The following is a 72089-nucleotide window of genomic DNA, read 5'->3' on the forward strand; positions in this document are numbered from 1 at the left end:
GCGAGATCAAGAGGGTCGAGGGCGGACGCGTAGACTAGGCCGCCCATTTCTTCTTTTCCCTTGTCGCTGCTAATCATGTTATGAAAACAGTTTGTTAGAGCTGCGACAAGTTATCTTGTAATATAACTTTATTTCTGTTATCAATTGCTATGTTATTTCCTCTACTAGATTCCTTCCTTTGTATGTTTTTACCCTACGCTTCTAGGGAACTTGTCGGCGCAGGCGCCCGAGCCGCGAGCGCTGAGTGCGGAACTTCAGTAGCCTGCTGGAGGCGCTGCTTCCGACAAGAAACCTTGTCGCGACTACATGCAGCACGCTTAAGCTGTTGAGCGGACTCGAAACAAAGTAAGGGTGCAACTAGCCACGAGTTGGTTCCTCCGCGCACAGGTTTTCCATACAAAGCAGGGTCGTTCGAGGAAGATAACTCAAAAATTTTAAAAGTGATTGCTCAAACTTTGGCAACTTAGCTTTTCTATCATCTGCTTCCCGGTAAGGCAAGTCTTTGCTTGAACGACGCCTGGCCCATACCACGATCTTCTCCTTCCCCCCGGCAAACTTGTGTGCGAGAGAACCTTCTTTTCCTTTAAAAAAGGAGAAAGAAGAGAAAATAATAATATGGAGCTCTTCGGCTCGTTACTGCTTACCGGATGTAGGTGCTGCACAAAGTGTCAGATAATCGCATGCAAAAAAGGAACTAATGCATGAAATGGACAAGTTGTGCGGAGCATATGGGGTTCTTTTTATGCACGGGATCTGCGCCCGGCTTTGTACAAAGGATTACATGCAACAGCGGCAAGACTTGTACAAAAGGTGGTTGCCAGAACGGGGTTCCGGCAATCGCGCCCTATTGGAAAAACTTACGAAGATGTTCTATGTTCCAGGAGTTGCTCACCAGAATGCCATCTTCGGTCTCAAGGCAGAAAGCGCCAGGCCTTGTGACTCGTCTCACCCGATAAGGGCCTTCCCACTTCGGCGTCAACTTGTTGGAATTCTTGGCGGACTGAACGCGCCGAAGAACAAGGTCGCCTTCCTCGAAGCTTCTAGCTTTAACTTTGCGGCTATGATAGCGGCGCAAAGCTTGCTGGTATCGAGCAGCTCGTACAGCAGCCTGAAGACGATCTTCCTCAAGGAGCAGCATGTCGTCTTGTCGCAGCTGTTCTTGCTCAACCTCATCATAAGCGAGCACTCGGGGTGATCCGTATACGAGTTCCGTGGGGAGAACTGCCTCTGCTCCATAGACTAGAGCGAAAGGTGTCTGGCCAGTGGCTCGATTTGGCGTCGTTCTGATCGACCAAAGAACCACCGGCAGCTCCTTGATCCAGTTCCTTCCGCACCTGTGCAGCCTGTCGAAAGTTCTGGTCTTGAGCCCGCGCAGCACTTCAGCATTTGCCCTCTCTGCTTGACCGTTGCTTCTCGGATGAGCAACAGAAGCGAAGCAGACCTTGGCGCCAAGGTCTTGGACGTACTGCATGAAGGTGCGGCTCGTGAATTGCGTGCCGTTGTCGGTGATGATCATGTTAGGGATCCCGAAACGGCAAACAATTGACCTGAAGAACTTGACTGCTGACTGTGCTGTCACCTTCCTCACTGGCTGCACTTCCGGCCACTTTGTGAACTTGTCGATTGCGACGTACAAGTACTCAAAGCCCCCGACAGCTCGGGGGAAGGGGCCGAGGATATCGAGCCCCCAGACCGAAAATGGCCAGGATAAAGGGATCGTCTGGAGAGCTTGAGCTGGCTAGTGTATCTGTTTGGAGTGGAACTGGCACGCTTCACACTTGGTTACTTGTGCAGTTGCATCCTGGAGGGCTGTCGGCCAAAAGAAACCTTGCCGGAAAGCTTTGCCGGCAAGTGCTCTTGCGCCAATGTGGTGGCCACATATGCCTCCATGTATCTCTGCCAACAGCTTTTGTCCATCTTCCCGGCGAATACACTTCAATTTCACACCGTTGAGTCTTCTTCTGTACAGTATGCTATCGACAAACCGGTACATACTTGACTGCCGGGCTACTCTTTCCGCTTCTTCTTGTTCTTCGGGAAGTTCTCCTGTCTGAAGGAAGTGGACAATCTGTTGTGCCCATGCTGGAGCTTGTGGCTCGACAACAAGGACTAAAGGAGCATCTGCTGCTGCGGCAACATCCGCTTCCACGGCAAGGACTTGTGGTCCTGCCGGAGCTTGATGTTCCCCGGCAAGCTTGCCAGAGCAAAACTTGTCGGGAGCGTCTGCTTCAACGGAACAAACCATAAGGCTTGCCGGAGCAGACTGCCCCTCAGCCTCCTTGGTGTTAATCTTGGGGACTTTCTTGGCGGCGGCTTCGGGGAGCTCTGCCGGAAAGTAGTCACCAGAAACCAACTTCCTCTTCTTGCTTTGTCCAGTTGATGGTGTTACGGATGGTTGAGTCAACTTAAGCACAAAGATCCCTGGTTCCACAGGTAACTTTAGTGCGGCGTACTTTGACAGGCCATCAGCAATATCATTCTGACCTCTTGGGATATGCTCCATTTGTAGGCCGTCAAAGTGCTCTTCTAGCCTCCTCACTTCATCAACATACGCTTCCATCAACGGACTCTGGTAGTTCTTGTTCACTTGTCGGATGACAAGCTGTGAGTCACCCCTGACAATGAGCTTCTTGATCCCAAGGTCTGCTGCGATTCTTAGACCGACAAGCAATCCTTCATACTCTGCAGTATTGTTGGTTGCTTGCTCTTTGGGAAAGTGCATCTGGACTACGTACTTGAGATGCTCTCCGGTGGGTGCGACAAGCAGCATGCCTGCACCGGCGCCTTGCAGCGAGAAGGCACCATCAAAGTACACCAACCACTCTTTGCTTGCCTCTTTGACGGGGATGCTTGTTTCTGGAATTTCTTCATCTGGGGTTGGCGTCCACTCTGCTATGAACTCTGCCAATGCTCTGCTTTGGATAGTTGAAGTGCTCTCAAACTTGAGGCCAAAACTTGACAGTTCCAGCGCCCACTCGACAATCCTGCCAGTTGCTTCTGGATTTTGCAGTATCCTCTTCAGCGGAAAGCGAGTGACGACTGTGATCTCATGTGCTTGGAAGTAATGGCGCAGCTTTCTCGAGGCCATGAGGAGGCCGAAAAGCAACTTCTGCACACCAGAGTACCTTGATCTAGCCCCCTGCAGAAGAGAACTGACAAAGTAAACTGGGCGCTGCACCATTCTCTTTGGCATCTTATCATGCTCCTGCGCAAACCCATGTCTGTCGGGACCAGAGCTTGTCGGCGAAGCCCCCTGCTTGTCGCTGGATGGATCTGCCGTGGTTGCTGGCTCATCATCCGCCTCCCTCTCCGCCACTAACGCAGCACTAACCACTTGATTGATTGCCGCTATATACAGCAGCAACTTCTCTTGCGGCTTAGGTGCGACAAGCGTTGGAGTGGAGGACAGGTATCTCTTCAAGTCCTGCAGTGCAGCTTCCGCTTCCGGAGTCCATTTCATTGGACCTGCCTTTTTCAAAATTTTGAAAAATGGCAGGGCACGCTCAGCAGATCTAGAGATAAACCTGCTAAGAGCAGCCACGCAACCGGCAAGCCTTCGTACATCCTTGACGCGCTTTGGTGCTTCGATCTGCTCAATGGCTTTGATCTTGTCGGGATTGGCTTCAATTCCCCGCTGAGACACGAAGAACCCGAGAAGCTTGCCGGAAGGGACTCCAAACACGCACTTCTCGGGGTTAAGCTTGAGGTTGATCTTGCGCAGATTTGCAAATGTCTCGTCTAAATCTTGAATCAGGGTCGCCTTGTTCTTGCTCTTGAGCACTATGTCATCCATGTAAGCTTCCACATTTCTGTGCATTTGCGGCTCAAAAGCATGGTGGACTACCCTTGCGAATGTTGAACCAGCATTCTTCAAACCGAAAGGCATCCGTACAAAGCAGTACGTGCCACACGGTGTGATAAATGTGGTTTTCTCTTCATCTTCTTCTGCCATGAAGATTTGATGGTATCCTGAGTATGCATCAAGAAATGAAAGCAAATCACATCCGGCTATGGAGTCAACAATCTGGTCAATACGCGGCAAGGGAAATGGGTCTTTGGGACAAGCTTTATTAACATCAGTGAAGTCCATACAAAGTCTCCATTTCCCGTTAGCCTTGCGCACAACAACAGGATTGGCCAACCACGTGGGATGGAGCACTCCTCTGACAAGGCCTGCTGCTTCCAACTTCTTGATTTCTTCTGCGATAAATTCTTGGCGCTCTACTGCCTGCTTCCTGACTCTCTGCTTGACGGGCCGCGCATGAGGACAGACGGCAAGGTGGTGCTCAATTACTTTCCTGGGAACACCGGGGATATCAGACGGTTGCCACACAAACACGTCGACATTCGCCCGCAGGAAAGCAACGAGCGCGCTTTCCTATTTGGGGTCAAGAGTGGCGCTGATGGTGAAGGTACCACCAGTGCCGCCCTCCTTGGCAGACACCTTCTTGGTCTCAGGTGGAGCTGCCACTGCCTTCTTACGCTTGCCGGTGGAGCTCGATGGTGCGTCCTCGACGGTAGCGCAGCACTCCGAAGAGGTGCGCTTGCCGGAGTGGGCATCAGAGCTCTTGCCGGACTTGGTCTTCTTCTTCCCCCTGGGAGCTTCAGCGACAAGTGTCCTGCGTTCTGCTGGGGCTGCTGCGGCTGCTGCTTCCCGGTAGATCTTGTCGGCACAGATAAGAGCATCCTTCTGGTCGCCAGGGACAGAGATGACACTTATCGGGCCTGGCATTTTCAGTACGTTGTACGCATAGTGAGAGGCTGCCATGAACTTGGCGAGTGCCGGTCGGCCAAGGATTCCATTGTAAGGTAATGGAAAGTCAGCAACGTCAAACGTGACCCTCTCAGTCCTGAAGTTCAGCTCGCTGCCAAATGTTACCAGCAACGTGATCTTTCCCTTCGGCTTGCTCCTTCCCGGGTTGATTCCTTGAAATGTAACGGTCTCTTCGAGCTCGCTGCCAGGGATCTGGAGTTTGTGAATCACCGCGGAGGAGATCAGGTTCAAGCCGGCCCCACCGTCAACTAGCATCTTAGTGACCTTGAGGTTGCATATTGTTGGTGAAACCAGCATCGGCAAGCACCCGACCGCAGTTATGCGATCCGGGTGGTCCTCAATATCAAAGATGATAGGCGTGCCGGACCATTTCAGAGGCTTGCGTGACTCGACGGGTGGTTCTGCTGCATTAACTTCCCACACCCACTGCTTGAGCTGGCGGTGCGAGGCATGCAGAGAAGCACCACCGTCAATGCACAGGACCTCTGTGCCTTTCTGGAACTCCTGCTCATCAGTCTCCTCATCATCCATGTCCTCATCGTCGTCGTCATCTTCATCCTTGTCGCGGCCGCGAGGAGGTCTGTCTCCTTGCCGCTGCTTGGCCTTGCCGCGGTGTCCTCCTCGGCCGGGACGTTTCTTGCCGGATCCACTAGCTCCTTCCTGGGCCTTCTCCTTGTCGCGCCGCTCGTATTTAGCTTTCTGTTGCTCAACAAGCTGTTCGACTTTCTTACAGTTCTGGAGATCATGGCCCTTGGTGCGGTGGATCTTGCAATATTGCTTGTTGGTGCCGTCCTGCTTGTCGGCGACCGCCACCTCCGCGGCAACCTCCTTGCCGGAGTCACCAGCTTTGGCTTCCTTGGCGCCACCACCGTTGCCGGACTGCTCAACAACTAGCACCTCTTTGCCTTTCCTCCTTCTGTTGTTCCGCCACCGGTTTTTCATTGGCGGGGTAGCATCCTCACTGTCAGATCCTCCTGCTCCTACATTCTCTCCGGGGAGTCTCCTCCCTTCCTCAGCACGTGCACACTTGTCGGCCAGTGCATATAACTCGCTGACGTCCCTGATCTTGCACATCGTCATTTCCTCCCGCATCCTGCGGTTCCGCACGTTCTGATGGAACGCGCTGATCACCACGGCAGGGTGGACGTCTGGGATGTTGTGCTGCACAGTACTGAATCTCTGAATGTACTTGCGCAGGGGCTCTCCTTCCTTCTGGGCGAGCAGATGAAGATCACTCTCCTGGCCATGAGGCTTGTGTCCGCCTGTAAAGGCACCGACAAACTGATGGCACAGATCAGCCCAAGAGGATATGGAGTTGTCCGGCAAGTGCATGAGCCAGGATCTGACGTTGGGCTTGAGCACCAGCGGGAAGTAGTTGGCAAGGATCTTGTCATCTCGTCCCCCGGCAGCCTGTACCGCAATGGTGTAGATGCTGAGGAACTCCGACGGATGCGTCTTGCCGTCGTACTTCTCCGGTACGTCTGGCTTGAAGTTCTTTGTGCTGGGCCACTGGACTTGCCGCAGCTCACGAGTGAACGCAGGACAACCTACCGCGTACGGCAGATCGCCTGGTTCCCCTGGCGCATGCATGTCAACAGAGGGCCCAGCGCGCTTGTCGGATTGACGTCGCGCTTCTCTTTGGCGCTCGATGCGGGTTCGAGCGTCTTCTTGTTGTCGATCATGAAGAACTTGGCGCTGATCGCGACGAGCTCGTGGATCCGACGATGCAGTGGAGTCGCTGTCGAGGTGGATCCGGCGAGTCGGTGATCTTGGCCTTCGGGGCGGTGATTGCATGGTAGTTGCACCTCCGCCCGTTTCGTCGCCACCGGCTCGCATCCGACAACCCTGCCGCGGCGGCGACGCGCTCGGACGCCATGGAGTGTCGCCGTTGGCGTAGCCGATGAGACTCTGAATGGTGGCCCTCCATTCGTCGATCTTGTCCGACGTCGGAGGGTAATCTAGGAGAAGTTGAGCTTGTGCCAAAGCTTCTGCTGGAGTGGTGGGTAGCAGTGGCGGACGGCGAGAGGAGCGGGACATGCTCGAACTTCTAACTATGTTAGAAGGAGCAGTATCCCGTCCAGGCGACCGTGCCCCGCTCGTGCCAGCACGCTGGCGTGCATGCTGGTCTTGAGCGCCTCGAGATCCACCAGCTTGGTCTTGGCCTATCATGCGAATGGCACTGCTAGTGCCATGACGCTGTTGATCTTGCGCCTCCTGAGAGTGGCGTGGAACATGTACAGTCGCCGAGGTTTGTGCAGCCTTGTTCTTGGACCTGGTGGCATCATGAGCTTCCTCGTCGACGTCCTTTCTTCCGCCGGCGTCCATTCCACCACCCGTTTGCTCCAACGGTGGCGGAAGTGACGTGGACGGAGCGGCTGCCGCCGAAGTCTTCTTCTTCGGTGGCATGTTGATGAAGGGAATAAAGATCTATCTCATGTGAACGCCGGATCAGGTTCACACAATCTCGACACCCCTACCTGGCGCGCCAAAGATGTCGAGGAAACTGATCCACGAACACCTATGGGGCCGGCGGACCGGGCCCCTCTCGGTTCGGCGGGGGGCGGAGATCGCACGAAGAGCAGATCGAGGCGAGGCACACGAGCAGTTTACCCAGCTTCGGAGCTCTCTGGAGAGATAACACTCCTACTGCTGCTTGTCTGGTTGTGTTATCTGGTGTTCTTGCTCTCGAGAGAGAGAGCGTGATGTTTTCTGGGCTACGAATGAATGGAAGCGAACTGTCCGAACCCCCTCTACGTTGCGCATGGGCCTCCTTTTATACGCTAAAGGGGTCACCGACAGGTGGCAACGCAGAGGAGGGTACAAACGTAAACAGCGAGGTAGTTGATACAGTTACTTGTTGGTGGATGCGCTGGAGCGTGGGCACAGAGTGGCCGCCTGCCGCGGCAAGCGCCTTGCCGCTGTTGTTATCTTGTCGGGTCCAGAAGCTCGTCGCTCACCGGGCCTCGGGGTACCTTGTTTAGTCTTCCCGGCAAGCTCCTCTTGCCGGGGCCTTGTTGCCTTGCCGGAGCGCATGGCGCGTCGCGGCAAGTTCCTTGGAGCGCATTGGTTGGCCTTCCCGGCAAGCTCCTCTTGCCGGGGCCTTGTCTCCTTAGCTTAAATACTTTGTTCTTGGATGGCTCCAAGGGAACCTTGGGGGATCTTGGCGTTCGCCCGGCAAGCCTTGCCGCGGGGTGCTACAACTGCCCGTGCACAAGTTCGGGGTACTAGGGTACCCCTATTCTAGTACACCGACGGTTGTCAAATAATAAATTCCTTGGAAAGTGTTGGTATGGAGGGCACCTGTGGATACGGTTAGCCATGGAAAGTGAAAGTATGGTGGAAAAAGGAATAAAGTTTATTTTCTGTTTGGGAACCGCCTATGACATAACACCAACATTCTTACTAAAGCATAATTACTCATCAACATGGCTCACATATCACATCATCATATCTCAAAACTATGATATATCTAGGGTTTATATGTTGGAGTCGTTTTCGTTTTGACTCAAAAATTATAGATACGTGGGAGACATATCAGAGGGAGGTTGGGATTTGTAGAGGTGCCAGAGCACAAAGCAAAATTGAGAGCTAAAAACATTTCGAGAGGCATACTTTTCCCACCAACGAAAACGGTTTAGAGTTTCCAACACTTACCATGCTACATATATCATAGGCGGTTCCCAAATAGAAATTAAAGTTTATTTCTTTTTCCACTATACTTTCACTTTCCATGGCTAGCCGTATCCACGGGTGCCTTGCATACCAACACTTTCCAAGGAATTTATTATTTGAAAACATAAAGTAAATTCATTTTTCATTTCGGGATTGGGCATCCCTAATAGCTTTGCCTTACTCTCGTGCAATGACAAGTGAATAAACACTCATCGTGAGAATAACACGTTTAGCATGGAAAATATCGGCCACGCCTCACTGCCTCGTGAGCGGTACGAGCACACAAAAGAGAAATTTATTTTGAAAATTAGAGATGGAACATACAAATTTGATTCGAACGGCAAAATAATACAACATATAGGTAGATATAGTGGACTCATATGGCAAAACTGGTTTAAAGGATTTTGGATGCACAAGTAGTGATTATACTTAGTGCAAAATGAAGGCTAGCAAAAGATTAAGAAGAGACCAACCAAGAAACGAATAATCTCATAAGCGAGCATTAAGCATAATTAACACCGAATAATGCACCACAAGTAGGATGTAATTTCATTGCACAACTATTGACTTTCGTGCTTGCATAGGGAATCACAAACCTTAACATCAATATTCTTACTAAAGCATAATTACTCATCAACATGGGTCACATATCACATCATCATATCTCAAAACTATTACAAGGAATCAAGTTTATTTTGTCCAATGATCTTCATGAAAGTTCTTATTATATCCTTCTTGGATATATATCACTTTGGAACTAATTTTCATGTGTTTCTTTTGATAAGCTCAAACAAATATAAGTGAAGATCATGAGCATAATATTTCTTTCTCTCAAATTAATTTAAGTGAAGCAAGAGAGAATTTCTTAATTTTTTTACTAACTCTCAAATAAATCTAAGTGAAGCAAGAGAGCATTTCTTCAAAAATACTAAAGCACACTGTGCTCAAAAAGATATAAGTGAAGCACCAGAGCAATTCCATAGCTCATAAAGATTTAAATGAAGCACACAGAGCAATTCTAACAAGTCATGGCATAATTTTGGCTCTCTCAAATAGGTGTGTCCAGCAAGGATTCAGGACTTAAAACACAAAGCAAAACAAGCAAAGACTCAAATCATACAAGACGCTCCAGGCAAAACTCATACTATGTGGTGAATAAAAATATAGCTTCGAGTAAAATACCGATGGTCGTTAGAAGAAAGAGGGGATGCCACTCGGGGCATTCCCAAGCTTAGTTGCTTGCTTCTCTTTGGATAATAGCTTGGGATGCCATGGGCATCCCCAAGCTTAGGCTCTTCTTACTCCTTATTCCTTCATCCATCGTAAGATAACCCAAAACTTGAAAACTTCAATCATACAAAACTCAACAAAACCTTCATGAGATCCGTTAGTATAAGAAAACAAATCACTACTATAAGTACCGTTGCAAACCAATTCATATTTTATTCTTGCATTATATCTATTGTATTCCAACTTCTCTATGGCAAAAACTCTTCAAAGAAAACCATAGAGAAATTTGTATATTAATCTTCTGCAAAAAGAATTAGTATTTTATCACGCTCTGGTTAGAAATGAAAATTATTTTCGTGAGCGCAAAAGTTTCTGTTTTTCAACAAGATCAAACAACTATCACCCAAAAAGATACTAAAGGCTTTACTTGGCACATACACTAATTAAAACACAAAAAACACAATCATAACAGTAGAATAATTGTGCTAACACTCAAGAACCGGAAGCAAAAAGGCAAAAATAAATTTTATTCATTGGGTTGCCTCCCAACAAGCGTTATTGTTTCACGCCCCTAGCTAGGCATAAAGCAAGGATCTAAGTTTTGTCATCTTTGTGCTTAATTTCCTTAGAGGTGTTTTTGTCATGCGGTTTTGTAAAAACAACATAAAACATATTGCCCATAGAAACCTTAGCACTATTAAGTTGCTCATTATCATAACCTCGTTGATTTCCGGCAACAATCCAAGAGTAAATGTTGATTAACATTATTGAAAAATTGCTGGATCACATCTAGAATGGGGACTTCCTTTTTAAGATTTTCATCAAAAAACCATTATCCCCAAGAAAATGCCTTAACACATAATCACTATTGTAAAGAATTTCATCTATCATGGGTTTTTCATGATTCATACCATAAAAAACAAAGATTTCCCTAGCTTCCCTTATTATGTAGTCAAATTCATTCATAAGAACGAGAGTGGCCAACTTTTTAGCCTTAGGATTCTTTATAACGGGAAGCTTAAAAAACAATCTTTGCAAAGTAGGATGAGTATGGATAAATTTACTTTCAAGTTTCAGAACTAGTGGTGAAATAGCATCCACGTAAGATCTAGTATTTCTAAGTATAGGAGCATCATCAAAACTTAGATTTCCAACACAATTGAAAAAATCTTGGATACGTTCTTTTTCCATAACATTCCCTTGCCCCAAGATAAAAGTTTTAGCATCCAGATTTCCCGTACATCCAATCTCAGGAGTTAGGGCATCATCTGTTCCTGTCATACCGAAATCACTCATGACTGCAAGCAAATGATAAATCTGACGAGAAAATGGCGAACGAAAAAGGGGGCGAATAAAACGACAAATTTTTGTGAAGTGTGGGAGAGGAAAACAAGAGGCAAATGGCAAATAATGTAAATTGCGAGGAGATGATAATTCTGATTTGGAACCTGGTAGATGTTGATGATGTCTCCCCGGCAACGGCGCCAGAAATTCCTTTTGATGTCTGCTAGACTACGTCGGTATTTCCCCAAAGAGGAAGGGATGATGCAACATAGCGACGGTAGGTACTTCCGTCAGTGATGAGACCAAAGTTATCGAACCATTAGGAGAACCAAGCAACACTACGTAAATATCAGCTGCACACAAATAACAAATACTCGCAACCCGACGTGTAAAATGGGTTGGCAGTCCCTTTCGGGTAACGGCGCCAAAGATTGGCAAACGGACGTGATAAAAATATGATAGATAGGATAAATAGATCTTGGATAAAATAAATTGCAGCAAGGTGTTTTTGTATTTTTGGTTTAATAGATCTAAAACTAAAAGCAAAGGAACATAGATCGCAAAGGCAAATATAATAAAGAAGAGACCCGGGGGCGTAGGTTTCACTAGTGGCTTCTCTCAAGAAAAATAGCAAACGGTGGGTGAACAAATTACTGTTGGGCAATTGATAGAACTTCAAATAATCATGACGATATCCAGGCAATGATCATTATATAGGCATCACATCCAAGATTAGTAGACCGACTCCTACCTGCATCTACTTCTATTACTCCACACATCGACCGCTATCCAGCATGCATCTAGTGTATTAAATTCATGGAGAAACGGAGTAATGCAATAAGAACGATGACATGATGTAGACAAGATCTATTTATGTAGAAATAGACGCCATCTTATTATCCTTAATGTCAACGATACATACGTGTCGGTTCCCCTTCTGTCACTGGGATCAAGCACCGTAAGATCGAATCCATCACAAAGCACCTCTTCCCATTGCCAGATAAATAGATCAAGTTGGCCAAACAAAACCCAAATATCAGAGAAGAAATACGAGGCTATAAACAATCATGCATATAAGAGATCAAAGAAGACTCAAATAACTTTCATGGATAAAAAGAGATTGATCTGATCATAAACTCAAAGTTCATCGGATCCCAACAAACACACCACAAAAGAATTACATCATATGGATCTCCAAGAGACCATTGTATTGAGAAATAAACGAGAGAGAGGAAGTCATCTAGCTACTAACTACGAACCCGAAGGTCTACAAAAGACTACTCACGCATCATCGGAGAGGCACCAATGGACATGATGAACCCCTCCGAGATGGTGTCTAGATTGGATCTGGTGTTTCTGGAACATGCGGCGGTTAGAATTGATTTTCGTCGACTCCCCTATGGTTTATGGAATATTGGAGTATTTATAGAGCAAAGAGGCGGTCCGGGAGGCACCCTCCAGGCGCTTCTCCAGCCCATTGGATGTCTTCTGGTCCAAAAAAATCTACAAAAAGTTTTGCTGCGTTTGGACTTCGTTTGATATTGATTTCATGCGATGTAAAAAACATGCAAAAAAGGGCAAGCGGCACTTGGCACTATGTCAATAGATTAGTACCAAAAAAGATATAAAATGATTATAAAACATCCAAGAATGGTAATATAACAACATGGAACAATTAAAAAACTATAGATACGTTGGAGACGTATCAGCGTAGCGGCCTTGTCCCGTTCACAACCACCTCCTCGTGGATTGGGTGGGGCGGTAGGAGAGTGAGCATGGCCATGCGGGGCAGCGACGGCCGGGAGGAGTGGGGCGGACGCATGTCCTCATCTCCGCCTCCCACCAGCAGGAGATGGTTAGCGCCAGCACCAGCCGGATCAACTTGGGACGCGCTGCTCAGCGAGGCGGCGGCGGCGTCTCGGCAAACCACGAGCGCATCAGATGTGGTGGGTGGCCTCTGGCCCATCGTCGGTGCAAGTGACCGGCGAGAAGCAGTGGCAGAGTATGTGCTGGCAGCGAGCAGCATCGGCGGAAATCCATGACGGCCGGTGTGTGCGGGAAGGAGAAGTGTGGCGGTGAGGAAAGAAGGTGGACGAGGGGTGGATGGGACCCACGTGTGGGCCCTCCTTTAATTTAACAATCAATGTCATTTATGTTGACCATATGACCTGACCAGCGGGCCTGGTATGTTAGAAATTGGATTAATTTACCTCAAATCGATCATAATTGTTTATAGAGAATATTAGTAAGAAAATATGTTTACTTTTTAGGCGCCTAAGGACTAAGGTAGTAAATTTGGAATTAAACTTAGAATGTGATGGTTTTTTGCAATTCACTCCACCTTATTAGCTTAATGTTCTCTTAATGCATTATCGTCACGGCCTGCAGGATGAGCCATCTCCATGTTACTTCTGCCTGCAGGATCAGGACGACACGGACCACATCTTGTCCATTTGTACGTATGCAAGAGAGGTCTGGTGCACTCTCTGGGACACACTCCACATTTCTTTGGTGGCTTAGAGTGAGGGGTTGTTTTCATAGAGCGGACAAGAGGGGTTTCGACACTCTGTTCATTGGGACTATCTGGACCTTGTGGAAGCAACGGAACGCAAGGGTTTTCAACAGAGTTGACCAGCAGCTGAGACTCAGGGACGCGGCGAGGTGGATCCTAGACGAGTTGGCCGACTGGAAGCTTGCGGCTGGTGGTGTAGGAGGTCTACAACGTTTGGTGAGAATAGCCTAGTTTCTTTCCTTGTTGGTGTTGGTGTGGGTGTGTGTTTGCCCGAATGTTCGCATTTGGGACATACTTCTTGTAAATGACTTTGCTCTCCTTCTATAAAAATAAAACACATCATTGACGTACTCTCGAAAAAAAATGCATTATCGTCATGTAATATCCTCTTAGCTTAAAGGTATCAATCTCACCCACCTCTGTCCAGGCGTTTGTTATCATTGATGCAATGGCCCGAAATGACAACTGAAGAGATAAATGTACACCCAATCTTTCAACTTGCCGGCTTAATGGTGCAAACATGTGCGGCAAACGGCGATGACACCAGAAGATGAACCCAAAGCGTCATGTCAGGCACCGATGTATAAACGTTCGGAGGATCCAACGAATTAATAGAGTACAGTAATTAGACAGGGATACAGTGCAGTACGTGGGCACGCAAATGGCACAATGCCAACACTGGCGAACTGGAAATGTCGATCGATCATTCCTTGGGCTTGGGCTGCTTGACTATCATGACGGAGCAGTGCGCGTGGTGGGCGCAGTAGTCGCTCACGCTCCCAAGAAATGCCCTGCAAGAATTGCCCAGGTTCAGACACAATCCATGACCACTAGCTCTGCAGCACGGGGGACTGGAGAATGGAGATAAATAAATCAGTTACCTCTTGATGGCGCCGTAGCCATGGCTGCCGACGACGAGCAAGTCGGCGTGGTGCTTCTCGACGGCGTTGCAGAGCACGTACCTCGGCTCCCCGTCGATCACCTTCACCACTCCCTGCACCTGCGATCGATTCCAGATGTGGCTGTTAAGCAGAGCATGCAGCAATCGGCGTGATCTTGTTACTCGTTTCTGGAATTGGTAGTGGATGTTACCGAGTTGGCGGCGCAGAGGCGGCGAGCCCTGTCGACGACCTCCTCGGCCCTCCTGCGCAGGTCCGCGTCCACGTACCTCACCACGTCCCCGGCGGCGGCTGAAAGTGAAATCGACCGATCCCCAGAAATCAGCGCTCCGGCCGGTTCAGATAAGCAAGAATTAGTTAGGGAGGGGGTCGCGGACGGCACGTACCGGGGCCGCCGAGCGTGACGACGGAGGACACGGCCGGCTTGGCGTGGACGACGACGAGCTCCACCGGCGCCCCGGGGCCGGCCGTCTCCGCCACGTAACGCACGGCCCACTCGAGCGCGCGGTAGCTGTGGTCGCTGTCGTCCACGCCGACCAGCACCACCGTCTTGTTGGTCGTCCCCTCCTCCACCGGACTGGCCTCCGCCGCCGCCGCCGCAGACGCTGCCTCGATCCCCGCCATCATGAACAAGAGTCAACTATGGGACGATTAGAAATGATGAGAGAAGGTTTCTTGGCTCGATCTGATGTGGTTTGCTTGCCGTCCTAGCTTGCAGGCCGCGGGCTATTTATGCGAGCTGGAGATGTGAGAAGTAGGCGCACCGATGAAACCGCGGAGGCCAAGTTGCGTGTGGCCGCTGACTGACCGGAGATAATGGATACTGGCGGCACGCTGCCCCGGTTTCCGTTTGGTTTTCTGGCTTTCCACTTCTCGACCGTGATCTTCCCGCTGAACTGGATGGCGACGGCGCGGGGGCACGGTGACTGTTTCTTTTCCTTCGGTAGCTCAGTGCGTGCCGATTTCTGACGCACTCGAGATGCGTGTTGAGGTAGAACAGAATGAGTTTTGAAAGCAGGGCACTTTCTTTTCGCCAATAAGAGCAACTCCAACGGGCTAACCCAAATGGACGGCGCTTTTGTCCGTTTTTTATTCGTCTGGGTTGGCCGTCCGCCCGCCGTCCGTCCTTTTTTAGTTTTGAGGTGGCAGTGCGTCCAACGGGCTGATCCATTTCATGACCGCGCGCGTTTTAGATCATGTTGTCGCCCTGGTTTTGGCGCACCAGCGCGCGGGGGAAAGCGGCCTAGCACGCGCTGGTTTTGGCGCTCCAGCGCGCGGGAAAGGTTCGCGCTCGCGCCGCGGTCGGCGCTCGTTATAAAAAAGGCGCTCCCTCCACACTCTGTCTGCCGCCCACTCTCGCCGCCTCTGCGCCACCATGTCAATCCGCCGCCTGGGTGCTTCGGATTTTCGCAGAGTCCGCGAGCGCCGCTCCGGCGCCTTCTCCTCCGAGATCTGGTTTCGCGAGAAATGTCTCATCCTCGGCACCTTCGACACCGCAGAGGAGGCGGACCGCACGCACGACGCGGCAGCGTGCGCCTCCTGAGGCCTCGTTGGGATATGAATTTTCCCAACGTGTCGAGTCAGCGGGCGCAGGATCTGGCGCCTCTCCCGCGGCTTTTCACCGACGAGGATCGTCGTGTCCATCGGAGACGGAAGCGTCGCCTCGCCATCGCGGAGAAGAACGTGGAAGCCTTGGTGGTGTGGCGTGGAGGCTTCCCGCGGGACAGCGTCGACGAGCGCCAGTTCTACAAGCAAAGGAGGTTGGAGAGGGACGTGAGGAGGAGGGAGCGAGCCGCCTATCGGGAGGACAAGCGTTCGCGGAAGCAGGCAGCTCAATTGAAACTGAAGCTACGAGAAACGGCTGGTTGGGACTTTGAAGACGAGGCGTATGCTGACGCCTACATTCAGACGTCGGAGGACATTACCGAGTCGAAGTCAGAAATCGACGAGTAGTGGTCTTTTCTTTTTATCTGCGTACGCTAGAATAATCTAAGTATCCATTTTTATCTGAAAAAATGGCCGGCGGCGTAGCAGGCGGGTGAGAGTGTGAATTCAATGTGCCACCGACCAGCGGGCCCGGTAAGAAAAGAGGGCGAGCGCGCGCGTCCGTCTTGTGCCCGCGCCAACGTAAATCAGACTTAAAAATAGGCCATGAATGGGTCGATAGACGGACGAAAGCAGACGCGCGTCCGTTTGGACCAGCGTGTTGGGCCGGTTTTTTTGTCCATGCCAATTTAAACGGACAACTACGAACAAAATGAGTCGCCTCATTTGAGTTGCTCTAACGCGACGTTCCTTGCTGAGGCCACCAAGCGAACGAATGAACTTTCTATGTAGGAGGTTTGTTTAAGGGCATCTCCTACCCCTAAAACAGATATGGTGTCTGTCCGCGGACGGATCCGCGGAGAGTGATACATAAGTCGGCCGTTCAACTATGTCTGCATAAATTTGAAACCATATCTAAATAGACCAGACGAATTATATACAAACCAGATTATTTTCATCTAAATCGAAACACACTCATTACATTTTTAATATATTTCATTAAACAAAAGTGACCAGACATAAAGCTGATTTAATTCTACGGTGACCGTCCTCCAAATCCTTGTCGTTCCTCTTTGTGCCCATGCGAGACGGTCGTGTCCACGTCCGATGAAGATGAAACCCGCGAAGTGATGGTGATATTTCCAGCATGAAAGAGTAGGACATAGGACATAGACCGGATTACTTGGGACTCGAGGCCTCGCCGCCTTCCATGCACTACTCCTTGTCGGAGTCCGCGATGTGTCTGCCGCGGACTACTATTATTTAGGAAACTACTCCCTCCGTTCCATAATATAAGATCGTTTTGCAAGTTGTTTTAGCTCGCAAAATGATCTTATATTATGAGACGCAGGGAGTACTACTTACAATTTGTTTTTTAGAATCACCAGGGAGAGTTTCCGCACCTGAATATATTGCTCAAAGTGGCCAAAAAGCCTGAGTAGTGATCTAGTTTATAAAAAAAACCGGATCGAAAACCTTAACAAATTGACCATGTTTATAAGGGAAACCGAGCCGAAAAACAGAACAAGGCACGACCTAGCTAGCAGACATAAGACATCACCACGAGAGACACAAGTAGATGTGGGGTGTCGTCGAGAGATCACAATACCAGGACTTTGCAAACAGCCGAACGCATCGTCGGGCATACCGGCCCCCATGGCACAACTCAGGAGCAACCACAATCAACGAGTGTCATCCCAGACACGAACCTTGACTGAGCCTCCGCCACAGAAGAACGGCACGATTAGCAAGTTTGAGAGGCATCTTGCGCCATCCTTGAGCAAAGATGAGTCGAGACAACACCAAGAGCACGAAGCTCGCCGCAACACAACGGTAACCATGAGAGAGTCTTGAGCAATCATCACCAACCTGAGCCGCACGAGAACACCACCACCGTAGACGAAGAGCTCCAATCAACTGAGACCATCCATGATGCCTCAAGGCTATTGGTGCTGTTGGGGAACGTAGCAGAAATTCAAAATTTTCTACGCATCACCAAGATCAATCTATGGAGTAATCTAGCAACGAGGGGAAGGAGAGTGCATCTACATACCCTTGTAGATCACTAAGCGGAAGCGTTCAAGTGAACGGGGTTGATGGAGTCGTACTCGTCGTGATCCAAATCACCGATGATCCTAGTGCCGGACGGACGGCACCTCCGTGTTCAACACACGTACAGTCCGGTGACGTCTCCTACGCCTTGATCCAGCAAGGGAAGAAGGAGAGGTTGGGGGAAGACTCCATCCAGCAGCAGCACGACGGCGTGGTGGTGCTGGAGGAGCGCGGGACTCCAGCAAGGCTTCGCCAAGCACTACGAGAGACGAGGAGGGAGAGGGGTAGGGCTGCGCCAACAGGGAGAGCAAATCACATGTGTTGGGCAGCCCCAAACCTCAAGTATATATAGGGGGAGGGGAGGGGCTGCGCCCCCACCTAGGGTTCCCTCCCTAGGGGTGGCGGCAGCCCCCAGATCCCATCTGGGAGGCGGCCAAGGGGGAGAGAGAGGGGGGCGCACCTAGGGTGGGCCTTAGGGCCCATCTGCGCCTAGGGTTTGCCCCCTCTCCTCTTGAGGACGCCTTGGGCCTTGGTGGGAGGCGCCCAGCCCACATAGGGGCTGGTCCCTTCCCACTTATGGCCCACGCAAGCCTCCGGGGCTGGTGGCCCCTCCTGGTGGACCCTCGGACCCCTCCGGTGGTCCCGGTACACTACCGGTGATGCCCGGAACACTTCCGGTGGCCAAAACCATACTTCCTATATATCAATCTTTACCTCCGGATCATTCCGGAACTCCTCGTGACGTCCGGGATCTCATCCGGGACTCCGAACAACATTCGGTAACCGCGTACATACTTTCCTTATAACCCTAGCGTCATCGAACCTTAAGTGTGTAGACCCTACGGGTTCGGGAGTCATGCAGACATGGCCGAGACAACTCTCCGGTCAATAACCAACAACGGGATCTGGATAGCCATGCTGGCTCCCACATGCTCCACGATGATCTCATCGGATGAACCACGATGTCAAGGACTTAATCAATCCCGTATACAATTCCCTTTGTCTAGCGGTACGGTACTTGCCCGAGATTCGATCGTCGGTATCCCGATACCTTGTTCAATCTCGTTACCGGCAAGTCTCTTTACTCGTTCCGTAACACATCATCCCGTGATCAACTCCTTGATCACATTGTGCACATTATGATGATGTCCTACCGAGTGGGCCCAGAGATACCTCTCCGTTTACACGGAGTGACAAATCCCAGTCTCGATTCGTGCTAACCCAACAGACACTTTCGGAGATACCTGTAGTGTACCTTTATAGCCACCCAGTTACGTTGTGACGTTTGGCACACCCAAAGCACTCCTACGGTATACGGGAGTTGCACAATGTCATGGTCTAAGGAAATGATACTTGACATTAGAAAAGCTTTAGCATACGAACTACATGATCTTGTGCTAGGCTTAGGATTGGGTCTTGTCCATCACATCATTCTCCTAATGATGTGATCCCGTTATCAACGACATCCAATGTCCATGGTCAGGAAACCGTAACCATCTATTGATCAACGAGCTAGTCAACTAGAGGCTTACTAGGGACATGGTGTTGTCTATGTATCCACACATGTATCTGAGTTTCCTAACAATACAATTCTAGCATGGATAATAAACGATTATCATGAACAAGGAAATATAATAATAACCAATTTATTATTGCCTCTAGGGCATATTTCCAACAGTCTCCCACTTGCACTAGAGTCAATAATCCAGTTCACATCGATATGTGATTAACACTCAAGGTCACATCCCCATGTGACTAACACCCAAAGAGTTCTGTGTTTGATCATGTTATGCTTGTGAGAGAGGTTTCAGTCAACGGGTCTGCAACATTCAGATCCGTATGTACTTTGCAAATTTATATGTCATCTTGTAGATGCAACTACTACGCTACATTTGGAGCCATTTCAAATAACTGTTCTACTTGGAGCTATTCTAAATTGTTGCTCCATTATACGTATCCGGTATCTCTACTCAGAGCTATCTGGATAGGTGTTAAGCTTGCATCGACGTAACTCTTTACGTCGAACTCTTTATCACCTCCATAACCGAGAAACATATCCTTATTCCTCTAAGGATAATTTAGACCGCTATCTGGTGATCTACTCCTAGATCACCTTTGTACCCTCTTGCCAGATATGTGGCAAGGCACACATCAGGTGCGGTACTCAGCATGGCATACCGTATAGAGCCTATGACAAAAGCATAGGGGACGACCTTCGTCCTTCCTCTTTCTTCTGCCGTGGTCGAGCTTTAAGTCTTAACTTCATACCTTACAACTCAGGCAAGAACTCCTTCTTTGACTGATCCATCTTGAACACCTTCAAGATCATGTCAAGGTATGTGCTCATTTGAAAGTACCATTAAGCGTTTTGATCTATCCTTGTAGATCTTGATGCTCAATGTTCAAGTAGCTTAATCCAGGTATGTGCTCATTTGAAAGTACCATTTAGCGTTTTGATCTATCCTTGTAGATCTTGATGCTCAATGTTCAAGTAGCTTAATCCAGGCTTTCCATTAAAAAACACTTCCCAAATAACCCTATATGCTTTCCAGAAATTCTACGTCATTTCTGATCAACAATATGTCAACAACATATATTCATCAGAAATTCTATAGTGCTCCCACTCACTTCTTTGGAAATACAAGTTTCTCATATGTTGGGGAACGTTGCAGAAAACAAAAATTTTCCTACTCGTTTCACCAAGATCATCTAGGAGTTCATCTAGCAACGAGTGATTAGATGCATCTACATACCTTTGTAGATCGCGAGCGGAAGCGTTCAAAAGAACGGTGATGATGTAGTCGTACTCGACGTGATCCAAATCACCGATGACCAGCGCCGAACGGACGGCACCTCCGCGTTCAACACACGTACGGAACAGCCACGTCTCCTCCTTCTTGATCCAGCAAGGGAGGGAGGAGAGGTTGAGGGAGATGGCACCAGCAGCAGCACGACGGCGTGGTGTTGATGGAGCTGCAGTACTCCGGCAGAGCTTCGCTAAGCACTATGGAGGTGGAGGAGGTGTTGGGGAGGGAGAAGGAGGCAACCAAAGGCCAAGGCGTTCAGGTATGAAGTCCCTCCTCTCCCCCACTATATATAGGAGGGCCAAGGGGGGGTGGCCGGCCCTAGGAGATCCAATCTCCTAGGGGTGCGGCGGCCAAGGGGGCTTTCCCTCCCCCCCAAGGCACCTAGGAGGTGCCTTCCCCTCCTAGGACTCTTCCCCCCTTTAAACCCTAGGCGCATGGGCCTATGTGGGGCTGGTGCCCTTGGCCCATTAGGCCAAGGCGCACCCCCTACAGCCCATGTGGCCCCCCCGGGACAGGTGGACCCACCCGGTGGACCCCCGGGACCCTTCCGGTGGTCCCGGTACAATACCGATAACCCCGAAACTTGTCCCGATGCCCGAAACAGGACTTCCCATATATAAATCTTTACCTCCGGACCATTCCGGAACTCCTCGTGACGTCCGGGATCTCATCCGGGACTCCGAACAACATTCGGGTTACTGCATATACATATCCCTACAACCCTAGCGTAACTGAACCTTAAGTGTGTAGACCCTACGGGTTCGGGAGGCAAGCAGACATGACCGAGACGACTCTCCGGTCAATAACCAACAGCGGGATCTGGATACCCATGTTGGCTCCCACATGCTCCACGATGATCTCATCGGATGAACCACGATGTCGAGGATTCTATCAACCCCGTACGCTATTCCCTTTGTCTATCGATATGTTACTTGCCCGAGATTCGATCGTCGGTATCCCAATACCTCGTTCAATCTCGTTACCGGCAAGTCACTTTACTCGTACCGTAACGCATGATCCCGTGACCAGACACTTGGTCACTCTGAGCTCATTATGATGATGCATTACCGAGTGGGCCCAGTGATACCTCTCCGTCATACGGAGTGACAAATCCCAGTCTTGATCCATGTCACCCAACAGACACTTTCGGAGATACCCGTAGTCTACCTTTATAGTCACCCAGTTACGTTGTGACGTTTGGCATACCCAAAGCACTCCTATGGTATCCGGGAGTTACACGATCTCATGGTCTAAGGAAAAGATACTTGACATTGGAAAACTCTAGCAAACGAACTATACGATCTTGTGCTATGTTTAGGATTGGGTCTTGTCCATCACATCATTCTCCCAATGATGTGATCTCGTTATCAATGACATCCAGTGTCCATAGTCAGGAAATCATGACTATCTGTTGATCAACGAGCTAGTCAACTAGAGGCTCACTAGGGACATGTCGGTGTCTGTTATTCACACATGTATTACGATTTCCGGATAACACAATTATAGCATGAATAAAGACAATTATCATGAACAAGGAAATGTAATAATAATGCTTTTATTATTGCCTCTAGGGCATATTTCCAACATCATAAACTTTGTATACACCCAAAATCTTTGATCATCTCATCAAAGCATACATTCCAACTCCGAGATGCTTACTCCAGTCCTTAGAAGGATTGCTGGAGCTTTGCATACTTGTTAGCATCTTTCAGGATTGACAAAACCTTTCGGTTGTATCACATACAACCTTTCCTCAAGAAAATCGTCGATAAAACAATGTTTTGACATCCTATCTGCAAGATTTCATAAATAATGCAGTAATCGCTAATATAATTCCAACAGACTCTTAGCATCGCTACGAGTGAGAAAGTCTCATCGTAGTCAACTCCTTGAACTTGTCGGAAAACATCTTAACGACAAGTCGAGCTTTCTTAATGGTGATACTTACCATCATTGTCCGTATTCCTTTTAAAATTCATATGTACCTAACAACCTTACGACCATCAAGTAGTTCTTCCAAAGTCTACACTTTGTTTTCATATATGGATCCTCTCTCGGATTATATGGCCTCGAGCCATTTTGGAATCCAGGCCCACCATCATTTCTCCATAGCTCGTAGGTTCATTGTTGTCTAGCAACATGACTTCCAAGACAGGATTACGTACCACTCTGAAGTAGTACGCATCCTTGTCATCCCACGAGGTTTGGTAGTGACTTGATCTGAAGTTTCATGATCACTATCATAAGCTTCCACTTCAATTGGTGTAGGTGCCACAGGAACAACTCCCTGTGCCCTGCCACACACTAGTTGAAGAGACGGTTCAATAACCTCATCAAGTCTTCACCATCCTCCCACTCAATTCTTTCGAGAGAAACTTTTCCTCGAGAAAGGACCCGATTCTAGAAACAATCCCTTATTGCTTTCGGATCTGAGACAGGAGGTATACCCAACTGTTTTGGGTGTCCTATGAAGATGCACTTATCCGCTTTGGGTTCGAGCTTATCAGCCTGAAACTTTTTCACATAAGCCTCGCAGCCCCAAACTTTTAAGAAATGACAGCTTAGGTTTCTCTAAACCATAGTTCACACGGTGTCATCTCATCGGAATTATGTGGTGCCCTATTTAAAGTGAATGTGGTTGTCTCTAATGCCTAACCCATAAACTATCGTGGTAATTCGATAAGAGACATCATGGTATGCATCATATCCAATAGGGTGCCATTATGATGTTCGGACACACCATCACACTATGGTGTTCCAGGCTGTATTAGTTGTGAAACAATTTCCACAATGTCTTAATTCTGTGCCAAACTCGCAATTCAGATATTCATCTCTATGATCATATCATAGATATTTTATCCTCTTGTCACGACGATCTTTCAACTTCACCCTGAAATTACTTGAACCTTTCAATAATTCAGACTCGTGATTCATCAAGTAAATATACTCAACATCTACTCAAATCATCTGTGAAGTAAGAACATAACGATATCCACTACACGCCTCAGCACTCATTGGACTGCACACATCAAAATGTATTACTTCCAACAAGTTGCTTTCTAGTTCCATTTTACTGAAAACGAGGCTTTCAGTCATCTTGCCCATGTGGTATGATTTGCATGTCTCAAGTGATTCAAAATCAAGTGAGTCCAAAAGGTCCATTTGCATGGAGTTTCTTGATGCATATACACCAATAGACATGATTCACATGTCTCAAACTTTTCAAAAACGAGTGAGCCCAAAGATCCATCAACATGGAGCTTCTTCATGCGTTTTATACCGATATGACTTACGTGGAAGTGCCACAAGTAGGTGGTACTATCATTACTATCTTATATCTTTTGGCATGAACATGTGTATCACTACGATCGAGATTCAATAAACCATTCATTTTAAGTGCAAGACCATTGAAGGTATTATTTAAATAAACAGAGTAACCATTATTCTCCTTAAATGAATAACCGTACTGCGATAGACATAATCCAATCATGTCTATGCTCAACGCAAACACCGACCTCGATGGTAGAGGGAGCGTGCGATGCTTGATCACATCAAGCTTGGAAAAACTTCCAACACATATCGCCAGCTCACCTTTAGCTAGTCTCCGTTTACTCCGCAGCCTTTTATTTCGAGTTTACTAACACTTAGCAACCGAACCGGTATCTAATACCATGGTGCTACTAGGAGTACTAGTAAAGTACATATTAACACAATGTATATCCAATATACTTCTATCGACCTTGCCAGCCTTCTCATCTACCAAGTATCTAGGGTAAATCTGCTCCAGTGGTTGTTCCTCTTATTACAGAAGCACTTAGTCTCGGGTTTGGGTTCAACCTTGGGTTTCTTCACTAGAGCAGCAGCTGAATTGTCGTTTCATGAAGTATCCCTTCTTGCCCTTGCCCTTGCCCTTCTTGAAACTAGTGGTTTCACCAACCATCAACAATTGATGCTCCTTCTTGATTTCTACTTTTGTGGTGTCAAACATCGCGAATATCTCAAGGATCATCATATATGTCCCTGATATATTATAGTTCATCATGAAGCTCTAGCAGCTTGGTAGTAATGACTTCGGAGAAACATCACTATCTCATCTGGAAGATCAACTCCCACTCGATTCAAATGATTGTTGTACTCAGACAATCTAAGCATAAGCTCAACAATTGAGCTTTTCTTCCTTAGTTTGCAGGCTAAGAAAATCGTCGGAGGTCTTATACCTCTTGACGTGGGCACGAGCCTGAGATCCCAATTTCAGCCCTCAAAACATCTCATATGTTTCGCGATGTTTCAAAACGTCTTCGGTACCTCAACTCTAAACCGTTTAACTGAACTATCACGTAGTTATCAAAATGTGTATGTCAGATGTTCGCAACATCCACAGACGACATTCGAGGTTCAGCACACTGAGCGGTGCATTAAGGACATAAGCCTTCTATGAAGTAATGAGGACAATCCTCAGTTTACGGACCTAGTCCGCATAATTGCTACTATCATCTTTCAACTAAATTTTCTCTAGGAACATATCTAAACAGTAGAACTGAAGCGCGAGCTACGACATAATTTGCGAAGACCTTTTGACTATGTTCAGGATAATTAAGTTCATCATATGAACTCCCACTCAGATAGACATCCCTCTAGTCATCTAAGTGATTACATGATCCGAGTCAACTAGGCCATGTCCGATCATCACGTGAGATGGACTAGTCATCATCGGTGAACATCTTCATGTTGATCGTATCTTCTATACGACTCATGTTCGACCTTTCGGTCTTCCGTGTTCCGAGGCCATGTCTGTACATGCTAGGCTCGTCAAGTCAACCTAAGTGTTTCGCATGTGTCCCGAGGCCATGTCTGTACATGCTAGGCTCGTCAACACCCGTTGTATTTGAACGTTAGAATCTATCACACCCGATCATCACGTGGTGCTTCGAAACAACGAACCTTCGCAACGGTGCACAGTTAGGGGGAACACCTTTCTTGAAATTTTAGTGAGGGATCATCTTATTTAAGCTACCCTCGTTCTAAGCAAATAAGATGTAAAACATGATAAACATCACATGCAATCAAATAGTGACATGATATGGCCAATATCATTTTGCTCCTCTTGATCTCCATCTTCGGGGCTCCATGATCATGGTTGTCACCGGCATGACACCATGATCTCCATCATCGTGTCTTCTTGAAGTTGTCTCGTCATCTATTACTTCTACTACTATGGCTAATGCTTTAGCAATAAAGTAAAGTAATTACATGACGTTTATGTTGACACACAGGTCATAATAAATTAAGACAACTCCTATGGCTCCTGCCGGTTGTCATACTCATCGACATGCAAGTCGTGATTCCTATTACAAGAACATGATCAATCTCATACATCACATATATCATTCATCACATCCTTTTGGCCATATCACATCACAAGGCATATGCTGCAAAAACAAGTTAGACGTCCCCTAATTGTTGTTGCAAGTTTTTACGTGGCTGCTATAGGTTGCTAGCAAGAACGTTTCTTACCTACGCCAAAACCACAACGTGAATTGCCAATTTCTATTTACCCTTCATAAGGACCCTGTTCATCGAATCCGATCCGACTAAAGTGGGAGAGACAGACACCCGCCAACCACCTTATGCAACTAGTGCATGTCAGTCGGTGGAACCGGTCTCACGTAAGCGTACGTGTAAGGTTGGTCCGGGCCGCTTCATCCCACAATGCCGCCGAATCAAGATAAGACTAGTAACGGCAAGTAAATTGACAAAATCGACACCCACAACTATTTTGTGTTCTACTCGTGCATAGAAACTATGCATAAACCTGGCTCTGATACCACTATTGGGGAACGTAGCAGAAATTCAAAATTTTCTATGCATCACCAAGATCAATCTATGGAGTAATCTAGCAACGAGGGGAAGGAGAGTGCATCTACATACCCTTGTATATCGCTAAGCGGAAGCGTTCAAGTGAACGGGGTTGATGGAGTCGTACTCGTCGTGATCCAAATCACCGATGATCCTAGTGCCGGACGGATGGCACCTCCGTGTTCAACACACGTACAGCCCGGTGATGTCTCCTACGCCTTGATCCAGCAAGGGGAGAAGGAGAGGTTGGGGAAGACTCCATCCAGCAGCAGTACGATGGCGTGGTGGTGGTGGAGGAGCGCGGGACTCCAGCAGGGCTTCGGCAAGCACTACGAGAGACGAGGAGGGAGAGGGGTAGGGCTGCGCCAACAGGGAGAGCAAATCACATGTGTTGAGCAGCCCCAAGCCTCAAGTATATGTAGGGGGAGGGGAGGGGCTGCGCCCCCACCTAGGGTTCCCTCCCTAGGGGTGGCGGCAGCCCCCAGATCCCATCTGGGAGGCGGCCAAGGGGGAGAGAGAGGGGGCGCACCTAGGGTGGGCCTTAGGGCCCATCTGTGCCTAGGGTTTGCCCCCTCTCCTCTTGAGGACGCCTTGGGCCTTGGTGGGAGGCACCCTAGCCCACATAGGGGCTGGTCCCTTCCCACTTATGGCCCACGCAAGCCTCCGGGGCTGGTGGCCCCTCCCGGTGGACCCCCGGACCCCTCCGGTGGTCCCGGTACACTACTGGTGATGCCCGGAACACTTCCGGTGGCCAAAACCATACTTCATATATATATATATATATATCAATCTTTACCTCTGGACCATTCTGGAACTCCTCGTAACGTCCGGGATCTCATCCGGGACTCCGAACAACATTCGGTAACCGCGTACATACTTTCCCTATAACCCTAGCGTCATCGAACCTTAAGTGTGTAGACCCTACGGGTTCGGGAGTCATGCAGACATGGCCGAGACAACTCTCCGGTCAATAACCAACAGCGGGATCTGGATACCCATGCTGGCTCCCACATGCTCCACGATGATCTCATCGGATGAACCACGATGTCAAGGACTTAATCAATCCCGTATACAATTCCCTTTGTCTAGCGGTACGATACTTGCCCGAGATTCGACCGTCGGTATCCCGATACCTTGTTCAATCTCGTTACCGGAAAGTCTCTTTACTCATTCCGTAACACATCATCCCGTGATCAACTCCTTGATCACATTGTGCACATTATGATGATGCCTACCGAGTGGGCCCAGAGATACCTCTCCGTTTACACGGAGTGACAAATCCGAGTCTCGATTCGTGCTAACCCAACAGACACTTTTGGAGATACCTGTAGTGTACCTTTATAGCCACCCAGTTACGTTCTGACGTTTGGTACACCTAAGGCACTCCTACGGTATCCGGGAGTTGCACAATCTCATGGTCTAAGGAAATGATACTTGATATTAGAAAAGCTTTAGCATACGAACTACATGATCTTGTGCTAGGCTTAGGATTGGGTCTTGTCCATCACATCATTCTCCTAATGATGTGATCCCGTTATCAACGACATCCAATGTCCATGGTCAGGAAACCGTAACCATCTATTGATCAATGAGCTAGCCAACTAGAGGCTTACTAGGGACATGGTGTTGTCTATGTATCCACACATGTATCTGAGTTTCCTAACAATACAATTCTAGCATGGATAATAAACGATTATCATGAACAAGGAAATATAATAATAACCAATTTATTATTACCTCTAGGGCATATTTCCAACAGGTGCAGCCGAAGGGCAACGAGCGACCGAGTCCACACCCGGACGAAGAGTCACACGCAGCCGAGTCTACATCACAACAGCGGCACCGCCGGCGAAGCCGAAGGGCATCAAGGAGCCGAGTCTACACCTAGATCGCTTCACCGTGCACACCAGCGCAGGTCAGCCGCGCCACCACCACCACAACACACACCACCATCGACCCCAGTCGGCCACACAACCACACCACCAGTCGCACCACCACCACCAACCACCGACCGCAAGCCAGCCAAACACCACCCAAACCTCAGGTAAGCAAAATGGAGCAACTTCTCCGAAGACAGGCACCACCAAGGTGGTAACGACGTCGTGGATGCCGCTGCCATCCGATCCAGGAGCTAGATCTAAGGCTTTCACCCGGGGAATGAACAGAGTAGGCGAAGGAACCAATGCATCACACAACGGTACCTCCAGGAAGGGATCCGACGCTGCAGAGCGCCGCTACCGTCGATGCCGACCGAAGCCGACATAGGGCTTTCGCCCGTAGCATCACCCTCGTCACCATTTTGCTGAGCCACGTCGCTGCTGAGACCGGAGCCACCACCGCAAGGAGGGGAAAATCTCCTGCTACGGCGACCGAGCGCCTGTCGGACTAACACCAGACCGCCGAAGCAGCCAACAGGGGTGGAACCGAGCAAGGCGCGTCAAGGAGTGCGAGATCCGCGAGAGGATGGGAGCAGAGGACGCACCTAGCCGCCCCTGACTTGGATCTAGCAGGGAAGAGAGAAGTGGCTGGACCACCGGCCTGGCCATGCCACCCGAGCAGCGGCAGACGGCGCGACCATCATGCGTGACGCCAAGGAACGCAACCCTGACGCCCACAGCCGGCCGCAGGTCCAGCGCGCCGGCCAGATCCGCCCCAGAAAGGGAACGCCCGTGCGCGCCACGCCCCGGCGCCGGCGAGCAGGCCTCGCGGCACCACACCGCCACCCTGCCCCCCAGCGCTCCGCACCCCTCGCCTTCGAGCACGGAAGAAGTCGCCACCGGGACGACCCGACCACCCAGCGCTACGCGTCCGCCGCGGGATCTCCCCGAGCCACCTTCGGAGGGCAGGTGCCGCCGCCACCGCGGCGAGACCAGCGGCAGCGGCGGAGAGGGGCGCACGGGAGGTGGCCGCCGGCGACGGGCGAAGTTTCCCTCGAGTCGCCCGAGCGAAGCGACCCGGGGTCGGTTTCAAAACTCCCTACTTACAATTTTATGGACAAGCGCATAATGATAATCATTAGAAAGGCAATTTCTTCACATTATATACTACTCCCTCCGTTCTTAAATATTTGTCTTTTTAGATATCTTAAATGGTTACCACATATGGATGTATATAGACATATTTTAGATTATAGATTTACTCATTTTGCTCCGTATGTAGTCATTTGTTCAAATCTCTAGAAAGATAAATATTTAGAAACGGAGAGAGTAATCATTAATTAATGGCGAGACATGTGAATCCCAGTCCCTTGAATTGCAGAGAGGGAAAGGGAACAGGGAGCGCAAGGGGAGGAGGATGCAGTAGAAATAATTGTAGCTCTAGACAACAACACGCACCCAAATGGGCAATGAAGAAGGCCACGAACTAGACACGCCCGTCATTGTCTAGCACCACGGCTTGCACCGCCACGCATCCCGGTTGCTGCATGGCGTCATCCATGCAAAAGAAAAATAAGTAAAGCTACTCCTTCTCTTAATTTTTCTAAGGCCTTAAAGACATTTCAGACAATATACAAAATAACTTATTTTCAGTTGTCTGAAATGATTTATAAAAGTGAACTGAGGGAGTAGTAGAAGATGGTTCAAGTGCTTAGAAAAGTCACCACCACCACTACTACTACTAGATTGGTTTCAGCAAGATTCCTCGGAATTAACCTTTTTCTTGGTTGCGTTTTGCATTAGTATCCATTGTAATTTTACACTAGCACGGACTGGAAACAAACTAACCAATATATACATATTTTCTGGAATCAACTACACTAAGAAAAACACTTAGAAAAACAGGAAGCAGTTATTTGACAAAATTTAGCCTAAGTTTTTTCTCAACAACAAAAATTAGTTGTCTTATTCAAGTAAACACTATACAAGATATTTCATTTTTGAACTGATGCTCCTGTATTTTTCGACAAAATGTATGACAGAATCTTACGTGTTATTTTTTTTAAGTATAAATAGTGATGTAAAACATCTTATAATAGTTTACAGAGGAGTCAATTGCAAAAAACCATCACATTTGTGGCTAGATTTGCGGAAAACCACCAACTCGTTAGTTCATTGCAAAAAACACTACAAAATCGCTTAAGTCGTTGCAAAAAGCACTGATCAGGTGATTTGGCCCGTTTAATCACTTTTTTACAAGTGGGCCCAGATTGTAAGGAATTGACTTAGCAAAAAAATTACACACACACCCCTAGATCTAAAAAAACAAAAGCAATCAGACCCCCCTCCCCCCGCGCGTGTATGAGTTCTGCGTCGCCGGCGGCGTGGTCACGGCTGACCTCTACCGCCTGCATGTCCAGCAGGTCGCCGACCATCTTCCTGCCGCCGCTCATCTCATCATGTTCGTCGAAGGAGGCGCGGTGCTCGTCGATGACTCGCCGCGTCGCCGCCCTTCTGGGAAGCCGCACTGGCCGCCGCTTGGCGCCGCCGATGTCCAGCACACCGAGCACTGGCGGTCGGAGGCGGACCTCGTCCACGCGGACGGCCGCGGAGCGGAGGAGGAGGCCCGTGGACATTCAATGGGGAGGTGGCGTGCGGAGGGGAGCTCGGGCCAGTTGGGGGAAACGATGTCGTCGGCCGTCAGGCACTCCTCGGCGGCGGCCGGATCGGCGATGTGGATCACCTGGCGAGAGACGAAGTAGAGGAGCAGCGCCGGCCCGTGCGCCGCCGCGCGGCGTCCGCCATGGAGGTCCACCGGCACGCTCTCGCCGGCGAGCACCAGAAAGAATGGCGACAGCGACCCCAGGCCGCGAGCGCCAAGGATATGTGCTGGAGGAGAAGAATCCCAGCGGACGGCGAGCAGAGCACTGTCGTGCCTACCAGATGGCATGGCCGGGGGCGCCGCGGCTGCGCTTTGAGGCAGGGAAGACCCGGTCAAAAATTGCTCTGGGCTGGCTGTTGCGTATATTAGGGAGTTGATTGCATTTATTTATTTATTTATTTTAGGGGTGTGTATGTCAACTTTTTGCCATCTAAGCTCCTTACGATCTGGGCCCACTTGTAAGAAAGATATTAAACGGCCCAGAACACTCAATCAGTGCTTTTTGCAACGACTTAAGTGATTTTACGATGTTTTTTGCAATGGATTAACGAGTTGGTGGTTTTCTGTAAACCTAGCCGCAAATATGGTAGTTTTGTGCAATTGACTCGTTTACATAAAGAGTGGGAGATATAACGAACAGACATCAAAGCAATTATTTAGTGTAGTGCCCACGCGCGAATGCCCTAGCTGACAACGTATTTGAAGCACAAAGCAGATCCACTAGAAACTTAAAAATTTCATAAACATGCAACAAAGGAGATGGATCATTGAATGGCCAGTCTCTCGAAGAAGGGCAAGTTGATGATGACATTTAGAAGATGAACACCCAAGCATCATGTGTGGCACTGATAGTATTTTTTCCCGTTTTCATTTACTTTGCACATTAGCTCTGTCATAAGTCAAAATGTATGAAGCTTGGCCAAGTTTATAGAAAGCAATACAAACGTTTACATAAACAAGCATATATATAATGTGAAATGATATTTCAATGATGAATTTAACGTACTGGTTTAGTATTGCGGGTACAGTATTGCGTATGTTAATAAGTTTTTCTATAAATTTGATCAAATGTTTACATAGCTTGACTGCCAATATGCAAAGTAGATAAGAAAGGGGGTACAAACTTTGGAGTAGAAACAACTCAGTGGGGATACATAGTGTAGGCACGCAAATCGCACAATCCCGGCACTGGAACTGGGCACGATCGATCGATCTAACGCCGGAAATGGCGGTCGATCAGTTCTTGGACTTGGGCTGCTTGACTATCATCACAGAGCAGTGCGCATGGTGGGCACAGTAGTCGCTCACGCTTCCAAGCAATGCCCTGCAAGAAAGAGGAGTTCAGACAAAAAGCCCGTCACCATTCTCGCGGCGAAAGCGTACACTGCAGGAGAAAATGCGAACCTCTTGATGGCGCCGTAGCCATGGCTGCCGACGACGAGCAGATCGGCGTGGTGCTTCTCGACGGCGTTGCACAGGACGTGCCTCGGCTCCCCGTCGACCACCTCCACCACGCCCTGCACCTGCGGTTTCGGACAAGCAGCAACAGGTTACAGACATGCAATGTGTGATCGTCTCCCTTACTGATATCTTTTCCATGGAGCAATGCGACGAGCCGTGAGCGGAGTTGGTAGCGGATGTTACCGAGTTGGCGACGCAGAGGCGGCGCGCCCTGTCGACGACGCCCTCGGCCTTCTTGCGCAGGTCCGCCTCCACTAACCTCACCACGTCGCCGGACACGCCTGAAACGGATCCACAGAGAATTCAGTCAGAGCTCGCTCCGACTCCGGACGACAAAACGATGAAGTATTAAAGAAGAGGAGGTTAACTAACAACGCACCGGGGCCGCCCATGGTGACCACGGGGGAAGGGGACGGCTTGGCGTGGACGACGACGAGCTCCACCGCCCGGGCGCCGGGCACGCCGGCCGTCGCCGCCACGTGGCGCACGGCCCACTCGAGAGCGCGGTAGCTGTGGTCGCTGTCGTCCACGGCGACCAGCACCACCGTCTTGCTCCCTCCCTCCTCCGCCGGACCCGCCGCAGACGCCACCGCCTTGGTCTCCGCCATCATGTAACAATCGAAGGACGCGAGGATTGAAACTGAGTAGAGAAGTTTTCTTGGTTGAAGTGGTTATAGCTCAAGGCCGCGGGCTAGGCCTATATATAGCTAGCTTGCTCGTCTGTCAGTCGGCATTGGGGGTGTGAAAGACTGAGAGTGGTGGGCACGTACGGTGGCGAAACCGGAGGCGCGGTTGCGTGTGGCCGGTTACCGGCGGGAGGTGATGACGGCAGGGCTCCCACGGTTTCAGTTCAGTTCTGTTGCTTTTCACTTCGCATGCATCATCTGCCCGCTTGGATGGGGACGGCGACGGCAGCGACGGTTCGGGGGCATGGCATGGGTGCGGTCGTTTATTTTTCCGTCGATGCGTGCTGATTTCAGATGCACTCGAGATGCGTGTTGCGATTTGGGATAGAAGAGAATTTGAGAGCGGCACCTTCGTCTTGTGAGAAGAAGAGGAGTATTTTGTTTTGGCGGGTTGAGAAGATATTTGGTTTTGTTAAATCCCAAGTAATCCAAGAATTGTTTTATGTCTAAGTTTCCCGCTGAAAAGTGTAATTTTAGTGTACTCTTATTTTGCAGGGAATTTATTAGTGTACTCTTTTACAATCGTAGAAAATAACAACTTCATCGAAAATGCAATTGTAATTTTCTAAATTGCGTAGATATAAGCTTCATCAAGAGAAATCAATCTTCCAGGGAATGAGCCCGTCTGGTTTGTCCTTCGTAATTCTCCTTCATAGACGGAGCTCCGTTGTCTGGTTGCAAATGACTGAGTTCTGGTGCGCATCTTCATACCACTTCAGATGGCCTCTACAGTGCGGGTTGAGTTGACTATCGCCTATGGCGAAGATGGAGTCGTTTGCTCAGGATTTAAGGATGCCGATGATGCTTTATAAGGGAGGAGTGATGACGATGATGCCTGCATGCTGTCGCAATGACGCCTAGTGTGCGTGGGGTATCTTGTGTGTGTTGCTTAGCGGTTGTGATGGTTTAGCCTGGTTTTTCATAATAAACTGGACATTTTGGTTTTCGCTCGGGTTTTCCTAATTAACCGAGCAACTCTTTTCTTCTTAATGAATGAAGGAATCTTGTCACTTCAGGAAAAATAATTGTTGGCGTTGACAATATTGAAAGCCAATTTCTCCCTGCTCTTCAACCCGGTAGTTAATGTTCGCTCTGAAATGGTTATTAAGGCTTCCAAACTATTGGTGCAATCAAGTGCTCCGAGAGTTTTGAAGACTGTTGGACGGAAACAGCGAGGGGATAATGTGTTTGTTAGTGCACACAACCAGTCCCTAGAGTTCAAAGGAGCTTTCTATAAACTTATAAGACTATTATCTATGAAGCAAATAAGAACGCTAAGGCAATCGAGGAGATTGCCATCGAAGTGATTGCGTGTCGGAGATGACTCCCAGAAAATGTTGCTGAATCGAAGCAATTGGTACGCGAGGCATCCGAGAGAAAATGACTACAACAAAGAAGAATGAAGACGAAGTGAAGATGTGCATTTTCTTCATAGTCTCATTTTCTTCCATTGAGTCATAGGACCACTGTACTTTTAAGAGGGGATCGATGTTTCAAGCCTTTGGTCTTTATTATGATGCTTAACCTAAAAATATCCAAGTGAGTTGAGAGAAATCTCTTCATGCGAAAAGTAATTACTTGCCAGCCAGAGATGATATTCTTCTCGGTTGCGAGAGAATTGCTCTAGTAGAGGAGTTAACTTTACTTGCTCCTCAAGTAAAGTTGAAAGGTGCGTTTGAAATCTGACCGTTGGAAACATGTCGGTTTGACCATTGACTGGCCTCGAGGCCCCAAATAGTCGTTTCACCCTCGGGACTGCTCTAGCTATAAATAGCCATCCCCCACCTACCGTTATAGTCCGCTAGTCGGTTTGATTTGTCAAGAAGATTATTTGGGCACCCCTATTAGAAACATTTGAGTAAATCCATCAAGAGAAAAGCCCAGAGCCCGAAACCTAGATAGTGGTTTAGCTCATGTGTTCACGTTGTGTTGGTTTCAGCAAGATTCCTCTGAAATAACATTTTTCTTGATTGCATTTTGCATTAATATCTATTGTATTTTTACACTAATGTTGATTTTAAAAAAACTACACCAATGTGTACAATTTTTCTGGAATCAACAACATTTTCATATGGGGTTTATGGTATTTTTGTCCGCTCTCTTGCATTGTTGGAATGTGTCTATTCCATTTTTGAACTGATACTATTGTATTTTCCCGACAAAGTGTAGTAGATTTTTAGGCTAAGTGAATACCATTTTTGTTAAGTCTACAACAATCATTTTTTAGTTGTCTTATGCAAGTAAACACTAATAAAAGCATGAAGCAGTTATTTAACAAGATTTTTAGCCTAAGTTTATTTTCAACATAAATATAGTTGTCTTATTATGCAAGTAAACACTAATATGAAATATTTCATTTTTGAACGGATAGTACTGTTTTTCAACAGAATGGGTGACGGAACTTTACGTGTTATTTATTTAAGTATAAATAGTAGGAGATATAACGAACAGACGTCGATGCAATTATTCAATGTAGTGCCGACGAGCGACTGCGCTAGCTGACAACACGTTAGACGCAAAAAGCAGATCCACTAGAAACTAAAAGATTGCATAAAATGGAACAAAGGAGAGGGATCATTGAATAGCAAGTCTCTGGAAGAAGGGCAAATTGATGATGATATCGGATCGGAGGATGAACACTGAAAGCATCATCTATGGCTTTCGGTTTTATTTACTTAGCATTTTTTGGCGAGTAATTTACTTTGCATATTATCTCTGTCGTAAGTCAAACAATATAAAGCGTGACTAAGTTTGTAGAAAGCAATACAGATGTTTACAAAAGCAAGTCTATTTAATGTGAAAATGTATTTCAATGAAGAATTTAATGTGCTGATTGGGTATTGTAGATGTTAATTTATTTAATATAAATTGAATTAAAGTTTACAAAGCTTGACTGCTAATATTATGCAGAGTGAATAAAAGAGAGTACAAACTCGTTGGAGCAGAAATAATTAAGCAGGGATACATTGTGTAGGCACGCAAATAGCACAATTCCCAACACTGGAACTGGGCAGGATCGATCCAACACCGGAAATGGCGGTCAGTTCTTGGACCCGGGCTGCTTGACAATCACCACAGAGCAGTCGGCGTGGTGTGCGCAGTAGTCGCTCACGCTCCCAAGCAATGCCCTGCAAGAAAAGAGGAGTTGAGACAAGAGACAGTCACCATTAGTTTCAGTCACGCGGTGAACGCGTACCTCCTGATGGCGCCGTAGCCCTGGCTGCCGACGACGAGCAGATCGGCGCGGTGCTTCTCGACGGCGTCGCACAGGACGTGCTTCGGCTCCCCGTCGACCACGTCCACCACAGCCTCCACCTGCGGTTTCGAATAAGCAAGCGGCACGAGTTACGTACAGCCATGCAATGTGTGATCGTCTCTGTTACTGACTCTTATATCTGTCCATGGAGCAATGTTATGTTACCGAGTTGGCGGCGCAGAGGCTGCGCGCCTTGCCGACGACGCCCTCGGCCTTCTTGCGCAGGTCCTCCTCCACTAACCCCACCACGTCGCCGGGCACGCCTGAAACGAATCCCCAGAATTCAGTCGACAGAGCTTTGCTCCAGTCCGGGTCCAGACCAGAGGACGAAACGATGAAGCATTAAAGAGGAGGCTAACGCACCGGGGCCGCCCATGTTGACGGCGAGGGAAGTGGGCGGCTTGGCGTGGAGGACAACGAGCTCCACCGCTCCGGCGCCGGCCATGCCGGCCGTCGCCGCCACGTGCCGCACGGCCCACTCGAGCGCGCGGTAGCTTGCGTCGCTGTCGTCCACGGCAACCAGCACCACCGTCTTGCTCCTCCCCTCCCCCACCTCCACCGCAGCGGCCACCGTCTTGCTCCTCCCCTCCACCGGACTCGTCTCGACCGCAGCAGCCACCGTATTGCCCCTCCCCACCTCCACCTCCACCGTGCTCGCCTCCACCGGCACCGCAGCAGCCACCGTCCTGCTCCTCCCCACCTCCACCGGACTCGCCTCCACCGGCACCGCAGCAGCCACCGCCTTGGTCTCCGCCATCATATGACAATCGAACGTTGCGAGGATTAAAACTGACTAGAGGAGGTTTCTTGGTTTGAAGTGGTTTGCAGATGTAGCTCAAGGCCGCGGGCAGGCCTATATATAGCTTACTCGTCAGTCGGCATTGTGGGTGTGCGAGTGGCACGTACGACGGTGAAGCCGGAGGCGCGGCTGCGTGTGGCCGGTTACCGGCGAGAGCTGCCAGGGCTGCCCGTTCAGCTTTGTTGCTTTTCAATTCTCATTATTGCCCGCTGGATGTCGACGGCGACCGCAGCGACGGATCGGGGCATGGTGGTCGTTTCTTTTCCGTTGGTGCGTGTTGATTTGTGATGCACTCGAGATGCATGTTGAGGTGGAAGATAATCTGAGAGCGGCGCTTTCGTCTTTTGAGAAGAAGATAATCTAGGACCGCAATATCTTTCCTGGGAACGTTTTCTCAGCAAACGCTCGAATCGTCATGGCAACTTTTATGAGATTTGCCACATGTAACGTAGAAAAATGCCAGTAACTTTTTTTAATGTCGTCCGCGTGATCCAGATCCAATGGTTATGGGGACGTTCCCTGGGACCTCAAGGTTCCCTGTTATCATTTTCTAAAAATTGTTTTATGTTTAAAGCATCTTCGATAGATGATGCAAATTTGAAGATGTAAAACAGCATATGTAAAATATAGCTCCAAAAATGCATTTTACTCTTTCTGTTCTTAAATATTTATCTTTCTAGAGATTTCAAATAGATTACCACATACGGATGTATATGGACATATTTTAGAGTGTAGATTCACTCATTTTATTCCATATGTAGTCACCTGTTGAAATCTCTAAAAAGACAAATATTTAGGAACGGAGAAAGTACATCTCAAAAAAAATGGCAACTCCAACTGATGATGTAAATTGGTGATGTAAAAGTGCAACTCTAATAGATGATGCAAATGGAGATGTAAAACGAGTCGGCATGAGCGCTGGCGGCCGAGCGCCGAGAGCCGGGAGCAGCGCAGGTGGAGCAAGCGGTGGCAACTGGTGTGTCGGCGGCCGAGCGCCGAGAGCCAGGAGCAGCGCAGGTGGAGCAAGCGGTGGCAACTGGTGTGTCGGCGGCCAAGCGCCGAGAGCCGGGAGCAGCGCACGTGGAGCAAGCGGTGGCAACTGGTGTGTCGGCGGCCGAGCGCCGAGAGCCGGGAGCAGCGCACGTGGAGCAAGCGGTGGCAACTGGTGTGTCGGCGGCTGAGCGCCGAGAGCCGGGAGCAGTGCAGGTGGAGCAAGCAGTGGCAACTGGTGTGCCGGCGGCCGAGCGCTGAGAGCCGGGAGGTCGAATGCGGCGACGGGAGCTCGAATGGTCGCTGGCGAATTAATCACGACGGGACGGCGTGGCGACGGCCGTGCGACGCGAGAAGGTCGAGTCTGGCGGCGGAAAAGCTGTAGCGGCGTTGCGGCGGGTGTGCGGCTCGAATCTGGTGACGGCGGGGCGGCGGGGGGAGCTCAAATCATACGGCAGCGCAGCGGCGATTCGGCAGTGGAGAAGCGACCAATTCAGACGATTTGGAGGCGGGCATCGGGGGAGCGGCGGCGGAACTGGAGGCGGAGGCGGTGGAGCGACCGAATCTGGCAGTGGGGCGGCAGCCGCGACGGCGACCAACCGGGACAGGGCAAAACCAGGGCGGCGGCATGGCAGAGGCGGTATGGTGGCGGAGGCGGGATTGGGGACAGTGGTCGCGCCGACGAAGGCCCGGGCGGGGTGGGCGGTTGCGACGGAGGAGGCGGCAGGGTCAGCCATAGCCACATTTCCTTGAGGTGGAGATGCAAATTTGTATCTTTGAGGTGTTGTATTTTACATCTTCATAACGCGGAGATGTTTTTTTTCTTTTTGCATTTGCATCATCAGTTGGAGAGGGAGTTTTGGGCATCGGAGATGTAAAAGTTGGTTATTTTTGCATCTATATCATCTACTGGAGATTCTCTTAAGTCTTTTGCACAAAAGTGTAATTTTATTGTACTCTTTAGCGTATTTTAAGGAAAAAAAACTACTTTGTTAGGTATCCCAAAGGACATGTATATTAGCAGACCAAATAGCCTCACCCGTTTCTCGAGCCATGTTTCACAAATTTGTTGACGCCGACGAGATTGAAAGCCAATTTCTCCCATGCTCTTCAACCTGGTGGTTGATGTTCTCTCTAAAATGGTTATTAACGCTTCCCAACATAATTTGTTTAGAGGGTTGTGCTCTAGTTTAATTTCTTGAGTTGTCTGCATTCTAAAATGGTCATTAACGCTTCCCAACATAATTTGTTTAGAGGGTTGTGCTCTAGTTTAATTTCTTGAGTTGTCATCTGCATTCAGTACGCAGAATTACTGTCCGTTTTTGTAGAAGATGATCTAGACACAGCCAAGAATATGAAGACTACCGGGGAAATGTCAGGTGCTCCATTCTTAGGGTACTTCCTATGCTCCAAATCTAAAACATCAATTTTATAGGTCTCAAAAATTCTGAAAAGAAAATTGTGAATGTTAGAAAGAAATGTGACTGCACCTCCTAAAAATTTCAGGTCCAAACTCGAAATGTACATTGAGAAACAAAAAAGACAAATTCAGATATAAATAGTGTCAAATGTTGCTTTTGTCTTTTTATGACACTATTCATGCTAGATTTCACTTTTTTGTTTCTCAAATGTGCATTTAGAGTTTGGACCTGAAATTTTTAGGAGTTATAGTCACATTCCTTGTAAACATGCATATTTTTCCAGAATTTATTGAAATATTTAAAATTTATTTATTTGAAGTTGGAGCATAGGGAGCACCCCAAGGATGGGAGTACTAGATATTTCCCCGAAGACTACCCTAGTTTGTTTTGAGAATGTTTCTGGTATGATGAGCTCATTACTCTGGGTACTAGTGAAGAGAGAATAGCTCTCCACACCAAGATTTTTGGGTGCTCTCTAAATGTGCTTCCCATTAAATATTTAGTAGGTCCCATACACTTTGATAAGCTTGGAAGGGAGGATATTCAACCCATTATATATAGATAAGATTCTTAAAGCATGGCTGGTTAAAGAGGGAAGCTCATGTCTTATTCAACTAGGCTTACCTTCACTAAATCTTGTCTTGTTAGTATACCTGTTTATCTTCTATCTTTCTTTAAGTTCCCTATAAATGGGCATTAGACATGATCTATACCCAACTAGCTCATTGTCTCTGGAGTGACCATGAGGGTAATAGAAAATTGTGTTTAGCACCCGGTCTGTATGGCTAAGAGAGACATGGTGGACTAGAGATTCCTAATCTCAGGGATGTCAATTTATGCTTGTTAGGCGACTGAGTCAAAAGATACATGCATTGCTGATGAGGGCTAGATTTGGAAGAGAATCGTAGATGAAAAATACCTTAAATCTATCCCAAATATCTTTGCCAGTAGATGCTCAAACCCGTCAAAATTCTGGCATGGTGTCTTATGGGTCGATAAAGCTCTCAAACTTGGGTATAGATGGGTAGTTGGTAATGGGAAAAAAGATAGATTTTTGGAGGATACCTGGCTTCGTACCTCTCCCCCGTTTGTTCGATTCTGGACCCTCTGCTCTATATGCCATCATCGTTGTGCTATTGTAGCTGAGTTCTAGGATAGCAGTAGCAGTAAGCTTACTTTTTGGAGATTTCTCAAGGGAGGACCCTTTTGGCTCTCGGGTGCATATGCTTCCTGATGAACAGTAAATTCAAAGTAAATAATAAATAAATTTAAAGATTCGGATATATTTTTTTTGTAGATGTTCTTATTGATGTAACAAACATGACAATTTTCTTGCGAAGCAGGATAGGAATGCTTCGGCGATGACAAATTTCTTAATGAATTGATTAGCTTTTTTAAAATCTCACAAGGCTTTATTATGGCGACTGGATGTATTACATCCAATGGCCGATAAAGCCTTGCGAGATTCTAAAAAAGAGGTAATCAATTAATTGATTAGCTAAAAAAAGTAAAACATATTAAAGAAAAAACTAGCCCATATCCATGGGCCATGGCATGGCTGCTCCACCCATGGGCCGATAGGGGCATAGATGTGGCGGCATCGTAGTAACGCTCAAAGCCTAAGACAGAAAAATATCACTTTTGAGAAAGCAAACATAATTTGCATGGCTATCATGGATAATTGGGAAAAGAATCACGAACAGAGGCTGCAGTATGTGTATAGTTATTTTCACTATTTCCCTCACTTTCGATGGTTTGCTACAATGTATCGGTGGAAACATACCTAAAGCATGCAAGTGGGCAAGAAAGGCCTGTGGAGATGTCACTAGCCGGCCTCTGCCTTCTGTGAGAGCAACAAGCGAGCAAAGGCCCGAGCGAGCGTAAAAAAGCTTCAACGAGTGCACGTGGTGGCTCCGACAGTGGGGATGGACATGAGGGTTTGCACATATTTTTGTTTTGCTTACCTTCATTAATCTATTTCACTTAATCTATTCCAATCTATACAATGATACTTCGATTTAAGATAAGATCTGCTCTACAAAAAAGGATGCACATCGATATTGTGATCTCATTTTGGCGATTGGCTCCTAGTTTCATTGACTTTTAATATTTAAATCTTTAATTCCATTTATGTTTAAAGCTTTTTAGACGCATTTTGTCAAATTCATAGCGCACGGTCCACCATTTAAAATTTCTTCGGCCACCAGCTTCGTCTTGTTATTCCACACAACACTATGTTTTAAGTTTTCTATTTCGACGTTCATAGACGAATACATCTACATATATCTACTGTATTGTGGATTATTGTAACATGTACACCGTGTGATTGTTAACAAAATCGGACCAAAATTGTGCAATCAAACATAGCAACGGCCAACTTAAATCCAGAAACACAGGGAGCGACTAGTTGAGGTTAACCCCCGGCTGGGTGTCCCAGCAAACACTTTCTTAGGCGTAGAAGCACTCCAAATGCTCCACGTGGTGCACCCTAGCGCGTCACCACGTGTTGTGCGTTGGATGCTTTCCGCATCACGACAAGTTTTCAATTTTCTTTTTTTTCATTTTTTTTTACTTTTCCCCTCTATTTATTTGATTTTTGAAAGTGTGAAGCACTAGTGTGCTTCCGCGTGAAGCACAATACGCCTGCAAGTGGCACCAGCGCATTGGTGCTTCATCCCCCGCTATAAGCATAGTTGCGCTTCCCCGGGAAGCACAATTTAGTGCACCCTAGAAACACATATTTGCTCGAAATAAAAAGTTGGTCAAAACATATCAACATGTAATAAACTTTTGAAGATCTCAACGTGAAAAGTTGGTCGAATGATTTGTGATTTGAACGCACGGTTCAGGGGGTAAATCATTTAAAAATAATAATCTAGAAAAAAACCACAAATAATCAACCTCTCATCCTCACGCGTGGATGAGAAAACCATCAAAAGTCTTTGGTTGCGACATGTGATGCACATACACTACACCACTTGCCACCATCAAAGGAGATGTCATAACCTTTACAAGGGGTGTCCATTAACTATTGGTTTCACGAAACAGAGGCAACCAAGCACTACTCGCACATTGATGCCCATGTTGTTGGGGAACGTAGTATTTCAAAAAAATTCCTACGACCACACAAGATCTATCTAGGAGAAGCATAGCAACGAGCGAGGAGAGTGTGTCCACGTACCCTTGTAGATCGAAAGCGGAAGCGTTTAGTAACGCGGTTGATGTAGTCGAACGTCTTCGCGATCCAACCGATCAAGTACCGAACGCACGACACCTCCGCGATCTGCACACGTTCAGCTTGGTGACGTCCCTCGAACTCTAGATCTAGCTGAGGCCGAGGGAGAGTTTCGCCAGCACGACGGCGTGGTGACGGTGATGATGAAGTTACCGACGCAGGGCTTCGCCTAAGCACTACGACAATATGATCGAGATGGAAAATTGTGGAGGGGGGCACCGCACACGGCTGAAGATCAACTTGCGTGTCTATGGGGTGCCCCCTCCCCCGTATATAAAGGAGGGGAGGAGGAGGCCGGCCGGCCACAAGGGGCGCGCCCAAGGGGGGATCCTACTCCAAGTAGGAATATGTTCCCCCCTTTCCTAGTCCAACTAGGAGAAGAAGGAAGGAGAGGGAGAGGGAGAGGGAAAGAGGGGCCGCGCCCCCCTCCCCTTGTCCTTTTTGGACTCCCCTTGGGGGGGGGGCACCACCTCTTGGTTGCGGCCCTCTCTCTCCCCTAAGGCCCACTAAAGCCCATAACTTCCCGGGGGGGTTGATACGTCTCTAACGTATCTATAATTTTTTATTGTTCCATGCTATTATATTATCTGTTTTGGATGTTTACGTGCTTTATTAAATACTTTTATATTATTTTTAAGACTAATCTATTAACCCAGAGCCCAATGCCAGTTTATGTTTGTCCCTTGTTTCAGTGTTTCGCAAAAAAGGAATATCAAACAGAGTCCAAACGGAATGAAACCTTCGGGAGCGTGATTTTTGAAACGAACGTGATCTAGGAGACTTGGAGTTGAAGTCAAGGAAGCTTCGAGGTGGCCACGAGGCAGGGAGGCGCGCCCCCCACCCTCGTGGGCCCCTCGTGGCTCTCCTGACTGACTTCTTTTGCCTATATATGTCCATATACCCTAAAAACATCGAGGAGCACAATAGATCGGGAGTTCCACCGCCAGAAGCCTTCGTAGCCACCGAAAACCAATCTAGACCCGTTCCGGCACCCTGCCAGAGGGGGGAATCCCTCTCCGGTGGCCATCTTCATCATCCCGGTGCTCTCCATGACGAGGAGGGAGTAGTTCTCCCTCGGGGCTAAGGGTATGTACCAGTAGCTATGTGTTTGATCTCTCTCTCTCTCTCTCGTGTTCTTGAGGTGGTACGATCTTGATGTATCGCGAGCTTTGCTATTATAGTTGGACCTTATGATGTTTCTCCTCCTCTACTCTCTTGTGATGAATTGAGTTTTCCCTTTGAAGTTATCTTATCGGATTGAGTCTTTAAGGATTTGAGAACACTTGATGTATGTGATGGAGAACATAGTAATTTCAAAAAATTTCCTACGCTCACGCAAGATCATGGTGATGCATAGCAACAAGAGGGGAGAGTATGATCTACGTACCCTTGTAGATCGACAACGGAAGCGTTTGGTTGATGTAGTCGTACGTCTCCACGGCCCAACCGATCAAGCACCGAAACTACGGCACCTCCGAGTTCTAGCACACGTTCAGCTCGATGACGATCCCCGGACTCCGATCCAGCAAAGTGTCGGGGAAGAGTTCCGTCAGCACGACGGCGTGGTGACGATCTTGATGTACTACTGCAGCAGGGCTTCGCCTAAGCACCGCTACAATATTATCGAGGACTATGGTGGAAGGGGGCACCGCACACGGCTAAGAATATGATCACGTGGATCAACTTGTGTTTCTCTGGGGTGCCCCTGCCTCCGTATATAAAGGCTCAAGGGGGGTGCGGCCGGCCTAGGAGAGGCGCGCCAGGAGGAGTCCTACTCCCTCTGGGAGTAGGATTCCCCCCCCCCCCAATCCTAGTTGGAATAGGATTCGCGGAGGGGGGAAAAGAGAGAGGGGGGCCGACCCCCTCTCCTTGTCCTATTCGGACCAAGGGGGGAGGGGCGCGCGGCCCATCTTGGGCTGCCCCTTCTCTTTTTCCACTAAGGCCCACATAGGCCCATATAGCTCCCGGGGGGTTCCGGTAACCTCCCGGTACTCCGGTAAAATCCCGATTTCACCCGGAACACTTCCAATATCCAACATAGGCTTCCAATATATCAATCTTTATGTCTCGACCATTTCGAGACTCCTCGTCATGTCCGTGATCACATCCGGGACTCCGAACAACCTTCGGTACATCAAAATGTATAAACTCATAATATAACTGTCATCGTAACCTTAAGCGTGCGGACCCTACGGGTTCGAGAACAATGTAGACATGACCGAGACACGTCTCCGGTCAATAACCAATAGCGGAACCTGGATGCTCATATCGGCTCCTACATATTCTACGAAGATCTTTTATCGGTCAGACCGCATAACAACATACGTTGTTCCCTTTGTCATCGGTATGTTACTTGCCCGAGATTCGATCATGGGTATCCCATACCTAGTTCAATCTCGTTACTGGCAAGTCTCTTTACTCGTTCTGTAATACATCATCCTAGAACTAACTCATTAGTTGCAATTCTTGCAAGGCTTAAGTGATGTGCATTACCGAGAGGGCCCAGAGATACCTCTCCGACAATCGGAGTGACAAATCCTAATCTCGAAATACGCCAACCCAACATGTACCTTTGGAGACACCTGTAGAGCTCCTTTGTAATCACCCAGTTACGTTGTGACGTTTGGTAGCACACAAAGTGTTCCTCTAGCAAACGGGAGTTGCATAATCTCATAGTCATAGGAACATGTATAAGTCATGAAGAAAGCAATAGCAACATACTAAACGATCGGGTGCTAAGCTAATGGAATGGGTCATGTCAATCAGATCATTCAACTAATGATGTGATCCCGTTAATCAAATAACAACTCTTTGTCCATGGTTAGGAAACATAACCATCTTTGATTAACAAGCTAGTCAAGTAGAGGCATACTAGTGACACTCTGTTTGTCTATGTATTCACACATGTATTATGTTTCCGGTTAATACAATTCTAGCATGAATAATAAACATTTATCATGATATAAGGAAATAAATAATAACTTTATTATTGCCTCTAGGGCATATTTCCTTCAGTCTCCCACTTGCACTAGAGTCAATAATCTAGATCACATCGCCATGTGATTTAACATCAATAGTTCACATCTTTATGTGATTGGTTCACATCTCCATGTGACTAACACCCAAAGGGTTTACTAGATTCAATAATCTAGTTCACATCGCTATGTGATTAAGACCCAAAAAGTGATCATGTTTTGCTTGTGAGAGAAGTTTAGTCAACGGGTCTGCCACATTCAGATCCGCATGTATTTTGCAAATTTCTATGTCAACAATGCTCTGCATGGAGCTACTCTAGCTAATTGCTCCCACTTTCAATATGTATCAGATTGAGACTTAGAGTCATCTGGATCAGTGTCAAAGCTTGCATCGACGTAACCCTTTACGACGAACCTTTTGTCACCTCCGTAATCGAGAAACATATCCTTATTCCAGTAAGGATAATTTTGACCGCTGTCCATTGATCTACTCTTAGATCACTATTGTACTCCCTCTCTTAACACAGTGTATGGTATACAATAGATCTGGTACACAGCATGGCATACTTTATAGAACCTATGACTGAGGCATAGGGAATGACTTTCATTCTCTTTCTATCTTCTGCCGTGGTCGGGCTTTGAGTCTTACTCAACTTCACACCTTGTAACACAGGCAAGAAACTTTTTCTTTGACTGTTCCATTTTGAACTACTTCAAAATCTTGTCAAGGTATGTACTCATTGAAAAAACTTATCAAGCGTCTTGATCTATCTCTATAGATCTTGATACTCAATATGTAAGCAGCTTTACCGAGGTCTTTCTTTGAAAAACTCCTTTCAAACACTCCTTTATGCTTTGCAGAATAATTCTACATTATTTCCGATCAACAATATGTCATACACATATACTTATCAGAAATGATGTAGTGCTCCCACTCACTTTCTTGTAAATACAGGCTTCACCGCAAGTCTGTATAAAACTATATGCTTTGATCAACTTATCAAAGCGTATATTCCAACTCCGAGATTCTTGCACCAGTCCATAGATGGATCGCTGGAGCTTGCATATTTAGTTAACACCTTTAGGATCGACAAAACCTTCTAGTTGCATCGTATACAACTCTTCTTTAGTAAATCCATTAAGGAATGCAGTTTTGTTTATCCATTTGCCAGATTTCATAAAATGCGGCAATTGCTAACATGATTCGGACAGACTTAAGCATAGATACGAGTGAGAAAATCTCATCGTAGTCAACACCTTGAACTTGTCGAAAACCTTTTGCGACAATTCTAGCTTTGTAGATAGTAACACTACTATCAGCGTCCGTCTTCCTCTTGAAGATCCATTTATTTTCTATGGCTTGCCGATCATCGGGCAAATCCATCAAAGTCCATACTTTGTTCTCATACATGGATCATATCTCAGATTTCATGGCCTCAAACCATTTCGCGGAATCTGGGCTCATCATCGCTTCCTCATAGTTCGCAAGTTCGTCATGGTCTAGTAACATGACTTCCAGAACAGGATTACCGTACCACTCTGGTGCGGATCTCACTCTGGTTTACCTACGAGATTTGGTAGTAACTTGATCTGAAGTTACATGATCATCATCATTAGCTTCCTCACTAATTGGTGTAGTAGTCACAGGAACAGATTTCTGTGATGAACTACTTTCCAATAAGGGAGCAGGTACAGTTACCTCATCAAGTTCTACTTTCCTCCCACTCACTTCTTTCGAGAGAAACTCCTTCTCTAGAAAAACTCCGAATTTAGCAACAAAAGTCTTGCCTTCGGATTTGTGATAGAAGGTGTACCCAACAGTCTCCTTTGGGTATCCTATGAAGACATATTTCTCCGATTTGGGTTTGAGCTTATTAGGATGAAACTTTTTCATATAAGCATCACAACCCCAAACTTTAAGAAACGACAACTTTGGTTTCTTGCCAAACCACAGTTCAGATTGTGTCGTCTCAACGGACTTAGATGGTGCCCTATTTAACGTGAATGCAGCTGTCTCTAATGCATAACCCCAAAACGATAGTGGTAGATCGGTAAGAGACATCATAGATCGCACCATATCTAATAAAGTACGGTTATGACATTCGGACACACCATTATGCTGTGGTGTTCCAGGTGGCATGAGTTTGTGAAACTATTCCACATTGTTTTAATTGAAGACCAAACTCGTAACTCAAATATTTTACTTCTGCGATCATATCGTAGAAACTTTCATTTTTGTTACGATGATTCTCCACTTCACTCTGAAATTCTTTGAACTTTTCAAATGTTTCAGACCTTTGTTTCATCAAGTAGATATACTCATATCTGCTCAAATCATCTGTGAAGATCAGAAAATAATGATACCTATCGCGAGCCTCAATATTCATCGGACCACATACATCAGTATGTATGATTTCCAACAAATCTGTTGCTCGCTCCATTGTTCCGAAGAACAGAGTCTTAGTCATCTTGCCCATGAGGCATGGTTCGCAAGCATCAACTGATTCATAATCAAGTGATTCCAAAAGCCCATCAGCATGGAGTTTCTTCATGCGCTTTACACCAATATGACCTAAACGGCAGTGCTACAAATAAGTTGCACTATCATTATTAACTTTGCATCTTTTGGTTTCAATATTATGATTATGTGTATCACTACGATCGAGATCCAACGAACTATTTTCATTGGGTGTGTAACCATATAAGGTTTTATTCATGTAAACAGAACAACAATTTATTCTCTTACTTAAATGAATAACCGTATTACAATAAACATGATCAAATCATATTCATGCTCAACGTAAACACCAAATAACACTTATTTAGGTTCAACACTAATCCCGAATTTATAGGGAGTGTGCGATGATGATCATATCAATCTTGGAACCACTTCCAACACACATCGTCACTTCACCCTTAACTAGTCTCTGTTTATTCTGCAACTCCCGTTTCGAGTTACTAATCTTAGCAACTGAACTAGTATCAAATACTGAGGGGTTGCTATAAACACTAGTAAAGTACACATCAATAACATGTATATCAAATATACTTATGTTCACTTTGCCATCCTTCTTATCTGCCAATCACTTGGGGTAGTTCCGCTTCCAGTGACCAGTCCCTTTGCAGTAGAAGCACTTAGTCTCAGGCTTAGGATCAGACTTGGGCTTCTTCACTTGAGCAGCAACTTGCTTGCTGTTCTTTTTGAAGTTCCCCTTCTTCCCTCTGCCCTTTTCTTGAAACTAGTGGTCTTGTCTACCATCAACACTTGATGTTTTTCTCGATTTCTACCTTCATCAATTTCCGCATTACGAAGAGCTTGGGAATCGTTTCCGTTATCCCTTGCATATCATAGTTCATCACGAAGTTCTACTAACTTGGTGATGGTGACTAGAGAATTCTGTCAATCACTATCTTATCTGGAAGATTAACTCCCACTTGATTCAAGCGATTGTAGTACTCAGACAATCTGGGCACATGCTCACTAGTTGAGCGATTCTCCTCCATCTTTTAGCTATAGAACTTGTTGGAGACTTCATATTTCTCAACTCGGGTATTTGCTTGAAATATTAACTTCAACTCCTGGAACATCTCATATGGTCCATGACGTTCAAAACGTCTTTGAAGTCCCGATTCTAAGCCATTAAGCATGGTGCACTAAACTATCAAGTAGTCATCATATTGAGCTAGCCAAACGTTCATAATATCTGCATCTGCTCCTGCAATAGGTCTGTCACCTAGCGGTGCATCAAGGACATAATTCTTCTGTGCAGCAATGAGGATAAACCTCAGATCACGGATCCAATCCGCATCTTTGCTACTAACATCTTTCAACACAATTTTCTCTAGGAACATATCAAAATAAACACAGGGAAGCAACAACGCGAGCTATTGATCTACAACATGATTTGCAAAATACTACCAGGACTAAGTTCATGATAAATTTAAGTTCAATTAATCATATTACTTAAGAACTCCCACTTAGATAGACATCCCTCTAATCCTCTAAGTGATCACGTGATCCAAATCAACTAAACCATGTCCGATCATCACGTGAGATGGAGTAGTTTCATTGGTGAACATCACTATGTTGATCATATCTACTATATGATTCACGCTCGACCTTTCGGTCTCCGTGTTCCGAGGCCATATCTGTATATGCTTGGCTCGTCAAGTATAACCTGAGTATTCCGCGTGTGCAACTGTTTTGCACTCGTTGTATTTGAACGTAGAGCCTATCACACCCGATCATCACGTGGTGTCTCAGCACGAAGAACTTTCGCAATGGTGCATACTCAGGGAGAACACTTCTTGATAATTAGTGAGAGATCATCTTAAAATGCTACCGTCAAACTAAGCAAAATAAGATGTATAAAAGATAAACATCATATGCAATCAAAATATGTGACATGATATGGCCATCATCATCTTGCGCCTTTGATCTCCATCTCCAAAGTACTGTCATGATCTCTATCGTCACCGGCATGACACCATGATCTCCATCATCTTGATATATATCAATGTGTCGTCACACGGTCGTCTCGCCAATCTTATGCTTCCACGACTATCGCTACCGCTTAGTGATAAAGTAAAGCATTACAGCGCGATTGCATTGCATACAATAAAGCGACAACCATATGGCTCCTGCCAGTTGCCGATAACTCGGTTACAAAACATGATCATCTCATACAATAAAATTTAGCATCATGTCTTGACCATATCACATCACAACATGCCCTGCAAAAACAAGTTAGACGTCCTCTACTTTGTTGTTGCATGTTTTACGTGGCTGCTACGGGCTTAAGCAAGAACCAAACTTACCTACGCATCAAAAACCACAACGATAGTTTGTCAAGTTGGTGCTGTTTTAACCTTCGCAAGGACCGGGCGTAGCCACACTCAGTTCAACTAAAGTTGGAGAAACTGTCACCCGCAAGCCACCTATGTGCAAAGCACGTCGGGAGAACCGGTCTCGCATAAGCGTACGCGTAGTGTCAGTCCGGGCCGCTTCGTCCAACAATACCGCCGAACCAAAGTATGACATGCTGGTAAGCAGTATGACTTATATCGCCCACAACTCACTTGTGTTCTACTCGTGCATATAACATCAACATATAAAACCTAGGCTCGGATGCCGCTGATGGAGAACGTAGTAATTTCAAAAAAATTCCTACGCTCACGCAAGATCATGGTGATGCATAGCAACGAGAGGGGAGAGTATGATCTATGTACCCTTGTAGATCGACAACGGAAGCGTTTGGTTGATGTAGTCGTACGTCTCCACGGCCCAACCGATCAAGCACCGAAACTACGGCACCTCCGATCCAACAAAGTGTCGGGGAAGAGTTCCGTCAGCACGACGGCGTGGTGATGATCTTGATGTACTACTGCAGCAGGGCTTCGCCTAAGCACCGCTACAATATTATCGAGGACTATGGTGGAAGGGGGCACCGCACACGGCTAAGAATATGATCACGTGGATCAACTTGTGTTTCTCTGGGGTGCCCCTGCCTCCGTATATAAAGGCTCAAGGGGGGGTGCGGCTGGCCTAGGAGAGGCGCGCCAGGAGGAGTCCTACTCCCTCTGGGAGTAGGATTCCCCCCCAATCCTACTTGGAATAGGATTCGCGGAGGGGGGAAAAGAGAGAGGGGGGCCGGCCCCCTCTCCTTGTCCTATTCGGACCAAGGGAGGGCAGGGGCGCGCGGCCCATCTTGGGCTGCCCCTTCTCTTTTTCCACTAAGGCCCACATAGGCCCATATAGCTCCCGGGGGGTTCCGGTAACCTCCCGGTACTCCGGTAAAATCCCGATTTCACCCGGAACACTTCCGATATCCAAACATAGGCTTCCAATATATCAATCTTTATGTCTCGACCATTTCGAGACTCCTCGTCATGTCTGTGATCACATCCGGGACTCCGAACAACCTTCGGTACATCAAAATGTATAAACTCATAATATAACTGTCATCGTAACCTTAAGCGTGCGGACCCTACGGGTTCGAGAACAATGTAGACATGACCGAGACACGTCTCCGGTTAATAACCAATAGCGGAACCTGGATGCTCGTATTGGCTCCTACATATTCTACGAAGATCTTTTATCGGTCAGACCGCATAACAACATACATTGTTCCCTTTGTCATCGGTATGTTACTTGCCCGAGATTCGATCGTCGGTATCCCATACCTAGTTCAATCTCGTTACTGGCAAGTCTCTTTACTCGTTCTGTAATACATCATCCTAGAACTAACTCATTAGTTGCAATGCTTGCAAGGCTTAAGTGATGTGCATTACCGAGAGGGCCCAGAGATACCTCTCCGACAATCGGAGTGACAAATCCTAATCTCGAAATACGCCAACCCAACATGTACCTTTGGAGACACCTGTAGAGCTCCTTTGTAATCACCCAGTTACGTTGTGACGTTTGGTAGCACACAAAGTGTTCCTCTGGCAAACGGGAGTTGCATAATCTCATAGTCATAGGAACATGTATAAGTCATGAAGAAAGCAATAGCAACATACTAAACGATCGGGTGCTAAGCTAATGGAATGGGTCATGTCAATCAGATCATTCAACTAATGATGTGATCCTGTTAATCAAATGACAACTCTTTGTCCATGGTTAGGAAACATAACCATCTTTGATTAACAAGCTAGTCTAGTAGAGGCATACTAGTGACACTCTGTTTGTCTATGTATTCACACATGTATTATGTTTCCGGTTAATACAATTCTAGCATGAATAATAAACTTTTATCATGATATAAGGAAATAAATAATAACTTTATTATTGCCTCTAGGGCATATTTCCTTCAGTATGTCTTGCACGTGCTTATCTGTGGTGACAATGGGATATCATGTGATTGATACGTCTCCAACGTATCTATAATTTCTGATTGATCCATGCTATTATATTATCAACCTTGGATGTTTTATATGCATTTATATGCTATTTTATATTATTTTTGGGACTAGCCTATTAACCCAGAGCCCAGTGCCAGTTTCTGTTTTTACCTTGTTTTAGGGTTTCGAAGAAAAGGAAAATCAAACGGAGTCCAATTGACCTGAAACTTCACGGAACTCATTTTTTGAAGGAAAGAAGCCCAGAAGACTTGAAGTGCACGTAAGGGAAGCTTCGAGGAGGCCACGAGGTAGGGGGGCGCGCCCTCCACCCTTGTGTGCCCCTCGTGAAGGAAATATGCGCTAGAGGCAATAATAAAGTTATTATTTATTTCCTTATATCATGATAAATGTTTATTATTCATGCTAGAATTGTATTAACCGGAAACATAATACATGTGTGAATACATAGACAAACAGAGTGTCACTAGTATGCCTCTACCTGACTAGCTCGTTGATCGAAGATGGCTATGTTTCCTAACCATAGACATGAGTTGTCATTTGATTAACAGGATCACATCATTAGGAGAATAATGTGATTGACTTGACCCATTCCGTTAGCTTAGCACTTGATCGTTTAGTTTGTTGAACTAGGTATTGAGATACCGACGATCGAATCTCGGGCAAGTAACATACCGATGGCAAAGGGAACAATGTATGTTGTTATGCGGTCTGACCGATAAATACCTTCGTAGAATATGTGGGAGCCAATATGAGCATCTAGGTTCCGCTATTGGTTATTGACCAGAGACATGTCTCAGTCATGTCTACATAGTTCTCGAACCCGTTGGGTCCGCACGCTTAACGTTTCGATGCCGGTTATATTATGAGTTTATGAGTTTTGATGTACTGAAGGTTGTTCAGAGTCCTGGATGTGATCACGGACATGACGAGGAGTCTCGAAATGGTCGAGACATGAAGATTGATATATTGGACGACTATATTCGAACACCGGAATGGTTCCGGGGGTTATCGGATATATACCGGAGTACTGGGGGGTTACCGAACCCCCCCCCCCCCGGGGGGGGGGGGTTATTGGGCCTCATGGGCCCAAAGTAGTGGAAGAGGAGAGGCAGCAGAAGGTGGCGCGCAGCCCTCCTTGCCCCAATCCGAATTGGGAAAGGGAAGGGGGGCGACCCCCCTTCTCCTTCCTTCTCTCCACCTCCTCCTTCCCCCTTCTCCTAGTTGGAATAGGAAAGGGGGGAAAACCTACTTGGAGTAGGATTGCCCCCCCTTGGGCGCGCCTCCTCCTCTTGGTCGGCCCCCTCCTCCTCCACTCCGTTATATACGTGGCCAGGGGCACCCCATAGACACAACAATTGATCTCTTGATCTCTTACCCGTGTGCGGTGCCCCCTTCCACCATAATCCACCTCGATCATATTGTAGCGGTGCTTAGGCGAAGCCCTGCGATGGTAGAACATCATCATCGTCACCACGCCGTCGTGCTGATGGAACTCTCCCATGAAGCTCTACTCGATTGGAGTTCGCGGGACGTCATCGAGTTGAACGTGTGCTAAAACTCGGAGGTGCCGTAGTTTCGGTGCTTGATCGGTCGGGCCATGAAGACGTACGACTACATCAACCGCGTTGTGCTAACGCTTCCGCTATCGGTCTACAAGGGTACGTAGATCGCACTCTCCCCTCTCGTTGCTATGCATCACCATGATCTTGCGTGTGCGTAGGAATTTTTTTGAAATTACTACGTTCCCCAACAGTGATATCAGAGCCTAGGTTTTTATGTGTTGATGTTATATGCACGAGTAGAACACAAGTGAGTTGTGGGCGATATAAGTCATACTGCTTACCAGCATGTCATACTTTGGTTCGGCGGTATTGTCGGATGAAGCGGCCCGGACCGACATTACGCGTACGCTTACGCGAGACTGGTTCTACCGACGTGCTTTGCACACAGGTGGCTCGCGGGTGTCAGTTTCTCCAACTTTAGTTGAACCAAGTGTGGCTACGCCCGGTCCTTGCGAAGGTTAAAACAGCATCAACTTGACAAACTATCGTTGTGGTTTTGATGCGTAGGTAAGAACGGTTCTTGCTAAGCCCGTAGCAGCCACGTAAAACTTGCAACAACAAAGTAGAGGACTTCTAAGTTGTTTTTGCAGGGCATGTTATGATGTGATATGGTCAAGACATGATGCTAAATTTTATTGTATGAGATGATCATGTTTTGTAACTGAGTTATCGGCAACTGGCAGGAGCCATATGGTTGTCGCTTTATTGTATGCAATGCAATCGCCCTGTAATGCTTTGCTTTATCACTAAGCGGTAGCGATAGTCGTGGACGCATAAGATTGGCGAGACAACAACGATGCTACGATGAAGATCAAGGTGTCGCACCGGTGACGATGGTGATCATGAAGGTGCTTCGGAGATGGAGATCACAAGCACAAGATGATGATGACCATATCATATCACTTATATTGATTGCATGTGATGTTTATCTTTTATGCATCTTATCTTGCTTTGATTGACGGTAGCATTATAAGATGATCTCTCACTAAATTTCAAGATAAAAGTGTTCTCCCTGAGTATGCACCGTTGCCAAAGTTCGTCGTGCCCAGACACCACGTGATGATCGAGTGTGATAAGCTCTACGTCCATCTACAATGGGTGCAAGCTAGTTTTTGCACACGCAGAATACTCAGGTTAAACTTGACGAGCCTAGCATATGCAGATATGGCCTCAGAACACTGAGACCGAAAGGTCGAGCATGAATCATATAGTAGATATGATCAACATATTAATGTTCACCATTGAAAGCTACTCCATTTCACGTGATGATCGGTTATGGTTTAGTTGATTTGGATCACGTGATCACTTAGAAGATTAGAGGGATGTCTTTCTAAGTGGGAGTTCTTAAGTAATATGATTAATTGAACTTAAATTTATCGTGAACTTAGTACCTGATAGTATTTTGCTTGTCTATGTTTGATTGTAGATAGATGGCCCGTGCTATTGTTCCGTTGAATTTTAATGCGTTCCTTGAGAAAGCAAAGTTGAAAGATGATGGTAGCAATTACACGGACTGGGTCCGTAACTTGAGGATCATCCTCATTGCTGCACAGAAGAATTACGTCCTGGAAGCACCGCTGGGTGCCAGGCCTGCTGCAGGAGCAACACCAGATGTTATGAACATCTGGCAAAGCAAAGCTGGTGACTACTCAATAGTTCAGTGTGCCATGCTTTACGGCTTAGAAACGGGACTTCAACGACATTTTGAACGTCATGGAGCATATGAGATGTTCCAGGAGTTGAAGTTAATATTTCAAGCAAATGCCCGAATTGATAGATATGAAGTCTCCAATAAGTTTTATAGCTGCAAGATGGAGGAGAATAGTTCTGTCAGTGAACATATACTCAAATGTCTGGGTATCATAATCACTTGACTCAACTGGGAGTTAATCTTCCTGTTGATAGTGTCATTGACAGAGTTCTTCAATCACTTCCACCAAGCTACAAGAGCTTCGTGATGAACTATAACATGCAAGGGATGGATAAGACGATTCCTGAGCTCTTCGCAATGCTAAAGGCTGCGGAGGTAGAAATAGCATCAAGTGTTGATGGTCAATAAGACCGCTAGTTTCAAGAAAAAGGTCAAAGGGAAGAAGAAGGGGAACTTCAAGAAGAACAGCAAGCAAGTTGCTGCTCAGGAGAAAAAACCCAAGTCTGGACCTAAGCCTGAAACTGAGTGCTTCTACTGCAAGCAGACTGGTCACTGGAAGCGGAACTGCCCCAAGTATTTGGCGGATAAGAAGGATGGCAAGGTGAACAAAGGTATATGTGATATACATGTTATTGATGTGTACCTTACTAGAGCTCGCAGTAGCACCTGGGTATTTGATACTGGTTCCGTTGCTAATATTCGCAACTCGAAACAGGGACTACGGATTAAGCAAACACTGGCCAAGGACGAGGTGACGATGCGCGTGGGAAATGGTTCCAAAGTCGATGTGATCGCGGTCAGCACGCTACCTCTACATCTACCTTCGGGATTAGTTTTAGACCTAAATAATTGTTATTTGGTGCCAGCGAGCATGAACATTATATCTGGATCTTGTTTGATGCGAGACGGTTATTCATTTAAATCAGAGAATAATGGTTGTTCTATTTATATGAGTAATATCTTTTATGGTCATGCACCCTTGAAGAGTGGTCTATTTTTGATGAATCTCGATAGTAGTGATACACATATTCATAATGTTGAAGCCAGAAGATGCAGAGTTGATAATGATAGTGCAACTCATTTGTGGCACTACCGTTTAGGTCATATCGGTGTAAAGCGCATGAAGAAACTCCATACTGATGGACTTTTGGAACCACTTGATTATGAATCACTTGGTACTTGCGAACCGTGCCTCATGGGCAAGATGACTAAAATGCCGTTCTTCGGTACTATGGAGAGAGCAATAGATTTTTTGGAAATCATACATACAGATGTATGTGGTCCGATGAATGTTGAGGCTCATGGCAGATATCGTTATTTTCTCACCTTCACAGATGATTTAAGCAGATATGGGTATATCTATGATACGTCTCCAACGTATCTATAATTTTTGATTGCTCCATGCTATATTATCTACTGTTTTGGACTATATTGGGCTTTATTTTCCACTTTTATATTATTTTTTAGACTAACCTATTAACCGGAGGCCCAGCCCAGAATTGTTGTTTTTTGCCTATTTCAGTGTTTCGAAGAAACGGAATATCAAACGGAGTCCAAACGGAATAAACCTTTCTGGAACGTGATTTTCTTCCCGAATATGACCTAGGAGACTTGGACCCTACGCCAAGGAAGCTTCGAGGTGGGCACGAGGTAGGGGGGCGCGCCCCCCCACCCTCGTGGGTCCACCGAAGCTCCACCGACGTACTTCTTCCTCCTATATATATCTACGTACCCCCAAATGAACAGATACGGAGCCAAAAACCTAATTCTACCACTGCAACTTTCTGTATCCACAAGATCCCATCTTGGGGCCTGTTCCGGAGCTTCGCCGGAGAGAGCCGTCATCACGGAGGGCTTCTACATCACCATAGCCTCTCCGATGAAGTGTGAGTAGTTTACCTCAGACCTTTGGGTCCATAGTTATTAGCTATATGGCTTCTTCTCTCTTTTTGGATCTCAATACAAAGTTCCCCCCCTCTCTTGTGGAGATCTATTCGATGTAATCTTTTTCTTTTTATGGTGTGTTTGTTGAGACCGATGAATTGTGGGTTTATGATCAAGTCTATCTATGAATAATATTTGAATCTTCTCTGAATTCTTTTATGTATGATTGGTTATCTTTGCAAGTCTCTTCGAATTATCTGTTTGGTTTGGCCAACTAGATTGGTAGTTCTTGCCATGGGAGAAGTGCTTAGCTTTGGGTTCGATCTTACGGTGTCCTTTCCCAGTGACAGAAGGGGCAGCAAGGCACATATTGCGTCGTTTCCATCGAGGATAACAAGATGGGGTTTATTTCATATTGCATGAATTTATCTCTCTACATCATGTCATCTTGCTTAAAGCGTTACTCTGTTTTTAACTTAATACTCTAGATGCATGCTGGATAGCGGTCGATGAGTGGAGTAATAGTAGTAGATGCAGAATCGTTTCGGTCTACTTGTCACGGACGTGATGCCTATATACATGATCATGTCTAGATATTCTCATAACTATGCTCAATTCTGTCAATTGCTCAACAGTAATTTGTTCACCCACCGTAGAATACTTATGCTCTTGAGAGAAGCCACTAGTGAAACCTATGGCCCCTGGGTCTATTCTCATCATATCAATCTCCATCACTTTAGTCTTGCTTTGCTTTTTTACTTTGCCTTTTACTTTTCACTTTGCATCTCTATACCAAAAATACCAAAAATATTATATCTATCAGATCTCACTCTCGTAAGTGACCGTGAAGGGATTTACAACCCCTAATTGCTTTGGTTGCGAGTAGCTATCATTTTGTGCAGGTACGAGGGACTTGAGTGTGGCCTCCTACTGGATTGATACCTTGGTTCTCAAAAACTAAGGGAAATACTTATGCTACTCTGCTGCATCATCCTTTCCTCTTCGTGGAAATCCAACGCGGCTCAATAGGTAGCAATCTACTTGATGAAACATAAGTCTGAAACATTTGAAAAGTTCAAAGAATTTCAGAGTGAAGTTGAAAATCATCGTAACAAGAAAATAAAGTTTCTACGATCTGATCGTGGAGGAGAATATTTGAGTTACGAGTTTGGTCTACATTTGAAACAAAGCGGAATAGTTTCGCAACTCACGCCACCCAGAACACCACAGCGTAATGGTGTGTCCGAACGTCGTAATCATACTTTACTAGATATGGTGCAATCCATGATGTCTCTTACTGATTTACCGCTATTGTTTTGGGGTTATGCTTTAGAGACGGCCGCATTCACATTAAATAGGGCACCATCAAAATCCGTTGAGACGACACCTTATGAACTGTGGTTTGGCAAGAAACCAAAGTTGTCGTTTCTTAAAGTTTGGGGCTGCGATGCTTATGTGAAAAAGCTTCAACCTGATAAGCTTGAACCCAAATCGGAGAAATGTGTCTTCATAGGATACCCAAAGGAGACTGTTGGGTACACCTTCTACCATAGATCCGAAGGCAAGACATTCGTTGCTAAGAATGCATCCTTTCTAGAGAAGGAGTTTCTCTCAAAAGAAGTGAGTGGGAGGAAAGTGTAACTTGATGAGGTAACCGTACCTGCTCCCTTATTGGAAAGTAGCTCATCACAGAAACCGGTTCCTGTGGCAACTATACCAATTAGTGAGGAAGTTAATGATGCTGATCATGAAACTTCAGATCAAGTTATCACTGAACCTCGTAGATCAACCAGAGTAAGATCCGCGCCAGAGTGGTACGGTAATCCTGTTCTGGAAGTCATGCTACTGGATCATGATGAACCTACGAACTATGAAGAAGCGATGGTGAGCCTAGATTCCGCAAAATGGCTTGAAGCCATGAAATCTGAGATGGGATCCATGTATGAGAACAAAGTGTGGAACCCATGAAATCTGAGATGGTGAGCCTAGATTCCGCAAAATTGCTTGCCCATTGATCGGCAAGCAATTGAGAATAATGGATCTTCAAGAAGAAGACTGACGCTGACGGCAATGTTACTGTCTACAAAGCTTGACTTGTTGCGAACGGGTTTCGACAAGTTCAAGGGATTGACTACGATGAGACCTTCTCACCCGTAGCGATGCTTAAGTCTGTCCGAATCATGTTAGCGATTGCCGCATTTTATGATTATGAAATTTGGCAGATGCATGTCAAAACTGCATTCCTCAATGGATTTCTGGAAGAAGAGTTGTATATGATGCAACCGGAAGGTTTTGTCGATCCAAAGGGAGCTAACAAAGTGTGCAAGCTCCAGCGATCCATTTATGGACTGGTGCAAGCCTATCGGAGTTGGAATAAATGCTTTGATAGTGTGATCAAAGCATTTGGTTTTGTACAGACTTTTGGAGAAACCTATATTTACAAGAAAGTGAGTGGGAGAGCTCTGTAGCATTTCTGATATTATATGTGGATGACATATTGCTGATTGGAAATGATATAGAATTTCTGGATAGCATAAATGGATACTTGAATAAGAGTTTTTCAATGAAAGACCTCGGTGAAGCTGCTTACATATTGGGCATTAAGATCTATAGAGATAGATCAAGACGCTTAATTGGACTTTCACAAAGCACATACCTTGACAAAGTTTTGAAGAAGTTCAAAATGGATCAAGCAAAGAAAGGGTTCTTGCCTGTGTTACAAGGTGTGAAGTTGAGTAAGACTCAATGTCCGACCACTGCAGAAGATAGAGAGAAAATGAAAGATGTTCCCTATGCTTCAGCCATAGGCTCTATCATGTATGCAATGTTGTGTACCAGACCTGATGTGTGCCTTGATATAAGTCTAGCAGGGAGGTACCAAAGTAATCCAGGAGTGGATCACTGGACAGCGGTCAAGAACATCCTGAAGTACCTGAAAAGGACTAAGGATATGTTTCTCGTTTATGGAGGTGACAAAGAGCTCATCGTAAATGGTTACGTTGATGCAAGCTTTGACACTGATCCGGACGATTCTAAATCGCAAACCGGATACGTGTTTACATTGAACGGTGGAGCTATCAGTTGGTGCAGTTCTAAACAAAGCGTCGTGGCAGGATCTACATGTGAAGCGGAGTACATAGATGCTTCGGAAACAGCAAATGAAGGAGTCTGGATGAAGGAGTTCATATCCGATCTAGGTGTCATGCCTAGTGCATCGGGTCCAATGAAAATCTTTTGTGACAATACTGGAGCAATTGCCTTAGCGAAGGAATCCAGATTTCACAAGAGAACCAAGCACATCAAGAGACGCTTAAATTCCATTCGGGATTTAGTCCAGGTGGGAGACATAGAAATTTGCAAGATACATACGGATCTAAATGTTACAGACCCGTTGACTAAGCCTCTTCCACGAGCAAAACATGATCAGCACCAAGGCTCCATGGGTGTTAGGATCATCATAGTGTGATCTAGATTATTGACTCTAATGCAAGTTGGAGACTGAAGGAAATATGCCCTAGAGGCAATAATAAAGTTATTATTTATTTCCTTATATCATGATAAATGTTTATTATTCATGCTAGAATTGTATTAACCGGAAACATAATACATGTGTGAATACATAGACAAACAGAGTGTCACTAGTATGCCTCTACTTGACTAGCTCGTTGATCGAAGATGGTTATGTTTCCTAACCATAGACATGAGTTGTCATTTGATTAATAGGATCACATCATTAGGAGAATGATGTGATTGACTTGATGAAGGAAATATGCCCTAGAGGCAATAATAAAGTTATTATTTATTTCCTTATTTCATGATAAATGTTTATTATCCATGCTAGAATTGTATTAACCGGAAACATAATACATGTGTGAATACATAGACAAACAGAGTGTCACTAGTATGCCTCTACTTGACTAGCTCGTTAATCAAAGATGGTTATGTTTCCTAACCATAGACAAAGAGTTGTTATTTGATTAACGGGATCACATCATGAGGAGAATGATGTGATTGACTTGACCCATTCCGTTACCTTAGCACTCGATCGTTTAGTATGTTGTTATTGCTTTCTTCATGACTTATACATGTTCCTATGACTATGAGATTATGCAACTCCCGTTTACCGGAGGAACACTTTGTGTGCTAACAAACGTCACAACGTAACTTGGTGATTATAAAGGAGCTCTACAGGTGTCTCCAAAGGTACATGTTGGGTTGGCGTATTTCGAGATTAGGATTTGTCACTCCAATTGTCAGAGAGGTATCTCTGGGCCCTCTCGGTAATGTACATCACATAAGCCTTGCAAGCATTGCAACTAATGAGTTAGTTGTGAGATGATGTATTACGGAACGAGTAAAGAGACTTGTCGGTAACGAGATTGAACTAGGTATTGTGATACCGACGATCGAATCTCGGGCAAGTAACATACCGATGACAAAGGGAACAACGTATGTTGTTATGCGGTCTGACCGATAACGATCTTCGTAGAATATGTAGGAGCCAATATGAGCATCCAGGTTCCGCTATTGGTTATTGACCGGAGACGTGTCTCGGTCATGTCTACATTGTTCTCGAACCCGTAGGGTCCGCACGCTTAAGGTTTCGATGACAGTTATATTATGAGTTTATGAGTTTTGATGTACCGAAGGAGTTCGGAGTCCCGGATGAGATCGGGGACATGACAAGGAGTCTCGAAATGGTCGAGACGTAAAGATCGATATATTGGACGACTGTATTCGGACATCAGAAAGGTTCCGAGTGGTTCGTGTATTTTTCGGAGTACCGGGGAGTTACGGGAATACGGGAGAAGAAGTATATGGGCCTTATTGGGCTTTAGGGGAGAGGGAGAGGCAGGCCGCGCGCCCCCCAAGGCCTAGTCCGAATTGGACTAGGGGGAGGGGCTGCGCCCCCTCCTTCCTTCTCTTCCCTCTTCCCCTTCCTTGTCTCCTACTCCTACTACATGGAAGGACTCCTAGTTGGACTAGGAAAGGGGGAATTGGGAGTAGGACTCCCCTAGGGCGCGCCATAGAGAGGGCCGGCCCTCCCCTCCTCCACTCCTTTATATACGGGGGCAGGGGGCACCCCATAGATACACAAGTTGATCCACGTGATCATATTCTTAGCCATATGCGGTGTCCCCTTCCGTCATAATCCTTGATAATATTGTAGCGGTGCTTAGGTGAAGCCCTGCGACGGTAGTACGTCAAGATCGTCACCACGCCGTCGTGCTAACAGAACTCTTCCCCGACACTTTGCTGGATCGGAGTCCGGGGATTGTCATCGAGCTGAACATGTGCTAAAACTCGGAGGTGCCGTAGTTTCGGTGCTTGATCGGTCGGGCCATGAAGACGTACGACTACATCAACCGCGTTGTGCTAATGCTTCCGCTGTCGGTCTACAAGGGTACGTAGATCGCACTCTCCCCTCTCGTTGCTATGCATCACCATGATCTTGCGTGTGCGTAGGAATTTTTTTGAAATTACTACGTTCCCCAACAGTGGTATCAGAGCCTAGGTTTTTATGTGTTGATGTTATATGCACTAGTAGAACACAAGTGAGTTGTGGGCGATATAAGTCATACTGCTTACCAGCATGTCATACTTTGGTTCGGTGGTATTGTCGGATGAAGCGGCCCGGACCGACATTACGCGTACGCTTACGCGAGACTGGTTCTACCGACGTGCTTTGCACACAGGTGGCTCACGGGTGTCAGTTTCTCCAACTTTAGTTGAACCAAGTGTGGCTACGCCCGGTCCTTGCGAAGGTTAAAACAGCATCAACTTGACAAACTATCTTGTGGTTTTGATGCGTAGGTAAGAACGGTTCTTGCTAAGCCCGTAGCAGCGACGTAAAACTTGCAACAACAAAGTAGAGGACGTCTAAGTTGTTTTTGCAGGGCATGTTGTGATGTGATATGGTCAAGACATGATGCTAAATTTTATTGTATGAGATGATCATGTTTTGTAACCGAGTTATCGGCAACTAGCAGGAGCCATATGGTTGTCGCTTTATTGTATGCAATGCAATCGCCCTGTAATGCTTTGCTTTATCACTAAGCGGTAGCGATAGTCGTGGACGCATAAGATTGGCGATACAACAATGATGCTACGATGAAGATCAAGGTGTCGCACCGGTGACGATGGTGATCATGAAGGTGCTTCGGAGATGGAGATCACAAGCACAAGATGATGATGACCATATCATATCACTTATATTGATTGCATGTGATGTTTATCTTTTATGCATCTTATCTTGCTTTGATTGACGGTAGCATTATAAGATGATCTCTCACTAAATTTCAAGATAAAAGTGTTCTCCCTGAGTATGCACCGTTGCCAAAGTTCGTCGTGCCTAGACACCACGTGATGATCGAGTGTGATAAGCTCTACGTCCATCTACAACGGGTGCAAGCTAGTTTTTGCACACGCAGAATACTCAGGTTAAACTTGACGAGCCTAGCATATGCAGATATGGCCTCAGAACACTGAGACCGAAAGGTCGAGCGTGAATCATATAGTAGATATGATCAACATATTAATGTCACCATTGAAAGCTACTCCATTTCACGTGATGATCGGTTATGGTTTAGTTGATTTGGATCACGTGATCACTTAGAAGATTAGAGGGATGTTTTTCTAAGTGGGAGTTCTTAAGTAATATGATTAATTGAACTTTTATTTATCATGAACTTAGTCCTGGTAGTATTAGCATATCTATGTTGTAGATCAATAGCTTGCGTTGTTGCTTTCATATGTTTATTTTGATATGTTCCTAGAGAAAATTGTGTTGAAAAATGTTAGTAGCAAAGATGCGGATTGGATCCGTGATCTGAGGTTTATCCTCATTGTTGCACAGAAGAATTATGTCCTTGATGCACCGCTAGGTGATGGACCTATTGCAGGAGCAGATGCAGACGTTATGAACGTTTGGCTAGCTCAATATGATGACTACTTGATAGTTTAGTGCACCATGCTTAACGGCTTAGAATCGGGACTTCAAAGACGTTTTTTGAATGTCATGGACCATATGAGATGTTCTAGGAGTTGAAGTTAATATTTCAAGCAAATACATGAGTTGAGAGATATGAAGTCTCCAACAAGTTCTATAGCTAAAAGATGGAGGAGAATCGCTCAACTAGTGAGCATGTGCTCAGATTGTCTGGGTACTACAATCGCTTGAATCAAGTGGGAGTTAATCTTCCAGATAAAATAGTGATTGATAGAATTCTGTAGTCACCATCACCGAGTTAGTAGAACTTCATGATGAACTAGATTATGCAAGGGATGACGAAAACGACTCCCGAGCTTTTCATGATGATGAAATCAATGAAGGTAGAAATCAAGAAAGAGCATCAAGTGTTGATGGTTGACAAGACCACTAGTTTCAAGAAAAAGGGCAAAGGGAAGAAGGGGAATTTCAAGAAGAACGGGAAGCAAGTTGCTACTCAAGTGAAGAAGCCCAAGTCTGATCCTAAGCCTGAGACTAAGTGCTTCTACTGCAAAGGAACTGGTCACTGGAAGCGGAACTACCCCAAGTGATTGGTGTATAAGAAGGATGGCAAAGTGAACATAAGTATATTTGATATACATGTTATTGATGTGTACTTTACTAGTGTTTATAGCAACCCCTCAGTATTTGATACTAGTTCAGTTACTAAGATTAGTAACTCGAAACAGGAGTTGCAGAATAAACAGAGACTAGTTAAGGGTGAAGTGACGATGTGTGTTGGAAGTGGTTCCAAGATTGATATGATCATCATCGCACACTCCCTATACTTTTGGGATTAGTGTTGAACCTAAATAAGTGTTATTTGGTGTTTGCGTTGAGCATGAATATGATTTGATCATGTTTATTGTAATATGGTTATTCATTTAAGTAAGAGAATAAATTGTTGTTTTGTTTACATGAATAAAACCTTATATGGTTACACACCCAATGAAAATGGTTCATTGGATCTCGATCGTAGTGATACACATATTCATAATATTGAAACCAAAAAATGCAAAGTTAATAATGATAGTGCAACTTATTTGTGGCACTGCCGTTTAGGTCATATTGGTGTAAAGCGCATGAAGAAAATCCATGCTGATGGGCTTTTGGAATCACTTGATTATGAATCACTTGATGCTTGCGAACCATGCCTCATAGGCAAGATGACTAAGACTCCGTTCTCCGGAACAATGGAACGAGCAACAGATTTGTTGGAAATCATACATACTGATGTATGTGGTCCGATGAATATTGAGGCTCATGGCAGGTATCATTATTTTCTGATCTTCACAGATGATTTGAGCAGATATGAGTATATCTACTTGATGAAACACAAGTCTGAAACATTTGAAAAGTTCAAAGAATTTCAGAGTGAAGTGGAGAATCATCGTAACAAAAATAAAAGTTTCTACGATATGATCGCAGAAGATGAATATTTGAGTTACGAGTTTGGTCTTCAATTAAAACAATGTGGAATAGTTTCACAAATTGATGCCACCTGGAACACCACAATGTAATGGTGTGTCCGAACGTCATAACCGTACTTTATTGGATATAGTGCAATCTATGATGTTTCTTACCAATTTACCACTAAAGTTTTGGGGTTATGCATTAGAGACAGCTGCATTCACGTTAAAAAAAGGGGCACCATCTAAATCCGTTGAGACGACACCGTATGAACTGTGGTTTGGCAAGAAACCAAAGTTGTCATTTCTTAAAGTTTGAGGTTGCGATGCTTATATGAAAAAGTTTCATCCTGATTAGCTCAAACCCAAATCGGAGAAGTGCGTCTTCATAGGATACCCAAAAGAAAATGTTGGGTACACCTTCTATCACAAATCCGAAGGCAAGATATTTGTTGCTGAGAATGGATCCTTTCCAGAGAAGGAGTTTCTTTCGAAAGAAGTGAGTGGGAGGAAAGTAGAACTTAATGAGGTAACTGTACCTGCTCCCTTATTGGAAAGTAGTTCATCATAGAAATCTATTCATGTGACTACTACACCAATTAGTGAGGAAGCTAATGATGATGATCATGTAACTTCAGATCAAGTTACTACCAAAACTCGTAGGTAAACCAGAGTGAGATCCGCACCAGAGTGGTACGGTAATCCTGTTCTAGAGGTCATGTTACTTGACCATGACGAACCTACGAACTATGAGGAAGCGATGATGAGCCCAAATTCCGCGAAATGGTTTGAGGCCATGAAATCTGAGATATGATCCATGTATGAGAACAAAGTATGGACTTTGATGGATTTGCCCGATGATCGGCAAGCCATAAAAAATAAATGGATCTTCAAGAGGAAGACGGACGATGATAGTAGTATTACTATCTACAAAGCTAGACTTGTCAAAAAAAGGTTTCTGACAAAGTTCAAGGTGTTGACTACGATGAGATTTTCTCACTTGTATCGATGCTTAAAGTCTGTCTGAATCATGTTAGCAATTGCCGCATTTTATGAAATCTGGCAAATGGATAACAAAACTGCAATCCTTAATGGATTTCTTAAAGAAGAGTTGTATATGATGCAACCAGAAGGTTTTATCAATCCTAAAGGTGTTAACGAAATGTGCAAGCTCCAGTGATCCATCTATGGACTGGTGCAAGCATCTCAGAGTTGGAATATACGCTTTGATGAGTTGATCAAAGCATATAGTTTTATACAGACTTGCGGTGAAGCCTGTATTTACAAGAAAGTGAGTGGGAGCACTACAACATTTCTGATAAGTATATGTGAATGACATATTGTTGATCGGAAATAATGTAGAATTATTCTGCAAAGCATAAAGGAGTGTTTGAAAGGAGTTTTTTCAAAGAAAGACCTTGGTGAAGCTGCTTACATATTAAAGCATCAAGATCTATAGAGATAGATCAAGACGCTTGATAAGTTTTTTCAATAAGTACATACCTTGACGATATTTTGAAGTAGTTCAAAAATGGAACAGTCAAAGAAATAGTTCTTGGCTGTGTTACAAGGTGTGAAATTGAGTAAGACTCAAAACCCGACCACGGCAGAAGATAGAGAGAGAATGAAATTCATTCCCTATGCCTCAACCATAGGTTCTATAAAGTATGCCATGCTGTGTACCAGACCTATTGTATACCCTACACTAATTTTGGCAAGGGAGTACAATAGTGATCTAGGAGTAGATCACTGGACAGCGGTCAAAATTATCCTTAGTGGAATAAGGATATGTTTCTCGATTATGGAGGTGACAAAAGGTTCGTCGTAAAAGGGTTACGTCGATACAAGTTTTGGCACTAATCCGGATGACTCTTAGTCTTCATCTGGATACATATTGAAAGTGGGAGCAATTAGCTAAAGTAGCTCCGTGCAGAGCATTGTAGACATAGAAAATTGCAAAATACTTGCGGATCTGAATATGGCAGACCCGTTGACTAAACTTCTCTCACAGGCAAAACATGATCACACCTTAGTACTCTTTGGGTGTTAATCACATAGCAATGTGAACTAGATTACTGACTCTAGTAAACCCTTTGGGTGTTGGTCACATATCGATGTGAACTATGGGTGTTAACCACATAAAGATGTGAACTATTGATGTTAGATCACATGGCGATGTGAACTAGATTATTGACTCAAGTGCAAGTGGGAGACTGAAGGAAATATGCCCTAGAGGCAATAATAAAGTTATTATTTATTTCCTTATTTCATGATAAATGTTTATTATTCATGCTAGAATTGTATTAACCGGAAACATAATACATGTGTGAATACATAGACAAACAGAGTGTCACTAGTATGCCTCTACTTGACTAGCTCGTTAATCAAAGATGGTTATGTTTCCTAACCATAGACAAAGAGTTGTTATTTGATTAACGGGATTACATCATTAGGAGAATGATGTGATTGACTTGACCCATTCCGTTAGCTTAGCACTCGATCGTTTAGTATGTTGCTATTGCTTTCTTCATGACGTATACATGTTCCTATGACTATGAGATTATGCAACTCCCGTTTACCGGAGGAACACTTTGTGTGCTACCAAACGTCACAACGTAACTGGGTGATTATAAAGGAGCTCTACAGGTGTCTCCAAAGGTACATGTTGGGTTGGCGTATTTCGAGATTAGGATTTATCACTCCAATTGTCGGAGAGATATCTCTGGCACCTCTCACTAATGAGTTAGTTGCGAGATGATGTATTACGAAACGAGTAAAGAGACTTGCCAGTAACAAGATTGAACTAGGTATTGAGATACCGATGATCGAATCTCGGGCAAGTAACATACCGATGACAAAGAGAACAACGTATGTTGTTATGCGGTCTGACTGATAAAGATCTTCGTAGAATATGTAGGAGCCAATATGAGCATCCAGGTTCCGCTATTGGTTATTGACCGGAGACGTGTCTTGGTCATGTCTACATTGTTCTCGAACCCGTAGGGTCCGCACGCTTAAGGTTTCGATGACAGTTATATTATGAGTTTATGAGTTTTGATGCACCGAAGGAGTTCGGAGTCCCGGGTGAGATCGGAGACATGACGAGGAGTCTCGAAATGGTCGAGACGTAAAGATCGATATATTGGACGACTGTATTCGGACATCGGAAAGGTTCCGAGTGGTTCGGGTATTTTTCGGAGTACCGGGGAGTTACGGGAATACGGGAGAAGAAGTATATGGGCCTTATTGGGCTTTAGGGGAGAGGGCGAGGCAGGCCGCGCGCCCCCCCAAGGCCTAGTCCAAATTGGACTAGGGGGAGGGGCTGCGCCCCCTCCTTCCTTCTCTTCCCTCTTCCCCTTCCTTGTCTCCTACTCCTACTACATGGAAGGACTCCTAGTTGGACTAGGAAAGGAGGAATCGGGAGTAGGACTCCCCTAGGGCGTGCCATAGAGAGGGCCGGCCCTCCCCTCCTCCACTCCTTTATATACGGGGGCAGGGGGCACCCCATAGATACACAAGTTGATCCACGTGATCATATTCTTAGCCGTGTGCGGTGCCCCCTTCCACCATAATCCTCGATAATATTGTAGCGGTGCTTAGGCGAAGCCCTGCAACGGTAGTACATCAAGATCGTCACCACGCCGTCGTGCTGATAGAACTCTTCCCCGACACTTTATTGGATCGGAGTCCGGGGATTGTCATCGAGCTGAACGTGTGCTAAAACTCGGAGGTGACGTAGTTTCGGTGCTTGATCGGTCGGGCCGTGAAGATGTACGACTACATCAACCGCGTTGTGCTAACGCTTCTGCTGTCGGTCTACAAGGGTACGTAGATCGCACTCTCCCCTCTCGTTGCTATGCATCACCATGATCTTGCTTGTGCGTAGGAATTTTTTTGAAATTACTACGTTCCCCAACACTTGACCCATTCCGTTAGCTTAGCACTTGATCGTTTAGTTTGTTGCTATTGCTTTCTTCATAACTTATGCATGTTCCTTTGACTATGAGATTATGCAACTCCCGTTTACCGGAGGAACACTTTGTGTGCTACCAAACTGAAAGTGCAACTATCCCTGGGTGGTTTTGGCAATTCCTAACAACATATAGCTCATTGAGCTAACATTATTCCAAGATTAATATTTCAGGAAAAGCTCAATGAATGGCATGGCATGGATGAGGAAAGTGGATCCCCCAAAATTCTAAGGACAAAAAGTTTGGCTCAAGCTTGAAGCTCAAGACTCTACATTTTATATTTTAGTGATCCAAGATCACATTGAGTCTATAGGAAAAGCCAATATTATCAAGGAGGGATGAGGTGTTGCTTAATGGTTGCTTGCTCAAAATGCTTAGTGATATGCTCCAAAACCCTCAACTACCTTCCCACACCCACATATGACCTAAACCAAAAGTCAAACTCGGCCCCACCGATTCTTTCTATCCGGCGCCACCGAGTTTCAAATGTCATAGCCACTGCCACAAACCCTAGGCAAATCGGTCTCACCGATAGGGATCTCGGTCTCACCGAGATGGGATTGTAATCTCTCTGTTTCCCTTCGTAACGTTTCGGTCTTACCGAGATGAGCGATCGGTCCCACCGAGATTGCAATGTAAACTCTCTGTTTCCCTTTTGTAACATTTCGGTCTCACCGAGATGAGCGAATCGGTCCCACCGAGTTTACCTGACCAACTCTCTGGTTAGCTTATTACCAAAATCGGTCCCACCGAGTTTGTGTAATCGGTCACACCGAGATTACGTTATGCCCTAACCCTAACCATATCGGTCCTACCGAGTTGCATCTCAGTCCCACCGAAAATCCTAACGGTCACTAGGTTTGCTGAATCGGTCCGACCGAGTTTAACCATTCGGTCCCACCGAGTTTGGCAAATTGTGTGTAACGGTTAGATTTTGTGTGGAGGCTATATATACCCCTCCACCCACTCTTCATTCGTGGAGAGAGCCATCAGAACATACCTACACTTCCAATACACATTTTCTGAGAGAGAACCACCTACACTTGTGTTGAGGTCAAGATATTCCATTCCAACCATATGAATCTTGATCTCTAGCCTTCCCCAAGTTGCTTTCCACTCAAATCTTCTTTCCACCAAATCCAAATCCTGTGAGAGAGAGTTGAGTGTTGGGGAGACTATCATTTGAAGCACAAGAGCAAGGAGTTCATCATCAACACACCATTTGTTACTTCTTGGAGAGTGGTGTCTCCTAGATTGGCTAGGTGTCACTTGGGAGCCTCCGACAAGATTGTGGAGTTGAACCAAGGAGTTTGTAAGGGCAAGGAGATCGCCTACTTCGTGAAGATCTACCGCTAGTGAGGCAAGTCCTTCGTGGGCGACGGCCGTGATGGAATAGACAAGGTTGCTTCTTCGTGGACCCTTCGTGGGTGGAGCCCTCCGTGGACTCGCGCAACCGTTACCCTCCGTGGGTTGAAGTCTCCATCAACGTGGATGTACGATAGCACCACCTATCGGAACCACGACAAAAACATCCGTGTCTCCAATTGCGTTTGAATCCTCCAAACCCTTCCCTTTACATTCTTGCAAGTTGCATGCTTTACTTTCCGCTGCTCATATACTCTTTTGCATGCTTGCTTGAATTGTGTGGAGATTGCTTGACTTGTGCTAAGATAGCTAAAATCTGCCAAGAACTAAAATTGGGAAAAGGCTAGATTTTTATTTGGTCAAGTAGTCTAATCACCCCCCCTCTAGACATACTTTCGATCCTAC

The 72089-nt window shown here is 46.1% G+C and overlaps 3 protein-coding genes across 3 annotated transcripts; all 3 read right to left on the reverse strand.

Annotated features, from left to right (window-relative positions):
* Positions 1–13846: 13846 nt before the first annotated feature.
* Positions 13847–15195, reverse strand: LOC123184759 (universal stress protein YxiE). The gene is made up of 4 exons (XM_044596825.1): positions 14758–15195; positions 14565–14662; positions 14354–14472; positions 13847–14263 (listed from the first exon to the last, which is right to left on the reverse strand). Exons 1-4 carry the CDS (start codon positions 14996–14998, stop codon positions 14176–14178), a joined length of 546 nt encoding a protein of 181 aa, XP_044452760.1. The 5' UTR covers positions 14999–15195; the 3' UTR covers positions 13847–14175.
* A 16939-nt stretch (positions 15196–32134) lies between these two features.
* On the reverse strand, positions 32135–33354 carry LOC123184760 (universal stress protein YxiE). The gene is made up of 4 exons (XM_044596826.1): positions 33011–33354; positions 32815–32912; positions 32575–32693; positions 32135–32494 (listed from the first exon to the last, which is right to left on the reverse strand). The coding sequence occupies exons 1-4, from the start codon at positions 33240–33242 to the stop codon at positions 32407–32409; spliced, it is 537 nt and encodes a 178-aa protein (XP_044452761.1). The 5' UTR covers positions 33243–33354; the 3' UTR covers positions 32135–32406.
* A 2796-nt stretch (positions 33355–36150) lies between these two features.
* Positions 36151–37546, reverse strand: LOC123184761 (universal stress protein YxiE). The gene is made up of 4 exons (XM_044596827.1): positions 36937–37546; positions 36739–36836; positions 36514–36632; positions 36151–36445 (listed from the first exon to the last, which is right to left on the reverse strand). Exons 1-4 carry the CDS (start codon positions 37331–37333, stop codon positions 36358–36360), a joined length of 702 nt encoding a protein of 233 aa, XP_044452762.1. The 5' UTR covers positions 37334–37546; the 3' UTR covers positions 36151–36357.
* Positions 37547–72089: the final 34543 nt, after the last annotated feature.

The sequence above is a fragment of the Triticum aestivum genome, chromosome 2A (genome assembly GCF_018294505.1).
Source record: "Triticum aestivum cultivar Chinese Spring chromosome 2A, IWGSC CS RefSeq v2.1, whole genome shotgun sequence".
In the NCBI taxonomy this organism is placed as follows: domain Eukaryota; kingdom Viridiplantae; phylum Streptophyta; class Magnoliopsida; order Poales; family Poaceae; genus Triticum; species Triticum aestivum.

Bases quoted from the DNA above. Each gene is read 5' to 3' on its own strand.
- LOC123184759 (XM_044596825.1), bottom strand. From the start codon at position 14,998: ATGATGGCGGGGATCGAGGCAGCGTCTGCGGCGGCGGCGGCGGAGGCC. The intron at 14,663-14,757 runs GTACGTGCCGTC...TTTCACTTTCAG, and splicing joins CGTCACGCTCGGCGGCCCCG to CCGCCGCCGGGGACGTGGTG. The intron at 14,264-14,353 runs GTAACTGATTTA...CAATTCTTGCAG, and splicing joins GGCTACGGCGCCATCAAGAG to GGCATTTCTTGGGAGCGTGA.
- LOC123184761 (XM_044596827.1), bottom strand. From the start codon at position 37,333: ATGATGGCGGAGACCAAGGCGGTGGCTGCTGCGGTGCCGGTGGAGGCG. The intron at 36,837-36,936 runs GTGCGTTAGCCT...GATTCGTTTCAG, and splicing joins CGTCAACATGGGCGGCCCCG to GCGTGCCCGGCGACGTGGTG. The intron at 36,633-36,738 runs GTAACATAACAT...TCGAAACCGCAG, and splicing joins GCCTCTGCGCCGCCAACTCG to GTGGAGGCTGTGGTGGACGT.
- LOC123184760 (XM_044596826.1), bottom strand. From the start codon at position 33,242: ATGATGGCGGAGACCAAGGCGGTGGCGTCTGCGGCGGGTCCGGCGGAG. The intron at 32,694-32,814 runs GTAACATCCGCT...CCGAAACCGCAG, and splicing joins GCCTCTGCGTCGCCAACTCG to GTGCAGGGCGTGGTGGAGGT. The intron at 32,495-32,574 runs GTTCGCATTTTC...TCTTTCTTGCAG, and splicing joins GGCTACGGCGCCATCAAGAG to GGCATTGCTTGGAAGCGTGA.